Source organism: Staurois parvus, unplaced genomic scaffold (assembly GCF_062004578.1).
Source record: "Staurois parvus isolate SC_StPar_1 unplaced genomic scaffold, SC_StPar_1.0 ptg001284l, whole genome shotgun sequence".
Classification (NCBI taxonomy): Eukaryota; Metazoa; Chordata; class Amphibia; order Anura; family Ranidae; genus Staurois; species Staurois parvus.
Genome location: NW_028319080.1, coordinates 1,611,900 through 1,683,988, shown reverse-complemented (window position 1 = coordinate 1,683,988; position 72,089 = coordinate 1,611,900). Strand labels below are relative to the sequence as shown.

The 72,089-nt window shown below is 41.9% G+C and overlaps 1 protein-coding gene across 1 annotated transcript; it reads left to right on the top strand.

The window, feature by feature from the left end:
- The first annotated feature begins 20,320 nt into the window (after positions 1 to 20,320).
- LOC149437611 (major histocompatibility complex class I-related protein 1-like) lies at positions 20,321 to 53,042 on the top strand. The gene is made up of 6 exons (XM_089660864.1): positions 20,321 to 20,573; positions 36,250 to 36,528; positions 43,307 to 43,585; positions 44,778 to 44,870; positions 47,263 to 47,292; positions 50,637 to 53,042. The coding sequence occupies exons 1-6, from the start codon at positions 20,339 to 20,341 to the stop codon at positions 50,696 to 50,698; spliced, it is 978 nt and encodes a 325-aa protein (XP_089516990.1). The 5' UTR covers positions 20,321 to 20,338; the 3' UTR covers positions 50,699 to 53,042.
- The last annotated feature ends 19,047 nt before the right edge of the window (positions 53,043 to 72,089 follow it).

Sequence of the window (72,089 nt, the reverse complement as noted above, 5' to 3'; positions counted from 1 at the left end):
AAACAAATGTCCAAGAGTCCAAGGTATTTTAATGATAAAAGTGATTAATAGAAGAATAAAGCCACCATGTTTTGGGGACCATACACACTACTCCTTCAGGGCTTAAGGATTCTCCAATGTTTCCAGAGGACAGGTTACGAGTTAGTAAATGCAGGAAAGCCAGGAAGCAAAATTATGGTTTCTAGGAATTTGGTTTGGTGAATTACCACATTGGTTCACTGGTTTCAGAAACAACAAACACGCAGGATTCACCGCAAACCCAGTAGTCCACAGTAGCAGTGAATCTAAACCTAATCCCTAGTGCTGTATAACTCAATATTTAGTGTGATCTGGACTAAAAACACATTTCACGCACAGCATCTGGTGTAGTTTTGTACCATTTACAGTTAGGCAAAGCTATGCATATTAGCTTAGATAAGCATGAAGTCTGCAAAAATTGCAATTACTGTTCCAGAAGGTGTTGCTGTAGTGATGTGCAAGTTTCACCCGAATCCTCCCACAGGTCAGTGCAGAGCATGATAAAAAAAGACCAAAGATGGTCATGTGCCATCATTTGTCTCTCCAGTTTTAGGGTAAAAGCTTTGAATAAATGTCTTTAAAAAAAGGCAGGACTCTGCACAGCAGGTGGGGAAAAATACAAATATTAATTGCTGCAGAATGGAGTTCTGCTTTAAAAATGTGTTGTTAACACAGCCCTGACATTGTACCCTTTTATACATATTTTACAGTTAGAGGGTCATTCGTTTTAGTATACCTATTAACCCCTCACCTACCGGGCTCTTTCACCCCCTTCCTGCACAGGCCAATTTTCAGCTTTCAGCACTGTCGCACTTTGAATGACAATTGCGCGGTCATGCAACACTGTGCTCATATGACTATTTTTTCATTTTTTTTTTAGACAGATAGAGCTTTCTTTTGATGGTATTTAATCACCTCGATGTTTTTTATTTTTTGCTAAACAAACCAAAAACAACTGAAAATTTTGAAAAAATAATGTTTATTCATAGTTTCTGTTATACAATTTAGTAAATAAGTGATTTTTCTGCTTCACTTATGTGCGCTGATTAGGCTGCAGTGATGGGCACTGATAGGCTGCACTGATGGGCACTGATAGATGGCACTGATGGGCACTGATGAGGAGGCACTGGTAGGTGGCACTGATGGGCATTGACAGGCTTCACTGATTGGCACTGAAAGGCAGCACTCATATATGGCACTGATAGGCAGCACTAATAGGTGGCACTGATAGGTGGCACTGATATGCGGCACTGACTGGCACTGTTAGGTGGTACTGACTGACATTGTTAGGCGGCAATGATGGTCACTGTTAGGCAACACTGATGCGCACTGATAGGCCGCACTGATGCGCACTGATAGGTGGCACTGAAAGGCAGTTTAGATGGGCACTGATATGTGGCATTGATGTGCACTGGTAGGCACTGATTATGTGGCATTGATGTGGCACTGATGGGCACTGGCAGGTGGCATTGATGGGCACTGACAGATGGCATTGATGGACACAGGCACTGATGGGGCTACACTGATTATCATCAGGGCACACTGATTATCAGTGCCCTGATGATCAGTGTACATGTCCCCTCTGAGTAATGCTAGGGACACAGTGTACCACCGATCGCTGCGCTGCATGCCCCTACGAGAGAACCACCTTGCGCCCATCATTTCCTTGTATGGCTGGTGGGAGGCGGTTAAACTGGCAATGTTCAATTAGAAAGGATGAATGAATGTAGTGCCCTCTGGTGTACATAGTTGTTGAGAGTAGTTAGAGGCTTGCTAGAAGCCTGGGTTTTAGTAAGAGGGTTACTTCAGGTAAGGGCTGCATAGCTCTACAGATTAGTTCTCTGGTACCTCCCCCTGCTCTAGAAACTTGAAGAAGCTTTTAGAAGTTAGTAGGCAAAGGTGTGGAGAGTCTGATTTGCATATTTATGGGAGTCTGCCAAATACCAGGCAGGAGGCCTGGCAGTGTGACAGATCAGCTCATAAGTAGGCAAAAACGGGCCAGCGGGTCAGTTGGGTGGAAGATGGATTGTTGAGAGGTCCTGCTGTATAGCCTAGGAGGGGGCCCTGGAGAAGGGGGGTCTTGTTTCCAGGCTAAAGGATGGAAGCTGGAGGAGGGAAACAAAGTGGGAGCTCCACTGCCCTGCAGGAAGCAGCCCAACTACAAAAGCCTGAAAGCAGTTCTATCCATAGCTGCAGGACAAGGATAATGTAAGTACCTCTACACCCCCAGGGCCTAGAATGATGAAGTCTACTGGATGCAAGTTCTAGCAAGTCTTCGGGATACAGTTCATAGATCACCCATGCACTTGTCCTGGGATCAGATACTGTAGCCAGGTAGGCTGGTATTTTGTACACTTTGAGTTCCAACAGTTTGTGACTTTTGCAGAAATCCTTTCAAAGGGATTCAGAACTTCTGCAAGTTGCTGTACTTGATAAAGAGACTGTCAGGGTTCTGGCTGAACCACAGTCATTCATCAGCCATTTTTGTAGCATTTTCCTAGAGAATCATTATTCTGCAATCAAGTTGGGCATCCCATAACCCCTTTACATTACACAAGTTAAATTCCCTAATAAAGCTAAAAAACAAGCCATGAACTGTTTCTTGTTTCTGGAAATGGGTGTTGCCTGGCTGTGCAGAAACCAAAACAAGCGTCTTTCAAGAGAGTAGCCCTATACTAAAAAAATAAACTTAAGGATAAATAAACTTTGTGAGCAAAAAAAAAAAAACAAAAGAAAAGACCAAGAAATTGCAGAAAACAAGTACAGTGGGTTGCAATCAACATGTACAATCTAGTAAACTGATACTTGTCAGAAATAGGTAGAAAGTGGAAATTCCACTCACTTACCAGTTCACGAGAGCTTTATATTTCATAGAGATGTGTTCCCAAGCTCTATAAAGAAAATGTGTGGGTTGTGCTGTAACAGGCCTCTAACCTTCTGATTAACAGCAAGAGGAGGTGGACTGAGATGGGGGGCCCAAGGGACAACGCAGGGGGACCATCACAGGACGGGGTTCTTAAAACACCAGAACATTGCCAACACGGTCAGCAATGGAAGCCCACAGATTTGTCTTACAACAGGTTTCCTTTAACAGGCAACTATGGAAAATCAAAATGCTCATCAACTCTTCTCTTTTATCCCTCCCTCCATGTTGGGTTTTAATGAGTATGTCTAAAGATATTTTCTTATTTGCTTCTGTTAAATATGTTATTGGAAGTTTTCAATTTTAGCTGTTTGATAAGTACAAAAAACCTGTCAAACATGTCAGAAATTAAGAGCTGTCCTATGTCTTGTGCACAGTTCCTGTGTTATCTCAAGGTGCCTATTTAGCCCTTCTAGTTCTTATTTTGGGACTACAGAGCTAATAATCTTTATGTTGTGGAAAACTGAGAGAGGAAGTGGTTGAGTAGTTTAGCAAAAAAAAAAAAGCTGGTTAGAGTTGGCAATACACCATTCACAAAAATGTTGTGTGTTGTCAGCCCACAACAGGATGCATTTCTGAAAGATCATCAGGTATTTTTCTGTATTTGCAATTTGAAAGAGATAAAAAATAGAGAAATGTGCATGTATTTCAGAGACGCATTGCACGTACGGTATTCGTTTCCAGACATACATGTTAAAATATGTTGAGAGAGAGAGAGAGAGAGAGTGCACCCTCCTAGACAGGTGCTAGGTTAGGTAAATTTAGTTCCTGGCTCACTGTAGTCAGTTGAGCTGTGTGTGATTATGTTGGTCTGTTCATTTCATTGGTGTTTCATTGACTGCAGGGCTGACTGCTTCCCCCTGTCTGTCTCTAAATATTGTAGGTGATAGTGGGCTGTGTGAGTCAAATCAGCAGCTGCATATTTATCTAGCCCTGGCCAATCCCTAGGGAAACTGTGCCCAGATGGTGGCTGGGAGAGTGCATAAATACTCTGAAACATCCAAGAGTTTACACATAAGTGCAAACAAAACATAAACACCAGTGAAACAATAATTAAATAAAGTCCATACAGTGTAAAAAATAAGTGCTGGTGTAAATCACAAACAATGTGACATATTATAGTCCATACATGTGCCAGTGATACTGCAAATCGTAAAACAGCAACGTATCCAGCTCCAATACAGTGCCAAGGGATCCAGTGAACACTCCACCACCACTATGCACTCACCAGAATACTACTGGAATAGTAGCAATGATCGATGGTCATTATTCACAATACTATACATAAATATGTGATAAAATTAATAGAATTACTATACCAATCTATAAATGTAATCAAACTGTGCTAAAAAATTCTCAAAAAAAACTATATATATTAATAAATTGCTTAAATCAATCCATAAATATATGTAAATATAATATAGTCAATCTGTGCTAAAAATGATAATGCTCAAAAAATCTTCATATATGTACACCAATATGCCAAATGATCAATATACAATATAGGTGTGCAATACCAGCAATTATAAATACAAATGCAATTAAATTAAATTAAAAGTCCACTCCATGATTTAAATCTTGATGTGTATAGAAAATTTATGCACTAACCTCACTTTTAGCCAAACCGTAAAGTAAGGCTAAAATCGCTGTTATGTCCTTAAATGGACAAGATGGTGTTTTTCATAAAGAAGGGTACTACTACAGTTTATCCTTCATCATCTTTATACAGGATTACAGTATGAAAAACACCATCTTGTCTATTTGGCCTCTTCACGCCGGTCGCACACAAATGTTCGGCCTTCCGGCGTCTGGGCCTAGAGTGGCCGCACATTTGCGTGCAATTAAAAAAGGACATATGTGCCGAGAGCGCGCGCCCTGCATGCTCCCAGCACACATGTCTGGTACTCACGGAAACGTCCCGATCTCCTCTTTCGATCGGGACCTTTCCCGATCATGTGACCGCCGTGACACGCCGTCACCGCGGTCACATGACCCTAAAACCCCAGCACCACCTCCCAGCTTCTGGAACCCTTAAAGGGCTGGGAGGCGCTGGCGGGAAGGGGTAAGGACATAACAGCGATTTTAGCCTTACTTTACGGTTTGGCTAAAAGTGAGGTGAGTGTGAGCGTATAAATTTTCTATACACATCAAGATTTGAATCATGGAGTGGACTTTTAATTTAATTTAATAGCATTTATATTTATAATTGCTAGTATTGCACGCCTATATTGTATATCGATCATTTGGCATATTGGTGTACATATATGAAGATTTTTTGAGCATTATCATTTTTTAGCACAGATATTATATTTACATATATTTATGGATTGATTTAGGCAATTTATTAATATATGAAGTTTTTTTGAGCATTTTTTAGCACAGTTTGATTACATTTATAGATTGGTATAGTAATTCTATTAATTTTATCACATATTTTATGGTGTTAATAATTTAATTCAATTATATTTAATGATTAATTAAATTTGGTGGAGCGCGACACATATTAAATTAATCATACACATATGTTACTATGAGATTTTTTGTCATTGTCTCTTGTGCTAGCTGCTTTTTTCTATATACAGTGCTCGCCATATATTATTTTGATATAAATACTGTTAGGCTTGAAACAGAGGTTTCATGTCCTAGAGGAGGAGATCCCAGCCTGGAGGGCTGTTTGCTCCCTGGACAGATCTGCCATGTGTCTACTGATCAATGAGGTCCCAGCTATGCTAGCTCGGGGAGGACTATTCAACTAAAAATTGCTGAAGCTGATTGAGGGACTTTTCATCTGGGGATCTGGTCTGGTATCACTGGAGAGATGTCTGGAAGATATTGGAAGGAGGCATCCAACTGTCCAAGGACATTATTGAGTACATACTGGTGTGTGAAATCCCTGAGACTGTGTGCTGCTGCCATTCATTCATTGCATTGGCAAGGTCCATTTTCACCATTGGGAAGGTTGATCTGAGAAATGTCATGCAGGCATCATTTACTGTAAGTGCATTTTGACAGGAAGCGGCAGTAAAAGGGGTGTAAGAGAAAAACGGCAGTGAGATGCAACAAAGTTGTACAAAAAAAAAAGTGAAAACACATTTTTATTAAAACATGACTCTTGCTATATAATAATTCACAATGCTTTAGTAAAAAATATGTCATTAAGTTAGGTTTCACATCTATTTCAAAGTGCACCTGCCACAAAACAGGCAAATAAACTGATTATATGATGGAAAATGTACATTTGTGAGGTCAGGTACTGATGTCGGGGGAGGAGGCCTGGCTCACAGTCTCCCCTCTAATTCATCCCAAAGGTGTTCTTTCGGGTTGAAGCCAGGACTCTGTTCATCCATGTCTTTATGGACCTTGCTTTGTGCACTGGAGCACGGTCATGTTGGAGTGCCTAGGTGCCAGTCTGCATGCTTAGGTGCTTGATTTTATACACCTGTGGCTATGGAGGTGATTGGAACACCTGAATCCAATGATCTGGCAATATAGTGTGTGTGTGTGTGTGTGTGTGTGTGTATATTGTGACAGTAGGCAGGTGAAAGCACCTGGTTGCGTCCTGGATGGACGATACATTTGTCCAAGGTTCAGACTCTATGGGGATTTGTTCCACTAAGGGGAAGTGCTGAGTCCTTCAGCACTGAGGTAATGAGCCCAGCTGAAGGTAGTGGGCTCCTTAAGGCTGTTATAAAACTTCCCAGCTTGCTTAGGGAGTTGCTCCAACCTGGAACCAGATCTGTGCCTGAACAGACTGGGGGGGGGGAAGCAACATCCTATCTGTGTGCAGGGAGACAAAAGCCTGTGTGGCTAGCCTCCAACTACCAGCGACTAGGTATAGCATCAGGCTGTACCTAGTGGATAGCTAGGGAAGCTATTTGTACAGTAAGTAGCCAAGTTGGCCAGTATTTGATTTGATGTTTCTTTTTGGTTTGATGTTTTTCTGTAAATATTGTAAATAAACTGCACCTTTTTGTTTTTTCACCTCCACTGTTGTTATGCTGTGCCTGTGTTTTTGTGTTGTGCACCCATCCAGGGGGTCACACCCACCCACTGCTGAGCGAATCCCGTTACAATATATATATATGCGAACATGTTGTCCCTGAAGTTGATGTGATGAAATCAGAAACAATGGACAGATGTAAGAAACTGAGCAACTTTGACGAGGACCAAATTGTAATGGCTAGATGTCTGGGTCAGAGAAACTCCAAAACTACAGCTCTTTTTGGATGCTCCTGGTCTGCAGTGGTGAGGACCAACCAAAAGTGGTCCAGGGAAGGAAAACCGGTGAACTAGCATCAGGGCCAAGGCTCATTGATGCATGCAGGGAGCAAATTTTAGTCTGATCCAATAGGACAGCTACTGTAGCTCAAGTTGCTGAAAAATAAATGCTGGTTCTGATAGAAAGGCGTCAGAAGACACAGTGCATTTTAGTTTCTTGTGTATGGGGCTGTGTAGCAACAGACAGGTGAGGATGCCCATGCTGACCTGTGTCCACAGCCAAAAGAGCCTACAATGGGCATGTGAACATCAGAACTGAAACATGGCGGAATGGACAACGGTGGACTGGTCTGATGACTCCCATTTTCTTTTACATCATGTGGATGGCCGGGTGTGTGTGCGTCACTTATCTGGAGTAGAGATGGCACCAGAATGCACTATAGGAAAAAGACAAGCCATCAAAACAGTGTCATGGTTTGTCTTGTGGAGTATCAAATGTTATGACGGCATATACAGTTCCTGGGAAAACATCGTCTAATAAGCATAGGCATGGTTGACATGGTCAACTGACCGAAGGAGACAAAAGAACATTGTGCTGGATTGTGGAATAAGAAAACAACTGCTGCAAAAATGACTGCAGAGCTCAAACTTAGTCTCATGAAGACTGCCTCAACCAATCCCTGTGGGAGACTGCAAAGATGGTTGTATAAAGAAGTATAAAAAGTCTGGGCAGAAGAAGAGCATTGTCTTCCTGCCAGGGATTCCACCTGTCCAGATGGAAGGTGGCTACTCCACATTTCAAGCCACTGGTCATCAGGGTCCCAGCTAGTGCTAACTTAGGGGTATATACTTCAGTCCTGCTTTGGAGTTATTTGTATCTCTGCTCAATCATCCCATCAGAGGAGTTCTGGAGAGTGTTATGAGTCTGGTTTACCTCTTCTTCACTGGACTATGTCTGGGGTACTGGAAGGAGGCATCCAGTTACTTAACCCCTTGACGCCGGCGCCTCCCGGCCCTTTAAGGGTTTCAGAATCTGTGAGGCGGGGGCGGGGTTTAGGGTCATGTGACTGCCGTGATACATCATCATGGCGGTCACATGATCGGGAAAGGTCCAGATCAAAAGAGGAGATTGGGACCTTTCCGTGAGTACTGGACATGTGTGCTAGGAGTGCCCACGGTGCACGCTCTCAGCACATATGTTTCTTCCTAATTGCACGCAAATGTGCGGCCGCTCGGTGTCAAGGCCCAGAGGCCAGGAGGCCGAACATTTGCGTGCGTCTGGCGCCAAGAGGTTAAAGGACATTTGAGATCTGATCTGGTGATTTTGCAACAATTAGCAGAGAACTGTTCTTTACTAAAGAAGCCAGTAGTTGTTCTAAGTGGAAACCGAGCTCTTAGAGTCTCATCCCTGGCATAAAGCGGGGTTCCACTCACACTGTCTAAAAATAAAAGTCAGCAGCTACAAAAACTGTAGCTGCTGACTTTTAAAAAACAGCCACTTACCTGTCCCACAATCCCACGGTGTGTCCCTGCAGCCCGTTTCACCAGCTGTCTGGTGTTCAAGGCGCCGGCATCTTCAGTGTGGGCACCCGGCTGTGACAGCTTGCAGCTTCACAGTCGGGTGCCCACTGCGCATGCGGGAGTAGTGCTGCACTTCCTGAATGGTCTCGTAGTCTTCTGGGACCTGTCACGTGTCCCACAAGACTACGGGGAGGGAAGGAGGAGGGTGGACAACTTCCGCTTCCAATCGCCTAGGTGATCGCAGAGGAAGTGGGGGCGGGTACCTGTCAATTTCGGTTCCCGTCCCCCCCCCCCCGCTCCCCAAAGGTACCAATCCTTAATGAGGAGCGGGGGACCAGTCTTTAAAGCTGAACTTTCCATTTTGGGTGGAGCTCTGCTTTAACTGTTTTGGCTCCAGCCTTTGGGACTATTGGGATGCTGGGGTCTGTACTCCTTCTCTACATACCAATCAGCTCCCTTGAGTTTATGAAAGGCTGTTTGATAAGCCTGGACTAAGAAATTTCTTTTACAAGAGATTCACACAGCCAGCCCTTTTCAATGTCATTGTAGGAGTGTTTTTTTAATCTTTAAAAAACGTTTTTTTTAATCTTTAAAAGGCAGTTCACACCACAAAAACACACTCTGGATAATTTTTGCTTACAGTTCACACCACATTCCGGTGCAGTTTTGATGCAGCATGCACTTCTTTTTTTTCTGTACCGGAAACTGACTGGAACTGACTGCACTGGTGTGAACTAGGGCCATTGGAAAACACTGTGCATGCATTTTTAATGCAGAAAAAAAACGCACTGGACTGCGGAGAGTTCACACTACATGCGTTTCAGTATGCTTTTTTTTTCTTCATCCAAAATGTACAGAAAGTAGGTGATATGGTTGTAAATGTCATGGTTCCCATCAGTGCTTGCAGTTCCAGTGCATTCCGGATGCAGAAAAAAAAGAACAGGCTGCATTTTTCCTGCACAGAACTGTACGGGAATGCGGTAAAACGCATAAGAATCGCACCGGAAAATGCACTGGAACTCACATGTCCCTATTTAAATTGAAGAAAAAGGGAGGGGGGGGTGTGTGAACTGAAACACATCAAAAATGCACCGGAATGCGACAAAAACGCACATGCAGAAACTCATCCAGAAATGCATCTGGACTGCGTTTTTATAATGTGAACCAACCCTGCATCTAATGTGAACTAGCCCTCACAGCAGCTCCACATAGCAAAGAGACAGCCCGATCCAGCAATGAGACAGCCCGATCCAGCAATGAGACAGCCCGATCCAGCAAAGAGACATCCTAATCCAGCAGAGACATTCCCAATACAGCAAAGAGACATTCCCAATCCAGCAAAGAGACATCCCCATCCACCAAAGAGACAGGTCAATCCAGCAAAGAGACAGTCACATATAGCAAAGAGACGGCCCAATGAAGCAAAGAGACATCCCAATCCAGCAAAGAGACAGCTCCATATAGCAAAGAGATGGCCCAACCCAGGAAAGAGACATCTACACATAGCAAAGAGATGGCCCAATCCAGCAAAGAGACAGCGCCATATAGCAAAGAGAAGGCCCAATCCAGCAAAGAGGCAGCCCAATCAAGCTAAGAGACATCCCAATCCAGCAAAGAAACAGATCCATATAGCAAAGAGGTTGCCCAACCCAGCAAAAAGACAGCCCAATCCAGTCTGTCTGTCCCTCCATGGATATGCCTTCCCAGACCATCACTGACCCACCACCAAACAGGTCATGCTGAACAATGTTACAGGCAGCATAACGTTCTCCACAGCTTATCCAGACCCTTTCACATCTGTAACATGTGCTCAGGGGGAATCTGCTCTCATCTCTGAAAAGCACAGGGTGCCAGTGGTGGACCTGCCAATTCTGGTGTTCAATGGCAAATGTCAATTGAGCTCTATGTTGCCGGGCAGTGAGCACAGGGGCCACTAGAGGATGTTGGGCCCTCAGGCCACCCTCCTGAAGTCTGTTTCTGATTGTTTGGGCAGAGACATTCACACCAGTTGCCTGCTGGAGGTCATTTTGTAGGGCTCTGGCAGTGCTCATTCTGTTCCTCCTTGCACAAAGGAGCAGATACCGGTCCTGCTGATGGGTTAAGGACCTTCTACGGCCCTGTCCAGCTCTCCTAGAGTAACTGCCTGTCTCCTGGAATCTCCTCCATGCTCTTGAGACTGTGCTGGGAGACACAGCAAACCTTCTGGCAATGACATGTATTGATGTGCCATCCTGGAGGAGTTGGACTGCCTGTGCAACCTGTGTAGGGTCTAGGTATCGCCTCATGCTACCAGTAGTGACACTGACCCTAGCCAAATGCAAAACTAATGAAAAATAGTAAAAAAAGATGAGTAAGGAAAAAAATGTCAGTGGGCTCCACCTGTAAAACCATTCTGGTTTTGGCATCTAGTGCACCTGTTGCTAATTTCAATAACACCAAAGCAGCTGAAACAGATGTTGTAATTTCATTCCCAGCTATCATATATATAATGAACTGCCATTTATCAAATTGCTATAAATAAAAAATACAATAACATTTCCTGATGGGTGGATGTCCATGGACGTCCTTGACTTTCTCTGTTTATACCAGGATGATGCTTGCAGCTACAGTAATCATCCCAGTATATTTATTTTCAGCCAGCAATTTCCTCAATTGTAAAAGCCATCCTAGTGGCTAATTAGTCGCCGGTTTGCTTTTACAGGCGGTGGGAGTGGACATCTCCCATCCCGCCTCACACCGATGCCTTTCTGGGCTCTCTCGTGGGATCGGGGAGCTTGGGAACCGATCCAGTGGTGCTCCCGTGTTATTATAGAGCTGACCGTTGGACCAGACGGTTCCCAGACATCTCTATGGTTCTGGGAGGCTGGGAGTGACGTCATAACGTCATTTCTGGTTTTAGGAGATGTAAGCACTGCAATTTTTTTCTCTGGAAAACAGAGATCAGTTTTTTTTATTTCATGCTTTCCAGGGTAGAAGAGATATCTGGGGTCTTACTGACCACAGATATCTTCATAAAGAGGACCTGTCGTGCCTTATTTCTATTACAAGGAATGTTTACATTTCTTGTGATAGGTATAAAAGTGATCCAAAAAAAATTGTGTAAAAAAACCAAAAATAAATAAATAATAAAAACACTTTTTGGACCCATATAACTGCCACCTTTGGTGCTTATGAATCTGAGAAGCCCTTTTTCTTCCTTCTCTTTTCCTGACTACCTTCCCTTCCTCTACTTTCTTTCTTCCTTTCTTTTCTGGCCTCTTTCTATCCATACCTTTGGAATGTTTTCCATCCAGTTGGGGGCTAGATCCCTCAGGTGGATCCTCCTTGAAATGATGGCGACCTTGCCCTAGGGACATGGTTCCCTTTCATTTATAGTTCATAGTTGCCATCCCTATGGCTCAGCGTTGCCTGATATTGGCTATCATGAATATGGATTTTGCTTGGTATACCGATTTTAACACCTAGCCCCTGCATGGGCAATTTATGTGCTTGCTTTCATGCTTGTTGAACCACAATTAAAATATTGTAACAAAAAAAAAAAATATTGAAAGTGCCCCCATCACCTAATACTCAAGCGTAGAAGCGAACGCATGTGTGGGTCATGCACACATATATAAATGGTGTGCGCCCCACACATGTGAGGTATCACCACAAACATTATAATGAGAGCAATAAATCTAGCACTAGACCTTCTCTGGAACTCTAAACTGATAACCTGTAAAAATTTTTAAAGCGTGGCCTATGAAGAATTTTAAGTATCAGAATTTGACATCCCTCCATGAGCGTGCACAATTTTAACCACTTGCCCTCCAGAGGATTTATCCCCCTTCCTGACCAGGCCATTGTTTGCAATACAAGGCTGCGTTACTTTAACTGACAATTGTGCGGTCATGCAGTGCTGTACATAAATTACATTTATGTCCTTTTTTTCCCACAAATTATTATTATTATAATTATACAGTATTTATAAAGCGCCAATAGTTTGCTCAGTGCTGTACATTACAAAGGGGGACAGAACAAGTGACAGAACAATACCAATACAATGCAAAACATGAGGGGATTGAGGGCCCTGCTCTTTCGAGCTTACAAATAAAACTTTCTTTCTGGTATTTGATAGCCTGTGTGTTTTTTATTTTTTTGCACTATAAACAAAAAAGACCGACAATTGTGAAAAAAAAAAAATATTTTAGACTTTTGCTATAAACAATATCCAGTAAAGTAAAAATTAAAAAATACAAATTCTTCAGAAATTTAGGGCAAAATATATTCTGCTGCATGTCTTTGCTAACAAAAATCCCAATGAGTGTATATTAATTGGTTTATGTGAAAGTTATAGCATCTACAAATGGTGGTATATATACTGGAATTTTTTTTCTTTTATACTAGTAAAGGCGGTGATCAGCGACTTATAGCGGGACTGTGGCAGGCATTCTGACACTCAGTGGGAACTGACTAATTGCCACTGACATCCCCAGTGATGCTAATACAGTGATCAGTGCTAATAAAAAGCACTGACACTGTACTAATGGCACTGGGCAGGAAGGGGTTAACATCTGGGGCAATCAAAGGGTTAACTGTGTATGCTGTTTTACATTATGTGCTGTGTGTGTTTTACTAGGGAGACATGCTGTGCAGAGAAATACAAAGCAGCATGTCCTTGCTGGCAGGAGAGAGATCTGTGTTGTTTAGCTTTCTTTGATGATTGCTGAGTGCTGGTGGGGCATCTCCAGCCAGGACCCGGTGATTAACATCTGTATCCGCTAATGGCGGCGCAGGTAGGGCGGTGTGCGCACGCCCCCTACCCAGAGATGCAAATCACACACATATATATATATATATATATACAGTATATATATATATATATACGTGATTTTGAGCAGCCCTGCTGCCCTGTAGAAGTACATCTACTATAGGGCGACGGGCAAGTGGTGACATGTTGGATATCTATTTACTCACCATAACATCATATTTTATATTTCTAACAAAAATTGGGTTATATATTGTTTTTGTTTGCTTTAAAATTCATTAACGTGTATTTTTTTTTCTAAAAAAATTGCATTAAAAAATTGCTGAGCAAATACTGTCTGACATTCAAAATTGCAACACCCACCATTTTATTCTCTAGGACCTGTGCTTAAAAAATGTTTATAATGTTTTGAGATTTTTATTTTATTTATTTCAGGTACTTATATAGCGCTGTCAATTTACACAACGCTTTACATATACTGTATATTCACATCAGTCCCTAACCCTCAAAGGGTGTACAATCTAAGGTTCCTTACATTCATACACATACTAAAGACAATTTAGACAGGGTCCAATTAACCTACCAGCATGTCTTTGGAGTGTGAGAGGAAACCAGAGCACCCAGAGGAAACCCACGCAGGCACAACATGCAAATTCCAGGCAGGTGGCACCATGGTTGGGATTTGAACCAACGAAACAAGTACTGTCAGGTGGAAGTGCTAACCATTTAGCCACTGTGCAGATTGCAAGTAATTTTCTAAAAAAGGATGATTTTCACATGTAGGAGAGAAATGTCAGAACTGGCCTGGGCTGGAAGTGGTTAAGAACAGTCACAGCTCCAACCTGCATAACTGACTAACAACTACTGAATATTTTCTTCACTGTTTTTTGATTGGACAGAGACCAAGAGCTCATCCAATCAGCACAGAGCTCTGCCATACATATATACCGAGTTGATGATTCTGAGTTAGTCTGTTAAACTTTCACTTTTCTCTTTCCTGAAATTTGGGGTGTTTTTTTTCTGGGTGTCCTGAATATATCTCACCAGAAGATGAAAATAATAGCTGTTGTTCTGCTTTTTCTGGATTTGTCAGGAGTTTGTCCTGGTAAGTTTGTAAATCGATAAGTCCTATTCTAGCAAAACCTGTTAACTTCGGGACTACAGGAAATTCTGCTTTACATTCTCCGAGTCTATTTCTCGTTAACCCTCGAGTCCCACAGCTTTTTTCCTGGTTTCGGAGATGTCTCTAAACGATACATTATACCTTTTCACTTTTTTAGTCTTACATTGTTTTGTTTTTTTTTCCTTTAGAGCTTTATTGTACTACAGATATGAATGAGTCGTGGGTTTTTTATGGTTTAAAGGGATATTAAATCCAAAACCAAAAATTTAATAAATTGTAGATTACCAATTCTTAGATGTGATGGCTGCATTCGTTTTATTTTGAAGGCATTTTTCTTTTCTTTTTTTCACCTGGTGATCCGATTAGTAAGTCTATCACTTTTTTTTAATTGTTATTTTCTTTAACAAAACAACCTATCCATCAAAAGTGGCAGTTAGAGGATTGAGACAAAGCATTTAGGCTATGTTCACACCTAGCTTTCCAATGTTCAGCTTTTATTTGTGTAAAATCCTAAAAGGAAAAAACTCTTGCTGTAAATGATGATAAAGTGTTAGCTGAGTTAGGCTTTAATTTGTTAGTGTCCATCTAAATCTGCTAATACGTCTCCCCTCCCTCCACACTGACAATGCTGCTGTCCAAGGGTGTCTCTGTTGGTCCTTCCTCTAGAGTATAGACACCATAAGGGCCCTTTCACACTGATCAGTTTTTCAATCCATTTTTCAGTTAAAAAAAACAAGCGGAAGAAAAATGCTTGATAAATGCATCCCTGTTGATCCTATGGAACTTCTCATACTGGTCAGTTGCATTTCAGTTGTGTCTCAGTTGCTTTTTCAGCTGCTTTCACACTACTCTGTTGCAAAAACGCATAATGCATCCCTATAAATCCTATGGAACGCTTCACACCATTCAGTTGCATTTTTAAAAGTCCAGCTTGGTACATTTTTGATCAGTTTTTAAAACAGCGGAAGATTACAGTATACAGTGGGGCAAAAAAGTATTTAGTCAGCCACCAATTGTGCAAGTTCTCCCACTTAAAAAGATGAGAGAGGCCTGTAATTGGCATCATAGGTAGACCTCAACTATGAGAGACAAAATGAGAAAAAAAATCCAGACAATCACATTGGCTGATTTGGAAAGAATTTATTTGCAAATTATGGTGGAAAATAAGTATTTGGTCAATATCAAATGTTCATCTCAATACTTTGTTATATATCCTTTGTTGGCAATGACAGAGGTCAAACGTTTCCTGTAAGTCTTCACAAGGTTGGCACACACTGTTGCTGGTATGTTGGCCCATTCCTCCATGCAGATCTCCTCTAGAGCAGTGATGTTTTGGGGCTGTCGCTGGGCAACACAGACTTTCAACTCCCTCCAAAGGTTTTCTATGGGGTTGAGATCTGGAGACTGGCTAGGCCACTCCAGGACCTTGAAATGCTTCTTACGAAGCCACTCCTTCGTTGCCCGGGCGGTATGTTTGGGATCATTGTCATGTTGGAAGACCCAGCCACGTTTCATCTTCAATGCCCTTGCTGATGGAAGGAGGTTTGCAGTCAAAATCTCACGATACATGGCCCTATTCATTCTGTCCTGTACATGGATCAGTCTTCCTGGTCCCTTTGCGGAGAAACAGCCCCAAAGCATGATGTTGCCACCCCCATGCTTCACAGTAGGTATGGTGTTCTTTGGATGCAACTCAGCATTCTCTCTCCTCCAAACACGACGAGTTGTGTTTCTACCAAACAGTTCTATTTTGGTTTCATCTGACCATATGACATTCTCCCAATCCTCTTCTGGATCATCCAAATGCTCTCTAGCAAACTTCAGATGGGCCCAGACATGTACTGGCTTAAGCAGGGGGACACGTCTGGCACTGCAGGATCTGAGTCCCTGGCAGCGTAGTGTGTTACTGATGGTAGCCTTTGTTACGTTGGTCCCAGCTCACTGCAAGTCATTCACTAGGTCCCCCCGTGTGGTCCTGGGATTTTTGCTCACCGTTCTTGTGATCATTTTGACCCCACGGGGTGAGATCTTATGTGGAGCCCCAGATCCGGGGAGATTATCACTGGATATCTTGTATGTCTTCCATTTTCTATTTATTGCTCCCACAGTTGATTTATTCACACCAAGCTGCTTGCCTATTGCAGATTCAGTCTTCCCAGCCTGGTGCAGGTCTACAATTTTGTTTCTGGTGTCCTTCGACAGCTCTTTGGTCTTCACCATAGTGGAGTTTGGAGTGTGACTGTTTGAGGTTGTGGACAGGTGTCTTTTATACTGATAACAAGTTCAAACAGGTGCCATTGATACAGGTAATGAGTGCAGGACAGAGGAGCCTCTTAAAGAAGAAGGTACAGGTCTGTGAGAGCCAGAAATCTTGCTTGTTTGTAGGTGACCAAATACTTATTTTCCACCATAATTTGCAAATAAATTCTTTCCAAATCAGCCAATGTGATTGTCTGTATTTTTTTTTTCTCATTTTGTCTCTCATAGTTGAGGTCTACCTATGATGCCAATTACAGGCCTCTCTCATCTTTTTAAGTGGGAGAACTTGCACAATTGGTGGCTGACTAAATACTTTTTTGCCCCACTGTATGTTTTTACCACATTTTTGCAGCGGAGCACTGTGAAAGACTGCTTTCACACTGATCGTTTTTGTTAAGTTGTTCAGTTTAAAAAATGTGGAGAAAATGCATGCAAAATGCATGGCATCAATTCCTGTGGAACTCTTTAGGGCTCATGTACACTGCAGCTGATAAACTCACATTTAGGAGCTGCTCAGCATTTCTTTTCAGCAGCCCCTGAACTCACCCTAATGTTTTCCTATGTGTCCATGTACACATCTTCGTTTACAGTTGTTTACAGGCATTTGAGTTTACAGTAGTTTTTTGAATGCAGAAAACTTGCATTCAGCAGTCAATTTTATCAGCGTTTCAAATGCAAAACGCTTGTAAACGCGTTTATAAGCGTTTGCGTCTGAAATTTTTTTTTAACTCTTCCAGTTCCCGATGCTGTCCAGAGCCTTTTTTCATCATGAAAAATGCATGCAAAGTGTTTTCAAGGTACTCAGATGGACAAAACACTGAACACAGGATGTTCCTACCAAGCTTGTCACACATTGTAATGACCAATTCACACCTTAGGCCTCTCCCACCCTTGGAAACAAAAGATATGTTAATGACCATTCACACCTCAAATTCCTCATGAAGACCCCCTGCCAGGTGACCTTAATGACTCCCTCCACCAGACACCTTTGCTATGGTTCATATTGGTTCCCACCCTTGGAAACAAAAGAAATGTTAATGAGCAACTCACACCTAAGCTAATCTCAACACATACTGCTGTCTCTGCTTCTACTCTCTGTATTTCTCTGAAAGAGTCTGAAATACTTAATAATTTACCACTTTTCACTGCATTCTGGGCATTTGGGAAGTTCTCCTGTGCTTATCTTTAAAAACGCTTCTAAACGCAAACACACATACACGTGTTATGCAAATGTGGCTAAACAGATGTTTTTAACCTAAGTTTTCCAGTGGTCAGTTTCCATCGTTCAGAAGTGTCCCGTGTACATGGGGCCTTATATTGGTCTATTGTATTTCAACTGTGTTTTTAGGAAAACTGTTTTTAGGGGAAAAAAATGCACCCTCATTGCACATCAAAAATGCACTGCACTGTGGCAAAAAAACATATGCGTTTGATGCGTTTTTGATACAGAGCAGTGTGATAGCAGCCAAAAACGCAACTGACTGATGTGAAGAATTTCATTGTTTTCTATTTCTATTTTTATTTGTTCTCTTAGCTAGTATTTTATTTCCTTATATATTGGATTCATTTTATTTTTTTCATTATGTATTCTAATAGAGTTTTCAATATATACGTGGTGCATGGTCTATTTATTGATATATAACGAAGTGGTGATTTTTAGTTTTGAGCATATGGATTATTATTTTTTGCTTCTTTTTTTCTTGATAGGAGTTTAAGATATAATGTACAGAGCTGAGCAAACTGTTGGCGCTATATGCAGTAAATACTGTATAATAATAATAATTTAAAGGGGATGCATTTTTCTTCTAATTTTTTTTTAACAGAGAGATCTTCTGATTTTTTTAACTATAAAACTGACCAAAAAGTGATCAGTGTGAAAGGCCCTAAGACAGGAAGTGTGTTACTAGCCAGATCACCTAGTAAAAAAAAAAAAGAATGCAGCCGCCACATCTAAGGACTGGTAAGCTGCAATTTATAACATTTTTGTCTTTGGGTTTTATACCGTTTTACTTGCGAAAATATAGTCAATTTAAAAAATTGCCTTTAATTTTTCCAATGCAACTAGTGTGTAATGTACACAGCCCCAGATTTTTACCTCAAAGTACAATCAGCAGTCTTCTGCTTAAATAGTATCATATAAGTGTGATTTTTAACTAACGTGTTAGAGAGGTAAAACTCTAACAATTGTATTTTACTTCAGGAGAACTTCATACCCCTTTTGAAGCTGCATTGTGTAACACAAAAATGGTGGTGCTCTGTTCTCTGTGGACTTCTTCTGTGAGCCCAGGATGGTGGTGGAATCTTCATATCCTGGGCTCACAGGAAGCTGGTTGGTGCTGGGTATCATTCAGCTGGGTAGAGTAGTGGTGCCACATGGATAGGTGAGAAAATGAGTCTGGAAAGTCATCACTGGAGATAAGGTGCGTATAATAGCTAGATCTGCTTTTTTATAGTTTGCATGGAGAGATGAAATATCAATTGTTTTGGAAAAAAAAAGATCATTGCAGTTAGATGAATTAAACCTTATTTTATATATATATGTGTATACACTCACCGGCCACTTTATTAGGTTCAATTGCATGGTAACACAAATTGCTAATCAGCCAATCACATAGCACAAACTCAATGCATTTAAGAACCTAGACGTGGTGAAAATGACTTGCCGAAGTTCAAACCGAGCATCAGAATGGGGAAGAAAGGGGATTTAAGTGACTTTGAAAGTGGCATAGTTGTTGGTGCCAGGTGGGCTGGTCTGAATATTTAAAAAACTGCTGATCTATTGGGATTTTCATACAACCATCTCTAGGGTTTACAGAGAATGGTCTGAAAAACAGAAAATATCCAGTGAGCGGCAGTTGTGTGGACGAAAATGCCTTGTTGATGTCAGAGGTCAGGGGAGAATGGGTAGACTGGTCTGAGATGATAGAAAGGCAACAGTGACTCAAATAACCACTCATTACAACCAAAGTATGCAGAATACCATCTCTGAGTGCACAACATGTCCAACCTTGAAGCAGATGAGCTACACCAGTGAAGACCACACCGGTGCCTCTCCTGTCAGCTAAGAACAGGGAACGGGGGCTACAATACGCACAGACTCACCAAAACTGTACCATAGAAGATTGTAAAAACGTTGCCTAGTCTGAGGAGTCTCAATTTCAGCTGCGACATTCAGATGGTAGGGTCAGAATTTGGCGTAAACAACATGAAAGCATGGATCCATCCTGCCTTGTAACAACTATTCATGGATGTGCAGCCAACAAATCTGCAATGCCTGCGTGAAGCTATCATGTCAATATGGACTAAAATCTCTGAGGAATGTTTCCAACACCTTGTTGAATCTATGCCATGAAGAATTAAGGCAGTTCTGAAGGCAAAAGGGGGTCCAACCCGGTACTGGCAAAGTGTATCTTATAAAGTGGCCAGTGAGTACAGTATATATACAAATAATGCCACTCACAGTGTGTGATGATATGTAACTGTCTGTATTTCTCTCTCAGAGTTTCACACTTTGCAATATTACTTAACAATGATCTCACATAAAGAATCAGTTGAGCCAGAGCTCTTTGCAGCTGTATTTGTGGATGATAAAGAAATTGCAAATTACAACAGTGAATCACGTCTTGTCCTTCCTGTGGCTCCATGGATGGAGGAGAATGAAGGTCCTGAGAACTGGGAAAGTGAGACACAGAATTTTAAGGCTGCAGAAACTGTATTTAGGCAAAGGATGAAATCTGCAATGAGTCACCTCAACCACACTGGAGGTGAGATGTCTGCTAAATATATAGATATATTCATACTACCCTGGTCAATGTTCTATCGTAGTCTTTTTTATGTGCTTGTCATCTAAAAAACAGGGCACAGTAGATATGCTTGGTGCTTTCAAACCGCATATTCATTATTCAACCACCTGTTGACCGTCAGTTAGATAGATAGATAGATAGATAGATAGAACCTGTCAGCATGTAGTTAAAACAAGCTCATGACTGTAGATGTAAAATGTATGTATTGTAGATATAAGTATATATACAGTATGTTATGTATATAATCCCAAGTTTACAGTTGAGAAATTGGCTATGTATGGGTCTCCCTGGATTAACATCCTTTGCTTTACATTGCTTTACATCTCAATATCACACGTGGTGAACCTTCAAGCTTTACAGTTCTTACTTCCTAAAGATTCCAACATGCATATCAGACAGGCCCAGATTTTAATAGACTGCACTGAATTCAGCCTTATGCACAAATATTTCAATTTTTTGGACAAATTTTATTTGTAGATCCATGGGACTACTATGGGGGTAAATTATGAACCCCAGTTATGCCACTCTCACAATGGGTCATTTGGAGGAGCTCAACATCTAGTGTAACAATCCATTTGCTGAGTATATTGTATACTACAGCAAGTACATCAATGACATCATCATCTTTTGGAGCATGGTACCCAGATCCTGGGCCCCTTCCTGGGCCATTGCAATCAAAATAACTTCGGACTGTCATTCATGCATGTGGCAGATCCCATCCGGCTTTTTTTTCCACATTTAGACCTCACACGTATGGATGGAAGTTAGTGACTAGAAAACACTTTAAACCAATGAGCAAAAATTATATTTACATTATGTTAGTTGTCATCATCTGCCCTGGAAGGACAATATACCCACTGCACAATTCTGTTATCTGAAGAAGGATTGTTCCAAATTAGATGATTACATTGAACAAAGCCAAGAACTGGTTAGGAAATTCCTGGAAAAAGGCTACACAGAAGACTTAGTGGATAAAGCATAAATAAGATATTTAGAGGAGGAGGTTACTAACAACTTTGACAAGGATTTGATAGGGATGCTAGAGACAGTAGGGACCAGGTATGGTTTATCAGCAAATTCAGTTCTAAATACCATGCCATTTCTCTCATTATCCTGAAAAATTGGCACATTTATTAACAGTTTTTATATTATAATAAGTTTACATTATGAGCGCTGCATACTTACTCTATTAGTACGTGATTTACTGTTTACAGTATTCATGCAGTTTACTTTATGTTGGGGCACTTTATGAAAAAGGGTGGGGAAGCACAGTAGATTCAACCAAAAATGTTCCACTAAGCATAGTGAGCCTCAGCAATTATTGCTCAAACACAATAAGGATGTTAAAGTGATTCTAAAGCCTTATTTTCTTGAAATAAAAATAACAAACGTGTCTATACTAACCTGCTGTGTGCAATGGTTTTGCACAACAGCAGCCTGGATCCCCCTCTTCTGTCCCCTCCCTCCTGTCGAGCATCTTGCTATGGGGGCACCCGCTGCTCCATGTGTCCATTCACACATGGAGCTGCACCTTGGTCCCGCCCTCTCTCTCTCTTCTCATTGGCTCACTGGCTATGATTGACAGCAGTAGGAGCTGAGACACCCGTGCACATTGCTGGATCGAAAGGGGGCTTAGGTGAATGTTAGGGAGGCTGGGGGTGATGCTGTACACAGAAGGTTTTTTACCTTCATACAAAGAATACATGTAGGTAAAAAACTTTGAGCCTTTAGAACCACTTTAAGGAACTACAAGTTTTTGTAAATAGGAAACATACTGGATACACAAACTAAACTCCCTCTCCCCGAATGGACTTAATGAGTTTATTGATGTATACACAGTAGTTTGGGCAGAATGTCTTTGTAGGACTGATCTTGTGGCTGTGCATTGGTATACGCATGTGCACATATAATTCCATGTATATACACACCACACGTCTCTAGGCTTTTTTCTCCATCTGTTTTTATGAGTACTTTTTATTCAGTTCCTTGAAGGAATGATTAGAGGATGTTTATGCTCCCTCTAGCATGGTTTTTGTATTCATATGCATTGATGAGTTTAAAAATGACAGTACACAGTGCACAGAATTCAGCAACTGCTTGCAGAGTCAGTAGCTAAAGACCTCCAAACTTTGTGTGGCTTTCAGATTAGCACAACAAAAGTGCGTAGAGAGCTTCATGGAATGGGTTTCCATGGCTAAGCAGCTTCATTCAAGCCTTACATTACCAAGTACAATGCAAAGCAATGCAAAGCGTCGGATGCAGTGGTGTAAAGCACGCCGCCACTGGACTCTAGAGCAGTGGAGACCTGTTCTCTGAAGTGTCGAATCATGCTTCTCTGTCTGGCAATCCAATGGATGTGTCTGGGTTTGGCGGTTGCCAGGAGAACAGTAGCTGCCTGATTACATTGTGCCAAGTGTAAAGTATGCTGGAGGGAGGATTATGGTGCGGGGTTATTTTTCAGGGGTTGGGCTTGGCCCTTTAGTTCCAGTGAAGGGAACTCTAAGGCATCAGCATACCAAGATATTTTGGACAATTTCATGCTCCCAACTTTGTGGGAAGAGTTTGGGGATGGCCCCTTCCTGTTCCAACATGACTGTGAACCAGTGCACAAAGCAAGGTCCAAAAAGACGTGGATGAGCGAGTTTGGGGTGGAGGAACTTGACTGGCCTGCACAGAGTCCTGGCCTCTGTAAGAATGGTCAAACATTCTCATAGACACACTCCTAAACCTTGTGGACAGCCTTCCCAGAAGAGTTGAAGCTGTTATAGGTGCAAAGGGCGGACCAGCTCAATACTGAACCCTACGGACTAAGGCTGGGATGCCTTTAAGGTTCATGTGTGTGTAAAGGCAGGCTGACCAATACTTTTGGCAATATATATTTGGCAATATATAATATATATATATATTGGATTGTTGTTTTCTTTTTCTTTTCTTCTTTCATTATGTATTCTAATAGAATTTCCATTATATACGTGGTGCATGGAGACTGTTTATTGATATATAATGAAGTGGTGGTTTTTACTTTTGAGCATATGGATTATAATTTTCTGATTCTATTTTCTTGATAGCAGTCCATATATCATTTTATGATTACATTTATCACAGGCTCAATGATCTCTGTTTGTAATAATCGATCATAATTTCACACAATGTATTTTACACGACTTTGACAGGGTACTCAGGGGTTAATTAATTTAGGGGAGTGGAGCGAGGTTTCATCTATGGAGCTAATTTTTTACTCAGTTTTAATTGGCTTTTATTTGAATTTATATACCAGCATTTAATGGCTTGCTATTTCTTCAGTCTTCTGGCTTGACTAAGAGGCGAAGCCTCAAAACCTTTCCACAGAGACTGAGATTGTGTGCCTCCCTCAGCTTCCTGAATTCCTGTGACATCATTTCCTGTGATGTCATTTCCAGTCTTGTCAACAGCTCTTCATGATTTGGAGTATACGCTACTCACCATTGCCATTTTTCCTCCTGGCTGGTCCATCCATCCTCCCATCCTTTGTTCACCTGTGGGCACAGGTGACATAAATGATACCTCACTTCACCAGCAGCAGGTCACATGTGGGGTGTGGATTTGTTACACTTTCTTAAAGTAAGTGGCACAACATAATTTTTGTATGTTTACTCTTAATGAAGAGGACTTAGTGTCTCAGCACCTGCTTTTTGTTCAATATATGGATTTGATGGATTCTTTGGGCCCTTCACAATGGTTTTGGGACCTCACATATAATTGAATGTTTGTTTCCCAAAGACTACATTCGATCCAGTTACCCATGCAATTTCAATTTTCTTGCACAATACAACCACAACCATTGTGTGGCCGTCTGTTGCTATAGGCTCTGTGTGCACTGAAAACCTCTTTTATGCATTTGCATTTCCAGGACTCTTTGGTATATGTTCTAGCACACAGGTGTCAAACTGGAGGCCCTCCAGCTGTTGCAGAACTACCCATGAGGTACTGCAAGGATAACAATTACAAGCATGACTCCCACAGGCAGAGGCATGATCGGACTGGTAGTACTGCAACAGCTTGAGGGCCATCCGTCTGACACCCTGTTCTAGTGGCACCAACTCATGTGGACATATATATATTTTATAAAGATTTATAGACGCTCCATATGTATTTGTGGTTATACAGTATGCTCTTCCCATCCAGTGGTTTGTTGTGGCATGATTAGCTGCATTGGAGGGCATGGGAGATATTGGGAGTTTAATAGACTGCTGATGTCTCCATAAAGAGGACCTGTCACCTGCACAAAGCTATTATGAGTGTTTTGTTGTTTAGATTTTAGTGTTTACTTCTCAATTAATGTTTTTATGGCAATATGAGAAAAGGTATGAATAGTTACCTAAAAAATGTACATTGGCAAAAATTGTATTTGTATATTTTCTCCTCATTTTTGTGTGTTCTATTGCTGTATAATTTTTTTTTAAATTTCTGTTATATTTATTTTTCTATGTTCTAAAATACAAAAATAACAAAACACACAAAAAATTGCAAATAAACATACGTGAAATGCACTATTAAAACTATATTTTGTGTTATCTATCTTTATGATTATGGTCGTTTAATTACATCATGTACTGATCATACACGATGTCATTAAAAAATAAAATGAAATAACCAAGGGGGCAAGTCCAAGATGGTGCTGGGAGAGGACATCTGATAGAGAAGAACTGAGAACTAGAGCCTATTATCCATTATTACATTGGTGTGGCAAGCACTAACCTGTCTGGAATCCCTTTCCCTGATACGGAGACATGAGTAGGGGCAAAAGCCATGGCAAAGGAGCCCTCACTAATCCTCAGGACTTGGCAAGAGAACCCAATACCAGCACCGCATTGATATTGAGTACTGGGCATATGAAAAGCTGTACATGGAAGCCATGTTGTTCACGTCCATGGTGAACTATTCCATTTTTTCAGAACAAGAGACAGGTCCTTAGTGACCTTCCTCCCTGTCAGGACATGGACATTAGGACTTCAGTGTATACAATCAACAATTTTTAGCTGCATTTCAAATATCCTTTTCAGTACTTTCATGGAATTAGCAGAGTATAACACGAATACACATTTCAATCTAACTTTAAGCGCCCTCGTAAAATTGGAAAACCTTTTAATTCTGTCACGCTTGGAGTTTCACGGTAATTAAACCCAATGAGAATCTGTGATGTGCCATAAAAAGTCTTACCCAGGGCTAATTGATATAAAAAAAGCCCATTTAGGCCTGAAGTGACCTGCAAGAGACCTCTGCCTCACTCACAGTTTAAAAATCTACACATAATTCATAAAATCACACAGGATCAAGATATATCAGTATTAGTTATATATCTTAATGGGGAAGAAAATACCAAAAAAATCAATGTCACATATGGCTAGGCTATGGTATGCAGAAGGCAAGATAGCTGTGTCCCACCTCCTGGGTTACAGACCTACAGAAAGGAAATTCAGTGCTGGACAATAATCTACCATTTCCCAGAATGCAATCTGTACATATTAAAATATATTAATATCTGTATAAAATTGTTTGTAGGGAGTGGTCAATTTACGGTCGTAAATTGGTGACATCCCATCAGCCATATTTGTGTCAAGACCCCCTTCAAGGTCTAGAAAGGAGGGACTGCAGACATGCTTGACAGCTCTCCTCTAACATCAAAACAAGGAAGGCCTGTGAAGAGACCCACTGTACCATATTCCTTGCTGATTGGTCTTTGCTGAACCAAGGCTTGATAAGTATTTTTCATTCTTCATACCTTTTGGTTTGCTGTTGTATTGTTGTCTATTTGTTTCCTTTGTAATACCCTTTTTCTGTAAATATTTTATTTGCCTCATTTTTACCTCTTCATTATTAAACCGTATTTTGAAAAGTGTTCCAATGCACTAACTCAGAACTTATAGAATTTTTGTCTCTTGAAGAGCGCTACTACAGTGTAAATCTCTGGCTATAGCTGTCGGTGGTGACAGTGTGTATTACAGACATTTTTATAAGTGATAAGTGTTATTGCTAATATTGTGAACATTTGATATTTTACGATAAGATATTTTTGGTGGCAGCGCAAAAAAATAACTAAACCCAATGACGATCGCTCTCAGTCTGTTGGCACTTAGACTGAGAGTCATTGTCGTGTATCAGTGACAGCATGGTGCGAGTTGACCAGTCATTTGTCACAAGCTAGTGAAGAGGGTAGTGACCTGACACCGCATTTTTCACAAACACCATTATTACGCACATGGCTACACAGACAGAGGAGCTGGACCCTCAGCAGCAGAGTGCTGCCGACTTCACTGCTATCATGAATGCCATTAATACTTTCCAGGAGGCAATCACACCTAAAACTGACCAACTGCATTCCAACATTGGGCTGATTAGCTAATCACAGCTGTCAGAACAACTTGTGTATCTGGGGTCTCCCTGAAGCTGCTGCAGGGGTTGACACCACAGATTTAACTGAAAACCTCCTGGTACAATTGCTATCTAATGCTAAGATCTTCTTCTTCACAGTGGAGTGTGCTCACTGAATTGCCATGGCTGGAGGCCCTCCTGGGGCACCACCTGACACTTTTATTTTCCAGCTGCTCCTAGTCCTTTGTGCAGCCCACGCTCAGGAAGACCTCCTCTATGGCAATGCTAAACTCAGATTGATAGTGACTTGACACTACTAAATCTTTGATGTATTTCTATGGAACATTATTCTTGTTGTGGAGTTGACTAGTTCACCCAATACTTCATCATCTTTAAAAATATGCCAATGCTTCTTAAGAATGCCCTGTATTGAGCTGATTGATTATTAAATTGGGTAACCAGTTTGGCTCTCCGAGTCTCTTTTTCCTTGTTCCCCTGAAATAAGAGGAGACCACGTGGGCTATCTTTAGCTCTGTGATAGGCATGTTTTAACAAGCATTACTGAAGCCCCTTCTTAAGAATCAGTTCCGCAATTTCAAAGCTTCCTCCTCAAAAACGTCTAAATTTGAACAATTTCCAAGAATTCTTAAATATTGTCCCATAAGGACAACATTAATCAGTGTAATACGGAGTTATTTGCTGCTGGTTTGAAATATTTTTTTTTTTTTTGCGCAATCTTATTTTTAGCCTTTCTATAGATGAACGGATCCAAAAAAGGTAAGCTATTCCTATCTAAGGTCAATGTAAAGAACAAATTGAAACAGTTCCTGTTAAGAACCTCACAAAACTCTCAAGAAATCAGATAGACCCTTCTGGAAAATGATGATGTCATTGATGTACCTCTGCAACAATTCAGCATGGCAAAGATACACCGACATGTCATCCAAAGAAAACACCCAACGCTCCCACCTCCCAGGTACAGGTTGGCATATGATGGGCCACAACGCTCTGCACCTGGAGTTAGTGGGTGCTGTTGAAAACAAAGACATTATGTGTGAGGTTGAAGAAGAGTCAAAATGAAGGTGTTGTATTCCCATGGTTCTACACCACATTCATTTAGGAAAGTACCTATCACGTCTGGACTACTGCAATTCCCTTCTCACCGGCCTACTCCAACACAGGCTATCCCTGCTCCAGTTTATCCTGAACTCAGCGGCCAGACTCATCCACCTTACCAACCGCTCTGCTTCTGCCACCCCCCCTCTGTCATTCCTTCCACTGGCTTCCGATTGCCCAACGCATTAAATTCAAAATACTAACACTGACATACAAAGCCATTCATAACGCTGCCCCAAACTACCTCACCGACCTGATACCCAAATACCACCCAACCCGTACTCTTCGCTCCTCACAAGACCTCCTACTTTCTAGCTCCCTGGTCTCCTCCTCCCACGCCCGACTGCAGGACTTCTCCAGGACTTCCCCCATCCTCTGGAACTCACTACCCCAATCCATCAGACTGTCACCTACCCTCCTCACCTTTAGGCGCACCCTGAAAACCCATCTCTTCAGGGAAGCCTACCCCACCCTCACTTAACAGCTGATCTCCTCCACTCCTCCTACCACTCCAGCATTTCGCTGCTTTATTACTGCACTTAGTGGTGTCCTTTGCAGTAGGAGAGGTTGCCAGAGGCTTTATAATCAGTGAGTGGAAGGAGAGGTCACTAGGGAGCCCTGTGAACTGTAAGCAAGAGCAGGAGGAAAGGGCACTGGGAGCCAAAAAAACAGTGAGCAGAAGCAGGAGGAGAAAACACTGGGGGCCTTGTGATTAGTGACTAGGATCAGAAAGAAAGGACGCTGGGGGGGGGTCGTATAATCAGTTAGGGAAACAACTAATGTTCAGAACATAAAAAGTTAGGAAGATTAAGAATACAATATATAAAATATAATTTATAATATTGTGTTCCTGTATTATCCCCAATTACGATAGTGGTTAACAACAGGAGTACCGGCAGGCAACTCGTTGCACATCGTGCGCCATGTACACATTCCTTGAACAACCATTTGTAGGTGAATACTGCTGCACAAAGTGTGAGCAGGTTGTTTCCCTGAAAACCCAGATCCTGAATCTAGGACGGCAACTGGCAACACTGCATAGCACTGTCAACCTGAAAGAGAGTTTAGACCAGCAATGGGCAAACTACGGCCCGCGGGCCGTATACGGCCCGGCGGACCTTTTAATCCGGCCCGCGGAGCTAGGCTCCCGCAAGGCCAGTGGTCGGCAAGCCGCAGCTCTTTACAAACTTAGATGCGGCTCTCCTGTGTGCCGGGCGCCCGCTCCCCCCCCTCCTCTCGGATGGCCGCCCCCCCTCTCGGATGGCCGCCCCCTCCCTCCTCTAGGGCGTCAGGACTCTGCAGCTGTCAGGATGTAGGCGGGGCAGCCAGGATGTAGGCGGGGCAGCGTGACGAACTCTTCTCCTCTCACAGTCCTCCCTGAAGACCAGAACGGCGCGGGAATACGAGAGGAACGCGCGGAGCAAAGGTAAGTGAATTGACACGGGGGGGGCTTACTATATGGGGGACTTACTATATGGGGGATGAATTACTATATGGAGGACTTACTATATGGGGGATGAATTACTATATGGAGGACTTACTATAGGGGGAATGAATTACTATATGGGGGACTTACTATATGGGGAATGAATTACTATATGGGGGACTTACTATATGGGGAATGAATTACTATATGGGGGACTTACTATATGGGGGATGAATTACTATATGGGGGATGAATTACTATATGGGGGACTTACTATATGGGGAATGAATTACTATATGGGGGATGAATTACTATATGGGGGATGAATTACTATATGGGGGACTTACTATATGGGGAATGAATTACTATATGGGGGACTTACTATATGGGGAATGAATTACTATATGGGGGACTTACTATATGGGGAATGAATTACTATATGGGGGACTTACTATATGGGGATGAATTACTATATGGGGGACTTACTATATGGGGAATGAATTACTATATGGGGGACTTACTATATGGGGGGTGAATTACTATATGGGGGACTTACTATATGGGGAATGAATTACTATATGGGGGACTTACTATATGGGGGATGAATTACTATATGGGGAATGAATTACTATATGGGGGATGAATTACTATATGGGGGATGAATTACTATATGGGGGATGAATTACTATATGGGGGACTTACTATATGGGGGATGAATTACTATATGGGGGATGAATTACTATATGGGGGACTTACTATATGGGGAATGAATTACTATATGGGGGACTTACTATATGGGGAATGAATTACTATATGGGGGACTTACTATATGGGGAATGAATTACTATATGGGGGATGAATTACTATATGGGGGACTTACTATATGGGGAATGAATTACTATATGGGGGATGGATTACTATATGGGGGACTTACTATATGGGGGATGAATTACTATATGGGGGACTTACTATATGGGGGATGAATTACTATATGGGGGATGAATTACTATATGGGGGACTTACTATATGGGGAATGAATTACTATATGGGGGACTTACTATATGGGGGATGAATTACTATATGGGGGATGAATTACTATATGGGGGACTTACTATATGGGGAATGAATTACTATATGGGGCACTTACTATATGGGGAAAGAATTACTATATGGGGGACTTACTATATGGGGGATGAATTACTATATGGGGGATGAATTAATATGGGGGATGAATTAATATGGGGGATGAATTGCTATATGGGGGATGAATTACTATGGGGGACGAATTACTATATGGGGGACGAATTACTATATGGGGGATGAATTACTATGCTTACTATGGGGGAATATTACTATACTTACTATAAATGACACATACACATCATTCATCTACTCTTGGTCCGGCCCCCGGGTCCAATATATGAACCCATTGCGGCCCTCAAGTCAAAAAGTTTGCCCACCCCTGGTTTAGACTGTACCCCTCAGGTGCAAGCAGGGGCTAGTACAGAGGTGTGTGGAGATATGGAGATACATGCACCAAAACAAGGTAGATGGGTACATGGGGTAAAGGGAGCAGCTTTAAAGAGGCCAGGTCTGAGATGATATATCCCAATAAAAATGCCCAGTTACGTGATGTTGGGTATATCAGTCAAGGAGTGGCATTATTGGACTCCCCTACCAGCCAGGGGAATAACTCATTCAGTGAGAATGAGGGAAAGGTTACAGGAAAGTATAGACAGATACTGGTGGTAGGGGACTCAATTATTAGGTCAGATAGGGTTCTGTCACAAAGACCATGACTGCCAAATAGTAGTATGTTGTTTACAGAACACTTGAATCAGATGGACAGATTGTTGGGTGGGACTGGGGAGGACCCAGCTGTCACGGTATTCAGTACGGTAGTACGGTAGTACCAATGACAAAGTTAGAGGAATATGGAGCGTCCTAAAAATGATTTCAGGCACATAGGAGCTATATTAAACAAAAGGACCTCTAAATCCGTATTCTCAGAAATACCGCTTGTACCTGCAGTCACACCTTCCCCATAAATGATAGGGAATTTGTTTACAAGTGACAATGAGAAATCAACTGTGTTAAATACATTCTTCTCCTCAGTTTTTACTAAGGAAAAGTAGGGGTATAATAGACAAGATAGTATTGTTATGAACAAATGCATAGAATGTTCCCTTGTGGCTAATTTGTGGTGATTTTAGTGAATTTAGTGAATGTCACTTTTACAACTTTCAAATTTCCCGCCAGTTCCGTCCCTGTACGTCCTGACGTCGCAGGGAACGGAACCCAGAAGAAACATCAAACAACAAGTGTCAATATCTGTGCACACTTCTATTGTGTAAGGAGTAAATACCCTTACCAAATTAAATTAATAATCATGCCTTAAACACCACCAAGGTATGATACAATTCCAAAGAACGCACTCCTAAGAGAAGATCTTTAAGATGTCATCACAGCCTTATGGATCAATCTCCTTGATGTCATCTGAGTAAAGCAAGCCTGCATACGCCATACTCCTTCTAATACCAAGCTCCACCGACGCACACCATAAATGAGACAGAATATAGTGTAATACCGCAATACACCTTTAAACCATACTTTATTATTGTGCTTACATTATAGCAGCTTTTAAAACGCCATATTTCCAACCACTTCAAACCTCTAGGAAGTCCTGGTATCATCCACAAGTGTTTGGTAGGACTTGCCAGTAACCATGATGGCTGCTCCGTCACTTCCGGTTCCGCCATGTGCGTCTGACGTCACTTCCCTTGACACGTTTCGTCATCGGACTTAATTATAAAGGATATGATTTGGGAAATTGTATAGGGTATAGGTAGCATATGCTAAATAAGTCACAATTTTTATATTGTTTTAACCGCCTTACTGCTGCCCTATTGCAGAAATACTGCTACAGGGCGGCAGGGGTGCGCTAAATCACATATATATATGTGATTGTGCATTTCCGGGCAGGGGGGGTGAGCGCCCTTCTCGCGTCACCATTCGCGGCTTCGGCACCTGGTGATCACCGAGTAATACCAACTGGGGGAGAGAACTGTATGTAAACAATACAATTCTTTCCCCTGTCGGCTCCTGCACACTGCTTTGTATGGCTCTGCATAGCACAGCCATACAAAGCAGTGTGCTTACAGTGAAGCACACACACACAGCACAAAGTAAAACAGCACACAGTTAACCCTTACTGTGTGTGTGCTTTCCTGCTTACAGTGGAAAGCACACACACGGCCCCATAGTAAATCACACTCAGCACACAGTTAACCCTTTGATCACCCCACATGTTAACCCCTTCCTTCCCAGTGCCATTAGTACAGTGTCAGCTTTTTTATTAGCACTGATCACTGTATCTGTGTCACTAATGATGTAAGTGACACCAAGTCAGTTCCCCTTAGTGTCAGAATGCCCACTGCAGTCCCGCTATAAGTCACTAATCACCACCATTACTAGTAAAAAAAATAAATTCCACTATATAAATACCTCCATTTGTAAACACTATAACTTTCATGTAAACCAATTAATTTACATGTATTGGGATTTTTTCTGTAGCAGAATGCATTTTGCCCTAAATTTATGATGAAATTTGATTTTTTAAATTTTTTTATTGGACACGTTTAATAGCAAAAAGTAAAAAAATATTGTTTTTTTCTCAAAATTATCAGTCTTTTTTTGTTTATAGCGCAAACACGCCAAAGATTCACCATCTAAATTTCTTAACACCTGGATGTGTTGGATTCATTTCAAATCCACTGAACTCTATCGTGATACTGTAGACTAATAACGACATCCTCAAGTAGCTTTAGAACAACAACTCGAGTAAACACCCTTCAGCTTAATGTTATTGCCTTTTGAACCACATTCCTCACTTTATTGCAGTGTTCTTCTCCTAAACAGGAGACCATCTTTGACCAACCCCACTCTCACGATCTGCCTGTTTCTCTGATACCTGATCCCTACTGGGACTGATACGGGGATGGGGTTGGTAAATGAGACTGGGATTGACCAATTCTCAGAGGGCCAATACAAGATCCCCTTCTACAGGTGAAACTCGAAAAATATAGAATATCGTGCAAAAGTTCATTTTTTTCAGTAATGCGACTTAAAAGGTGAAACTAATATATGAGATAGACTCATTACATGCAAAGCAAGATAGTTCAAGCCGTGATTTGTCATAATTGTGATTATTATGGCTTACAGCTCTTGAAAACCCCAAATCCACAATCTCAGAAAATTAGAATATTCCATGCAATCAATAAAACAAGGATTGTACATAGAACAATATCGGACCTCTGAAAAGTATAAGCATGCATATGTACTCAGTACTTGGTTTGGGCCCCTTTTGCAGCAATTACTGCCTCAATGCGGCGTGGCATGGAAGCTATCAGCCTGTGGCACTGCTGAGGTGTTATGGAAGACCAGGATGCTTCAATAGCGGCCTTCAGCTCTTCTGCATTGTTTGGTCTCATGTCTCTCATCTCTCTCTTGCCAATGCTCCATAGATTCTCTATGGGGTTCAGGTCAGGTGAGTTTGCTGGCCAATCAAGCACAGTAATCCCACGGTCATTGAACCAGGTTTTGGTGCTTTTGGCAGTGTGGGCAGGTGCCAAGTCCTGCTGGAAAATGAAGTCAGCATCCCCATAAAGCTCGTCTGCAGAAGGAAGCATGAAGTGCTCCAAAATCTCCTGGTAGACGGCTGCGTTGACCCTGGACTTAATGAAGCACAGTGGACCAACACCAGCAGATGACATGGCTCCCCAAATCAACAAAGACTGTGGAAACTTCACACTGGACTTCAAGCATCTTGCAGTGTGTGCCTCTCCATTCTTCCTCCATACTCTGGGTCCTTGGTTTCAAATGAGATGCAAAAGTTGCTCTCATCAGAAAAGAGGACTTTGGACCACTGAGCAACAGACCAGGTCTGTTTTTCTTTAGCCCAGGTAAGACGCTTCTGATGTTGTTTGTTATTCAGGAGCGGCTTGACAAGAGGAATACGACATTTGAAGCCCATGTCCAGGATCTGTCTGTGTGTGGTGGCTCTTGATGCACTGACTCCAGTCTCAGTCTACTCCTTGTGAAAGTCCCCAACACTTTTGAATGGCCTTTTCCTGACAATCCTCTCCAGGCTGCGGTCATCCCTGCTGCTTTTGCACCTTTTTCTTCCACACTTTTCCTTTCCACATAACTTTTTATTAATGTGCTTTGATAGAGCACTTTGGGAACATCCAACTTCTTTTGCAATTACCTTTTGAGGCTTTCCCTCCTTTTGCAGGGTGTCAATGATGGTTTTCTGCACAACTGTCAGGTCAGCAGTCTTTCCCATGATTGTGATTCCTACTGAACTAGACTGAGAGACCATTTAAAGGCTCAGGAGCCCTTTGCAGGTGTTATGGCTTAATTAGCTGATTAGAGTGGGACACTTTGAGCCTAGAATATTGCACCTTTTCACAATATTCTAATTTTCTGAGATTGTGGATTTGGGGTTTTCATGAGCTGTAAGCCATAATCATCACAATTATGACAACTAACGGCTTGAACTATCTTGCTTTGCATGTAATGAGTCTATGTCATATATTGGTTTCACCTTTTAAGTTGCATTACTGAAATAAATGAACTTTTGCACGATATTCAAATTTTTTGAGTTTCACTTGTATTATTCCAAACTAATTCCTCCTGACTTTTTTCTGTTTTCATGTTCCCCTTTCTCCCCTTAATCCCAACCCCCTCTTCCTCAGCACTACGAAGGTGGATTGCTGTTGGATCAGACCAATAAAACCAATCAGGGGGCAGCACTGGCCACAGAGCAATAGGTCTACTTTCCACCAAGAATCATATGAGCTCCCTGAACTGCTTATGTACTCACGTTCTTACTGCCCAGATCAGATGGTATATCCACCCCACTAGGTTATGAGAGCTTCAAAGGAAAGGAACAGGGGGAGATTTTCCTTTCGACTCCTTAGGGTTACTAGAAGCTGGACATGCAATCATATTACTCCATATGTCAATGTCGATATGTCAATGTCAATGTCAAATAGTGTATGGAGGAGCTATAAACCTATACATTTGACAATGTATTGATAATTTGTTTTTCTTTGTGTTTTCTCTCCCCTCGCATTTATGTGTTGAATGTTAATTTCAATCGCTGTAATGACTGTACTGTTTCACTTAATTGTTACTGTGCAACATTTGTACCTGAAGCTTACATTTCAATAAAACAAACTTTTTTTGAAAAAAAAAAATTAAAAACAAACAGGCGATCAAATACCACCAAAAGAAAGCCCTATTTGTGGGGGAAAAAAGGCCGCAAATTTCATTTGGGTGCAATGTTGCATGACCATGCAATTGTCGATTAAAATAACGCAGCGCAGTAATGCAAAAAATGGCCTGTTCAGGAAGGGGGGTAAATCCTCTGAAGGGCAAGTGGTAAATCTTGACCATAATTATAAATAAAGAAAATGTGTACAAAACCATAATGTATTCATAACAAATTACATATGACATGTCAGACATTATGGGGTTTATTTACTAAAACTGAATAGTGCGAAATCTGCTGCAACTCTGCATAGAAACCAATCAGCTTCCAAGTTTTATTGTCAAAGTTAGAAGCTGATTGTCCACCATGCAGAGCTGCACCAGATTCTGAGTGCGACAGTTTTAGTAAATCTACCCCTATGTGACTTATTCTACGTCTATGTAACAGTTTTTTTCTCATGCTGTGTGCAGGGATCCATTACTTCCAGGTGATGTTTGGCTGTGAACTGAATGATGATGGCAACACTAATAGATATCTGCGCATTGGGTATGATGGGACAGATTTTGCCTACCTGGACACACAGAGATGGATCTATATCCCAATCACGCTCAAAGCTGAGATCACTACACAAGAATGGAACAGTCCTGAAAACAGAGATGGAGAGAGATCAAAGTATTATTTGGAGGGATTCTGTATTCCAAAGCTGCAACAATATATCAAATATGGAATAAACGAGCTGAAGAAGAAAGGTGACTATATATTATAACAAAAAATTATACAATTATTAAAAAATTATACAATTCTAGCAAAACCCCATGTAGCTAGGTTCTTGGCTAAGTATGAGAGTGAGACCATCACTGGCTGCAGCTGCTCTCTGTAATTGCTGCACTGTGCTGTTGAACTGGTTAATAGCTATGTCAGCAAAAGGAGGGAGCTGCTAAGCAGGAAGATTTCAATAGAGTAAGTCAGGCAGTAATGTACTGTTGGAACTGTAGTCCTGAGGAGAGACTCTACTGTGTATAACAAAGAGCTTTTGAACTACATTCCCCAGGGAGGAGATTTCTGGGAGGAGAGGAAAGCTGCATTTTCCTGGGTGCCATGAGGGTGACTCGAGAGTGCACATTGCTGTCCAGGGTGCACCATCACTGCTGCATATCAGCGGCCTGAGCGGGATCCGGAGTCTTGAGAGGTGCTGACAGTCAGAGCCACCTGGGTGCAGAGAAGAGTGGATTAATTGCTGCGTGTAACCGGATGCGAGCTGCAATATTGGTGGGACTGGTGAGCTGCTGCTGCTGTGGGGATTTACTATCTGCTGTTGGAGAAAGAGACTGAGCCATTTAGGAACTGGCCATACATCTATTTAGTAGTCTTATTTGCTGCCTGCAGGTGTAATTGGGACTCTAGTCATGTACATCACCAGTACCTGGGCCCCAACACTAGCTGGCTGAAGCGTTAGGACTGAAGATTTCCTTTTTCAGCTTCTACACAGAGACCTTTATCTATTGCTTATACTCCGAGGTACCTCTCAAGGGATCATGCACTATATCTTAGCCATTCTCCTAGATTGCATTCTAAACAAATTATAGCACCATTATTTACATTGCACTTAGGGTTTATATGCACTCTTTATTGCTGATTTTGTTGGTTCATTAGTTCAATCCAGTCTAGTGGTACATAACTCTATTTTAAGTGTAGTGCTACCCCCAAAGGAGTCACTTGTTAATTTGGGTTCTCTGTTGTGTGCCTTGACTTCAAAAATAACCTCAATCCCTCTGACACACATTGTTGAATAAAAGTTACTGCAAGCACTAATAAGAACACCAGTATGGACACCTTTAAATAGGCTGTGAGTTAGTACCAGAAAGAGACACAAGCCTGTTTAGTGGCAAATTAATACAGAGTATTGGTACCGATTAGAATGAATGGTGGTTTGAGCATAAATGAGCACGATAATCACTATAACTTAGAATAGAGTTTTATACCACTAGACTGGAATTAACTCATAAATTAGCTAAGTCAGCAATAAGCAGCACATATAACTATAAACCGCAGTGTGGATAATAATACTATAACTAGTCTAGTGTGCACTCTAGGAAAATAGCTAGGACAGGTTCAATGTCTCCTGAGAAGTACCCCTTAGCATAAGCATATGTAAAGGTCTCTGGTTAGCAGCTGTAAAGGAGCAGTCTTTAGTCTAGCTCCTCAGCTGGCTAGCATTGGGGCCCAGTTGCACAATTCTTTCTCTTCCTCCCAGCAATCTCCTTTCTGGGTAATGTAGTTCAAAAGCTTTTGATTACACAGTACAGCCTTTCCTCAGTTCCCACAGTGCATTGCTGCATGACTCCGTCTAATGAATTCTTCCAGATCAGCAGCTCCCTCCTTTTGCTGAAATAACTGTTAACCAGTTCAGCACTGCAGGGCAGAACCTACAGAGACCAGCTGCAGCCATTGTTTCTCTCACTGTCATTCTTAGACAAGCACCTGGCTACACGCTCCCCCTTCCAGAAGTCTTTGATCTCCAAACAAGGGCAGCGTCCAATGGCATATAATGTCTATAGCTTTAGATTAACTTAAATGAACAACTAACAGAAAACTTAAAAGTTAACATTTACACAAAACCAAATGATTCACGTTAGCATAGGAATTTGAACCTCCCGCCATTTGTCAGAAGAAGTGAAGTTATGTCCATTATTATTATTATTATTATACAGGATTTATATAGCATCAACAGTTTGCGCAGTGCTTCACAAAATGAAGTTAGACATTACAGTTACAATACAATTTGGTAAAAGAGGAAACAGAGGGCCCGGCTCTTTAGATCTTACAATCTAGGAGGAAAGGTTGAGTGATACAAAAGTTTAATAGCTTTTCGGGGGATGAGCTGATGGAGGAAATTAATGGTTGTTTACTTGGTAGAAGCAGGATAGGCTTCTTTAAAGAGGTTTTCAGGGATAGTCTAAAGATGGATAGATTAGGAGACAGCCGGACAGATTTGGGTAGGGAGTTCCATAGGATGGGAGAAGCTCAGGAGAAGTGCTGAAGATGAGCATGGGAGGAGGTGACTCGGGAACTAGAGAGCAGAAGGTTTTGGGAGAATCAAAGAGAGCGGTTTGGTTGATATTTTGAGACCAGATTGGTGATGTAGCTGTGGGCAGAGTTGTGGATGGCTTTGTAAGTTGTTGTTAGTATTTTGAATTTTATTCGTTGGGCGAGTGGAAGCCAGTGGAGGGATTGGCAGAGAGGGGTAGCAGACACTGAACGGTTGGTAAGGTGGATGAGCCTGGCAGCAGTATTCATAATGGACTGGAGGGGTATAGCCTATGTAAAGGTCACCCAATGAGGAGGGAGTTGCAGTAGTTGAGGCGAGAGATAACTAGGGAGTGTATTAGGAGCTTTGTGGTATCATTGGTTAAAAAGGGGTGTATTCTGGAGATGTTGCGGATGGCTCACTTAGATGTGCAAGGGGGTGACAAAGACTGATATCTAGTCACTGGACTTAGTCTTTGAGATACAACCTAGGTAGGCCATGAATGTGGTTGTTGAGGCACACAAACTGCTTCTGCAAGTGGCAATAGCTGATTATAGTGCCAAGTCTTTTATGGACCTGTTTTTCCTTCCAGGTGAATCTGGTAAACCGGCAATTTGGGCAACTGACATAGGGCTGAGACTTCCACATATAAGCTAGTTTATGATTCCCAGCAGCACTCTATTACTAGGCAGTAGGTCCTGCATCCTTACTTTCACATCATTATCTTTTGTTTTGCTGCCCGTTGGATGTCTGAGGCAGCCTGGGCTTTCTCGTATGTTATTTTCAGATTCTTCCTTAAACGGTCATTGAGGATGTGCCAAATGCTGGGTCAACTGGCAGTTAGGCATCCCTCCTGAACATGAACATACAGGAGGAGTACCTTTTGGCATTGTTCTCTATTATACAGTAGGCATGTATGACTTCTAAAATATACTGGCTCCTGTCTTGTTTCATCTTTTCAGGAGTATCCTGAGCATCTCCTCAGCATATCTAAAAGCATGCGATCAAATCGTTCTGAATGTGGGTTTCTTGCAGTTGGTAAGGAGTTGTTCTGGACTTCTGAATGCCTAATAGGTCTAACAGTCTCTCAGACATTATTTCTAAGCCCAAGGCAGAGCAGCTTCCACCTCACAGGCCGAATAACTGTGTCATTGATTTAATTCCTTGTGCTAGTGTCTCTGTAGACGGATATACCCCCTCAGCTTTCCTGAGACCAAGGCCATGTCTGAATATATTGTGGAAAACCTTGAGAAGGGATTTATCTGCAAAATCCACATGCCCGCTGGAGTGGGGTTCTTCTTTGTTGGGAAGAAAGGTGGTTGGCTTTTCCCCTGCATAGACTATCAAAGCCTGATTGCTATCACAATAAAGAATTGTTACATATTGCAACTCACTTCTGAATTGTTTGATTGTCTCTGTGGGGCTCAAATCGTTATGAAATTTGATTTGCAAGGATGGACTCTCCATGGATCCTGAAGAGGTTGCTGCTATGAACAACTGGCCCTTGCCTAGCAGCTTCAAGGCTACCCAGCGCTTCCTAAGTTTCATAAACTGTTATCAGCAGTTTGTTCACTTCTGCTTCAATTCATGGCCCCAAGCATAGCTCTTATTTGGAAGAACGCCAATACCAAGACCTGGCTACCCAAAGCCGTAGAAGCGTTTCTCGTGCTAAAACAAGCTTTCCTTTATGGCCTGTTCTTTTGAGGCTGGACATTACCAAGCCTTTCTCTATTGCAGTTCTGTAGGAACTACTTTCTGTAGGAGTTGGAGCAGTCCTTTCTTAGTCCCCTAGTGGACTTAAGCACCCATGTGGCTTTTTTCTCGAAGAAGTTTGCCCCAGTAGAGAAAAATGACTTGGCCTGGAAGAATGGCAATATCACTTGGAAGGTTTGCATCAGCAAATCACAATCTATAAGATCATAAGAACCTGCAAACACCTTCAATCTGCACATCACTTCAATCATAGATAGGCCTGTTGGTGCTTATTATTTTTCTGGTTTGATAGTGTCATTACCTTCATGTGCAGATGCTCTTTCCCATTTATTTGACATGCAAGATTCTGAAACATTTTTTGAGCCAAAGTTTATTGCTCCATCTATTTGAATCCTATATATGAGACTCAACCATAACCTCTATATGAGACTCAACCATAACCTCTATATAACCTCTATATGAGACTCAACCATTCCTCCTGGCAAAACCTTTATACCTGTGGATATACACACCAAACTTTTTTTTGCTGGGCCCATGTTTCTAAGTTTTCCTAACATCCCAGAGTTCATAGAATATTTATTCTCCTATCTAGAACTGGTGTCTTGGGCTTTGAAAGGATATAGAACAGTATTTTAAAGCTTGTCTGGTCTGTGCCCAGGCAAAAATTTTCTCAAGCTCCTGCAGGGCCCCTTCTGCCACTGCCTTTTCCAGAAGAACCGTGGTGCCGTACCATAATTTGGGTAGTGGTAAATTCTCCAAGATGGTCCATTTCCCACCTATCCTATCTCTACCTTTTGGCAGCTGCTTTGGTGCTAATATTTATTTGAGAGATCTTCAAACTTCATGGGATGCCAACTTCTAAAGTGTTTGACTGTGGGGTCCAGTTCACCTTGCACTTCTGTAATCCTTCTGTCTCTGTAAATCCTTGGAGCTACTGTTTCCTTCAGTTTATCATCTGCAATCCAGTGGGGAGACTGAAAGAACTGGAAGTTCCTGCCCTGGATGCTTTATAGAAGAATACGAATCAGATCTATTATCAAGTCCAGAGTCAACTTCCATTATCTACTCCGAGAAACAAAACTGACTGACATCGACAAAAGGATACAGTTATTCAACCCAGGTACATAGTTTAGCTTGCAACAAAAAATTTTTGAGTTAAAGCTCCCTCTATGAAATTTGGCCTTATGTTATTACCACAAGGATCAATCCAGTTTGTTACAAGCTCCATTTACTTCCAAATTTCAATATTCCTACCTACTTTTATATTTAGCTTCTTACAGTAAATCGTTATTTTTGAACAAGTTTTCCTGTCCTTCATCTCTGACCACACCTCCTGTCAATCCATCCCAGGAATAAGAAGTCCACCAGATCCTGGGTTCCAAGCTCTCCTGGGGAAAATTCCTTTACATCATAGACTGGAAGGCCTTCTGATGAATCCCAGCTTCTGATATCTCTGCTCCCTCCTGGTCAAAATAATTAATCTCCATTTTCCTTTGAATCCTGGATCTTTGCCAGTGGGGAGGTCCCATAAAATGGGGGTAATTTCATGATCTCCTGTTCCAGGCTCCAGAACCAGGTCTTTTTTTCTGGGTGCAGCTGCCTGCATCCTACCAATTTTCCCTTTAGAACCTTCACAGACATTTGGGTTGATTATTCTGATTACTGATATTGCACTGAAATATGGTTGCTTCCATGTTGCCATTACAAAAGATAGAGCTAAAGATAATTTTACTGTTTTAGAGACTCGCTCTGTTAAGACGTTTGCATGCTATTAGCTAGTCAGATAGAGAAATTGTACTTGTACTGTAATGTACTAAAGCTTATAAACAGGAACAGTACTGTGATATTTGCATTACAATGTTACATGTATATAGCCATTTGTTTTTCTTGAGAAGCATAAGCATTGCTAATTTCACAAACTGAAGACATATTATGAATTCAAAGGGCGGAAAGGAACTTAGTATTTCATGCAACTCCTCTGTTGATTGTTTTTGTTTTGGAACTAACAGTGCCTTTATGGGACATATGATCATCAATACTACAGTCAGTGGTGTATTTAGATTTTGTGCTGCCCTAGACAACACAAAGATCGTCTGCCCCCACGGACATGAACCAACACCACCCCCCTTCCCTCTCCTGCAGAAAGAAGCCAGACATTGACCAACAACACCCCTGCCCCCCACCTGGGAGATCCTTCCACTACCCCCCCCCAGCAATAGAGAGAAGGACACTCATCTTCACAGCTCCGGATATCCCTGGTAATGAGAGTCAGGCTCTACATAAACCATAAAGCAGCCCGCAGCCTCTCTCGGATCCCACCTGGTTCCCATGACGTGCGTGTCCCTTCTTCCATCCCTTCTTCAGGGGAGAGGTGCTGCCCCCCTGAAAAATGCCACCCTAGGCAAGTGCCTTGTTTGCCTTGTGGTAAATACGCCCCTGACTACAGTAGATAGACATAATTTCTGTCACATAATTTCAGTGCTGGGTGGACCCTTTTGTTATCCTTGTGATCTTGAAATTGTTGTGAGCTGAATGATGAATATATGAATATACAGATTATATACAGTAAATTATCCTCTCTTGATGTGAAAGCCAAGGTAATAATCTTAGGGAGATATAGGCAAAGCATAATAAATTAGGCTATAGTTTGTTGACTTTTTAACGTACTGGATGTCATAGTATGATGTTATCCTTGCAGTTCCCCTGCCTTTGCGCATTACATGAGATATAAAATATATTCCCATGTGTGGTTCCAATCTCTATCATGTCTTTGACTTTCCTTTCAGTTCCTCCAGAGGTGAAGGTGTGGGGTCGTACTCAGTCCGATGAGGTAACAAGACTTCACTGTCTGGCGTATGGATTTGACCCCCGACCTGTGGATGTGAAGTGGATGAGGAATGGGGTAGACCATGTACCTTCAGATGAAATGAGTCCAATTCTCCCCCATCCTGATGGCACCTATCAGATCAGAGTCGGTGTGGAAGTGCCAACCAAGGAGGGAGACACTTACTACTGTCATGTGGAACACAGCAGTCTGGGGACTGAAACTCTCAGTGTGAAATGGGGTGAGTAAAACAGAAAAAAACTAACAACATAGCTTTTTCAGTAGCTTCTTACTTTTTTATGTATACTGTGATGATTGTGGAAATGTAGCTTATTGGTAGTGCAAAAACGGTGAGTTTAGTGCACACCTGAGATACATTTTCAGGGCCTTTTCTGCCCACTTTTAGTTAAAAGTAACACAAAAGCTCACATGCACATTTTCCCATGCAGGGGGTTCTCACCATCAACCCTGTAAAGAAAAAGCTTGCGGCTTCACACTGGTGCCCACTGTGCTTGCACATGCTGGAACTCCACTTTAAGAGATTTCTACATGCTTTGGGAAGGAAGAAATCTCCAACTCAGTATCCATGTCTTGGTGAAGAATAGCAGGGTGTGTGTCCAGGCACTCACAGCCTTTTTAATAATCTTAGGCATAGCTCAGGGCTCCCATTCAGAACCAGGTGTGCTTCACCCAGGAGACAGGTCTGCCATGTTGAGGGGACAGGCAAGCTCCATCCAAAAGCCAGGAGGTGTCAGGCTGGGAGACAAGGACAAAGAGTGGGCCCTTGCTGCAGGGTGATGCAGCTAAAAGCTAAGAGCAGGGAGAACCCAGGGAGCCAGGAAAGCTGGGTGAGATGGTCTGAGCGACCAATCAAAAGCCAAAGAACAAGGTTTGGGGCCTAAGCAGTCGCACTGCTGGAGAGAGAGAGACAAGTGGCTCCGTATTATTTTGACTTTGTTTGATAGTGAATAATCCTGTGTGGTAAACCCCGATGTAAGGGCTTTATTTTTAATAGAAGCGGGCCTACAAGTTCTAAAACCACAGTTTACTAAAACTGCTTCTACCGTTGAGCTGAATTCTCCACAATATCAATATATAATATATACTATTTAAGAGTACACCAGCTAAATAAAATCAGAATATGCTATTCCTGTACATGTTAATAAAGGGAGCCTGGGGAGTTATCAGGTTGAGCCAGAAAACATTAATCAAAATACCAGCCAACACCTAAGTGTGGGCTACACTACTATATATAACTGTTTACCTAGATTTAACGCCAAGAAAATCTGTTCACTTAAAATTTTTAGTGGAAGGGAGCTGAATGTTCTTTATTTGCATATGAGTCATATTTCCCAGTAATAATTATGTTATCATTTGATTAGAATACCCGTAAGTGTCTTATGATGTTTCATTCTACTGTGTTTCTGTCTCAGAACCCAACATGAGACCATGGACCATTGTGATTGTTCCTGCCATCATCTGTCTTGTTGTTGCAGCTGTTATTTGTGGAGTATTTGTATACAAGAGTAAGTGTAAGAACTGAGCAATCTTTATGATTTTAGAACTGCTTATCTCAGGCCTCACCATCTATTGGGAATGAATTTTGTTGAACTTGATTTTACCCCAAAATGATCATTTGCACCTTTGCTGTAATCTAGCTAAAATCAGCCTCTAATTATGCCTTGTGATCAGCTTAGGTGACATTAACCGTATGTAGCACCCTCCTATGTATCTAGTGGGAGCTAGCTGATTATTATTAGCTAGAGGCTGAGTAGCAACCTACGGTGATAGTCAGAGAGGGTCAAATTTTGATCAGGGATGATCTGCAGACCAGCTTTCTGGAACTTTCCCCTGCTCTAAAATTTTGGAGAAAGTTCTAGAAGCAGTGGGAGGGGGTGAGGAGTGGCTGGTCTGCACTCTCAAGGGATCCTGGCCAATCCCCAAGCAGGAGGCTTGGCATGGGGTCAGTACAGCCCTTAAGAGTGTTTGAGCCTGCTCTGTAGCAGGAGAGTTTGGGTGGAAGATGGAGAGAAAAGGCTGAGAAGCAGGAGCCAGTGGGAGGGCCCAGTTGGAAAGGGGCTCACCTCCTGGCAGTGGTGCTGGAGAGGTAGAAAGTTCAAACCTCATTGGTCCCCAGAGCGAGGACCACTTATGCAGCAGGGAAGGAGCCAGCCCAGCGGAAGGACTGAAAGCAGCTACCAACCCACCAGTTCATATGAACAGGACTGAATGTACACCCCCTGGGCTAGTTAAGGGGAAAGAAGCATTCTGGTGGGAACCTGGATTAGTTCCTTCCTCAGGACTGTTCACCTTAAAGTGGCAGGCACTGGATCCCCTGTCCAGGGATTCCTTCAGACAGCTGGATAGAGGAGGATTATCTGGTTTCTGGAGTGGTACACCAGGAGGGGCTGGAGAGCTCTCCAAGAAGAGAATTTTGCTGTGTAAAGACCTTTACATAGTTGCAGGAAGTTGCAGTTCCATCGGGCATCCTATACACCCCTTACCCCATCCAAGTTCAATTACCCTTAATAAAACATAAAAACCAAGCTAAAAGGCAGTTTACTGTCCCCTAGATACAAGTCTGTGTGGAAAATGTGTGTTGCCTGGCTGTGCAGGACTATGGGGCAACCTAAATCTTCAGCAACTCCTAAGAGGGTGGTGCTACACTTAAAAAAGACAATATACATTTAAGGAAGTGTTTGTTACCCCAACATTTCACATTCCTGATGTGTAGCATGTGCTTGTAGGCAGGTGCAGTCTGTACTCCCCACTGTAGGTGCCGATTGACCCAAAGGGGCAATGCAGCAGGGGAAGGAAGTCCTGGGGAGATTAGTTCCTCTATGATTTCCTGTGGGTACCTGGGAGCAGCTTTCTGATTGGGTGCTGGTCCCCACATGACCCCTTCTGAGATCTTGGGTGAGGACAGAGTTTAGCCAAGCCGAACTTCCACTCCTCCTTGAGATGCTGTCAGCATCGCTGCAAACCTCTAGACCACTGTTGTGAGTTTTGCTTGTGTTTCTGGGTGGCTGTGCTCACCAGCCAGTCCTGTTATAACTTGTTGGAATGTTTCAGTATATTCTTTTCTCTGTAATCCACTCCCAGGTATTCCCTGCTTGCTGCCAACTGTCATTCAATTTTTGCTTAATGCAATCTGGAGATCCTAAGGTGTTGGTATTCCCCTTCTTAAATGCGCGCAGTGATCAGTAATACTGACTAGTGGCAGTATGTAAAAAATGTAAACTGTATTTATTCCATTTTTTTTACTTTTTCTTTTTATATTTCTTTTTTTACATCCTGTCATCAGAGTAGTTCAGTGTCACCATAGTGACACTGTACTACTTTGGGGGGTTGCTCAGGATTTTTTTCACTGCTATTGCTTTTAACAGTAAAGTTCATTGTTATAAGCAATAGCTTTAGCTGTCATGCATAGGTTAACATTCATGACAGCTTAGTTACTATTGACATACTGTGATTGGCTACAGCTAATCACATGGTACAGGTAGCCAGCTACCATATGATAGCTGTGAGTTAATCACAGCTTCACGACACTAAACAAGCAGTCATGAATGGAAACCATTTATGGCTGTAATTGTAATCATGTGATCACTATGATCAGTCATAGCGCTCACATGATACCTTGGCTCATAAGGGCTGGTTACCGGTAACAGTAATCTGCTGTGTTCAGTGGACACAGCAGTCACAAGAGAAGTGTACCCTAGCCAGGAACAGGTTGGATGACATACATATACGCTATCTAGCCCACTTGTGCCATCCGCCGGCAGAAAATGTATTGTGGGCAGGCGGGAACTGTTTGGCCATACAGCTTATACAGCTAATTTTTACATTCTATATGACAGTTTATGATGAGCTTGTAGTGTTTATTTTCATGTTTCTAATTCTACCTACTATTTATTTTAGAGAGGAAGATTGGCTGCAGGACAACCAGTAGTAAGTATTCCATCATGACCTGTTATCTTTGTTATTTTGGGGGGTCTAGGTATAAAACATTTGTTATATGAATGACTTAAGCATTTACACTAGAATAAGAAATGATTGCCGTATTATTTATATCATGGCTATTTGGTATGATTGTCAGCTTTATCTAGTGGTCATGCAGCATTATTTTATTGAGCTATTTTAGGAAAATACCACACTATAATCATTAGATGAAGCTGAGAATCATAGATGAAATGAGATCGAGATAATCATATTACAAGCAATATGATGATCATTCATTGTGCATATGCAAATGCTTTAAGTGTTATTGAACCCCAAACAAAAATATATTGCAGATACCAATCATTAAAATAGGCTTTTTATCCTCTGTTTTCACCTTGTGATGTGGACAGTAACACACCTCCTGTATTAGGGTGCCCCCAATCTGGATGAAGGAGCAGAGGGACACCTGGGTCACCTTTGGACAGGGAGTAACCAGAGGAAGGAGACCAAGACTGTGAGCTAGGGGACTTGATAATTCCATGCTTAAGCCCTTGTAGATCATTATCTCATGTACACATATGCACACTCAAACATGATGAGCAGCATACTGTGGCATACTTGTAGTGTATCCAACTTGGCCAAGTATTGAGAAACTGTGTGAGTCTGTCCTGAGAGATATGGATCAGTTCCTCTATGGCTGAGATTTTATTCAGATGAAAGAACCATTCCACTATCGTCTGGCTGCATTGACCGTATGCATGGCTAATTATTTAAATTATTGGTGTTTGAGGAATTTGGAATGGTATATTAAATATTGTGCAGGAGTAAACTCCAGAGGGAGACTTGAAACTTCCACTGTTATGCAGTGAACCTCGCTCCAGAAAGGTTACAAGACCATACACAGCCATTAAATGTGAATCAAAGAGTGAACTTCCTTATGGCATCTCCAGGATTCTTTAGAGACTTTGGTGAGGTATTTGTCTAAAACCGAAGGAGTGCGATACCAGCGAGTTTGCAGCTTAAAGCTTCATTCCTGCACATTGATAGAGAGCCCTTATGAGTCATCAGGTAAATCAGCTCCCAGTCCTCCTCAGAAAGGAAGATCCCCAAGTCTTTCTCATTTTGAATGAGACTGTGAGCCAAGGGAGTAAATTATTACAGGTAAGTAGAAGAAATTGTATGAACTCAAGGTGTTTCAGAAGTGAAAGCAGATTCAAAAGCTGTGCATTAACTACCGAACAGGTGAAGCTTTTAAAAAGTAGCGAACCTGAAAATTAGTCCAGAGGAGCATTGGGATATCCGAGGATCAGGTGGGCACTGCAGAGCCATCCAGGAAGAGTCCCCTGTCGAAAATATGGCAAGCTCTCATCATGGATTTAGGCCATGAGCAGGGTAGGAATAGGCTACCAAGACATGAAGGGAAGTCCGGGTTAAAGCAGAGGGGCATAATGGGTCCCTTTCACTTTCAATTGTATTTTATTGAAAAATTAGTAAAAACCTAACACCTCCCTGAAACACACGGGAGGGAGAGAGGAATAATGGGTCCCTTTAACGAGGGAATGGAGTATGCCTTACAGGCAAGATGGAAAATGTGGAGGGTCAAGCCTTTGAAAGAATGCAGTTTAAATTTTCTAGAGGAGGGGGTCTACAGAAGCCTGGGGACATAATTATGAGGGATGTGAAAAAACATCTGTTCTGCCATAACCCAGTGCTTTATGCACTAATGGACTGACCAATTAATCACTCTTGCTAAATGACAGGTCCAGTGGTATTTCTTGATATCTGGGAGGCCAAATTTGCCCAGTGCTCTGGGAAAGGTTAGGAAAGTATAGCTGAGACAATGAGTTTTACTCTGCCAAAGAAATTTAAGCATTGCATGCTTCAAGGATGAGAAGAATGCTGTAGGGAGAGATATAGGGATTATATGTAATATATACAGCATACAGGGCAAACCATTCATTTTCAAAATGGCAGCCCAGCCAAACCAGGAAAAAACACATTTATCCCAAGAGTCCAAATCATGGGTGATGCGAGATAGGAGAGGAAGATCATACAGGTTGGGAACACAATGAGACTTAAAATGCATCTTCTGAATAAATACACCCTGGGCCCTATGTTTTTGAAACTCATGGAGGAGATCCTTTCTCTGGAATATTCAAGCCCTTATTGGTGTTAAGTGAAAGAATTTTTATATGGGACTGGAAACTTGTATTGTCAGACCTTGAAAGCATGGGGAGTGCCTTGCCAGAAACCCCTCTACTTCATATACTGGGACAACCACAGAAGGTGAACCTTTGGGGTAAAGGTTTTACACAAATAAAAGCTGATCATTGTAAACACCCCTGTCAGTGTTAAATGAGTTGCCTTAACCCCCTAACTGCTACATCCACAGGACAGCTTGTTCTGTTGAAAAATAACAGACTTACTGGCAAGATAAAGGAAGACAAGCCTAAATAACAAAACTAATGCATCCATCACATTGTTGCAGTATAATAAATGTATCCTGATTATCTCCTATAAGTGTCAGCTCCATCTAGTGGCCATATTGCAGTATTATTTTATTGAGGTATTTCAGAAAAATACCACATTATGACTACTAGCTGGAACTGACAGTCATAGGAAAGAATCATATTACAAACAATACAGTGATCATTCATTGTGCATGTGTAAATGCTTAAGACATCTACACTGTGAGTTTTTTATACATAGACTCCATAGTGTGTGGTGTATATAGAACATAAGGAGATGAGAATCCCTGGAGAAACACTGCACAATTAACACAGCTGTTATTTTCTATGTTATTATATACTAGTAGAAATAACCAAACAGCTAACAATACCAGCTCTAAGGCAGGCTATGCTTGGGTCGAAATTCATCCGATTTTTTGTCCAAAAATCGGACCTAAGAATAATTGGCTGATTATCGCTCTTTTAGTGGATCAATGGCACCGGATGATTTTCGTGGTTCCTCCCCTTTTCTGTGATCGGGCATGTTGAAAAATTCATGAAGATTTTCGACTCAATGATGGTCAAATTGTACGCTCGTTTTTCCAAAAAGAATATGCGCATGATCCGTGACCTAGAAGGAACAGAAGTTTCACCTGTTATATGGGGTGAACTTTATGACTTGGTCGAAATCATTGATGGCATCATCGGATTACCGAGCAAACAAAGTTTTCGATTTTCGGACGATAGGGATTCAAACCATGTATGGCCTGCATTAGGGTAAATACTTTTCTAAAGTGTGAGCACAATGTGTATGTTTGTTGTTTTTATATGGTGTATACAATGAAATCAATGTAAAAAAACTAACATCATTTTCCTGCCACCTAAATAACTTCACTTTTTTTCTAGCTCAAGATAATAGTTCTCCATCATCCAACAACCCAAAAGACTGTGTATCCCCAATGATTTAATTTTATTTATCAAACCCCAAAAATGCAACTAAAAGACTTCATTTTCCACAAAGAAGAAGATTTGTCAATCTGTTCGTATTTTTGCTGTTATTTATGTTTATGATGACTTTTATTTATTAATCCCCTCCCGCCCTGAATATTGTCAAATGCCGGGCGAGAGCTCCCTGGTTTTGGGAAGACATCTTATGGCCCTAGCAGTCGTGCTGCAGAGCGAACAGATTGTGTAGCAGGCCGGTCCTGGTACTATGTGAGTGCTGTGACCAAACACAGTGATCACATAACATTTGTACAAAATGAATGGTTTTCATTCCTATCCATTCATTGTGTACTATTGTTATGATATCAGTGATTAGTCACGGTGATCATGTGGTAAAGACAGAGCCAATCACAGCCCATCTGTACCATGTGATAGCTGTGGCCAGTCAAAGCTCTCACAATAGTACATAGTGGCTATGAATGAAAGTCATTCATTAAATGAAACTTAAACATTAAACTGTTATATGCAATTATCAATGTTATATGCAATCATATCTTTAAAAAATCCTGATCAACTCCCCAGAATAGTACAGTGTCAACACTGCACTGCTCTGGTCTCTGTGTGTAATGAAAAAATTGTGAAAAATAAAATGAAAATTGGAAAAAAAAAGAAAAAATGTAAAAAAAGAAATATTTTTTTTTTTTACATATTGTCACCAGTCAATATTTCTGATCACTGCCACACCAGTCATATAATGAAATTGTACTGCTCTGGTGACAGTATGTAAAAAATTGTGAAAAAAATTCTATTTAATTTATGCATTTTCCAAAAAATTGTGACAAAAATTTCAACTCAGAAAAACTCACCACACCTTTTAATAAATACCTCAGACTGTCTACTTTATAAAAAGGGTCATTTGGAGGATACATGTGCTGTCCTGACATTTTAGATTCTCAAGAAATGAGATAGGCTGTCAGTATATCAGGGTCAATCAAAATTCAAAGATAAATACCAGGGGTCTCCATACTGTCTAAATAAATGGCCAGTTTACAGTCCTTTAGACTTTAGGGTGGGCTGAACTATGCCCAATGGGAGTAAACACTGCCCAATCTTTGGTATTAGGAGGAGAAAAACTTTGCTGTCAGTTGGAGGAATAGTGCCCCAACTTTGTTGTCAGTGGAAGGAATTATGCCACATAGTTTGTGTCAGTGGAAGGAATAATGCCCTATGGTTGGTGTCAGTGGCAGGAATAATGCTTCAAGGGCCTGATAAAGGCAAGCAAATGGCCGTATTCGGCAAACACTGATATATACCATAGATTGTAGACTCAATATCTTTCACACAGACAAATAATATACACTGATACAGGTTATTTGTACCAAAAAAATGCAGCAGTTTACATTTTGGCCTAAATTTATAAAGAAATATTATGAATTTGCAAAATTGTATAACAGAAGCAAAGAAAAAATTTGTTTTTTTAATATTTTTATAAAAAACAAAAACATCTAGTAGTGATTAGATGCCACCAAAAGAAAACTCTATCTCAAAACAATGATAACAATTTGTTTTGGGTATAGTATTGCATGACTAAGCAATTCAAGTGTAACAGCGCTGAAAGCTGAAAATTGGCTGGGGCAAAAAGAGGGTGAAAGCAGGGTGGATAAAAATCAATGATTTTTTCAAAAACAATCAAAAAAATCAAATTTTTTTTATTTAAATCGGATTTTTTTGATTTAAATCGGATTTTTTAAAATAAAATGCTTTTTGAGGAAAATATATTACCATCCAAAGGTTATTCCATCATGAAATAAAGATTAGTTTTTTAATTATGTAGAATAAGGCTGTATATGTTTAATTTTTTTGGTAAATAAATTCCATGAATCCATTCACAATGTCATGCTCTTCCAGAGGTTTTTGTAAGATTATTGGGCAGTTTCTCTGCCTACAAGATATTATCACAGATGCTTGGTTTACTTTTGCAGTTCTAAAAACTGAATTTGACTCAGCGGAGATCATATCCCTCTTCTTCACAGCAAAAATGTTATAACATGAACAGAGTTAAGAAAAAGACCTTAATCCTAACTTCTACAAACCTATGAATACAGAATCAACCCCTTCAGTGCTAAGTTTCAAGACGTTCGATGAATAGAATAGAAACAATATTTTTCTGATTGTTTGGAGTGGAATAGATCTGCACAAGAAGAAAGTGAAACTAAGTGTGAGGAGGAAGGGGCTGACAGTCTAAGTTTCTTAAAATATATATATTTTGTTTAGCCAAATTAGTTAACAAACATGGATGTTTGTTTAAGCAAATAACATATGCTGTAATGTTATTGTTTCAGTTGAATAAATCTATTTAAATTGTTATTATTAAGGTAATGATTATTTTTCTCCTTCCTAAATACAACAGAAAAGTTGTCCAAATATATTAAACTGGGGATAAAAAAACTAATATGAAAAGATGTTATTCTAAAAATCTTCATCTACTTGCATATTAAAGTTATACCAGCAAGAATTAGTCTTTATATAGAAAACTATGATTTAAATCAAGCCTTACTGACTAGTGATTTAAATCCTGATTTAAATCGTGATTTAAATCAGTTTGATTTAAATCAAATCCACCCTGGGTGAAAGTATCTAGTATTCAAGTAGTTAAATGATGCGGAGAACCCGGGCATTCCTGGTTTGTAAAGTTTGACATAAGCAAAAAAACAATTAAAACAATAAATATATCAAAATATACCATCTTCCAGATTTAACCACTTGCCCTCCTGAGGATTTACCCCCCATCCTGACCAGGCCATTTTTTGAGTTACGGCGCTGCATTACTTTAACTGACAATTGCGCGGTCATGCAAAGCTGCACACAAATTAAATTTACGTCCTTTTTTTCCCACGAATTGAGCTTTCTTTTGGAGGTATTTTATTGCCTGTGCGCTTTTAATTTTTTGCGCTATAAGCAAAAAAAGACCGACAATTTTGAGAAATGAACAATATTTTTGACTTTTTGCTATTCAACATGTCCAGTTAAAAAGTTTAAAAAAATCAAATTTCGTCATAAATTTAGGCCAAAATGTATTCTGCTCTATCTAAAAAAAAAAATCCCAATACGTGTAAATTAATTGGTTTACGTCAAAGTTATAGCATTTGCAAATGGCAGTATAGATAATGGGATTTTTTTTTCTACTAATAATGGCGGCAATCAGCGACTTTTAGCAGGACTGCGGTGGATATTCTGACACTGGGGGGGAACTAACTTGGTGTCAATGACACCTCAGTGACCCCAATACAGTGATCAATGCTAGAAAAAAGTACTAATGGCACTGGGCAGGAAGGGGTTAATGTGAGGGGTGATCAAAGGGTTAACCTTGTGCAGGGAGTGTTTTACTAGGGGGTGGGTTCTTCACTGTAAGCACACTGATCAGGATGGCTGTACTGTGCACAGCCATCCCAAGCAGTGTGCACGAGCTGACAGGGAGGAAGACTGTTTGTAAACAAAACAATCTTCCTCCTGTCGGAAATGCTTGGTAATCACCGGGCGCCGGCGGGAAATTACCGGCCGGGACCCAGTGATTGATATCTGCGGCCACTCATGCGCGTCTCCTACCCAGAGATGCAAAATCACATATACATACACGTGATTCTGCGCTCAGGTGCCGCCCTGTAGCAGTATGTCTGCTGTAGGGCGGTCCTTAAGTGGTTAATGTATAAGTAAACACTGTCACTAAAATGTTATAAAAGCGCTAATATGTTTGAATAATTTAAATAAAATTATTTTTAATCTTTTTAAATCTACAGCTTTACTTGAAATAATACTAGGTGTTCATCTTATGAAGGTCCTTGTTCAGGCACTTCCTATTAATGGGGTGACTGTGCTTATACTGTGGTCATACTGCGTCTCCTAATTGTTCTTCTGCATTGTCATTCTATCCAATGCCCTCCCACTGGAGAATACAAGCCGCATGTTAGGCTCCATGCACACTAGCATTTTTTATAAACTCTAAAAAACGCTAGAAACAAATGCTGGATGAAAAACGCTGATAATAGCGTTTTTGTGCTGGCTTGTAGTAGTGTTTAGGAGCATTAGTGATTTATTAGCATTTCTATAGTACATGAAGAAAAAAAAAAACATTTGAAAAACTAGGACACGTTCAGCGTTTTTTTTTTCGGCCAGGAAAACGCTCCCAAAAATTCCACAAAAAAATGTTTTCTTGTTTCTAAACGCTGAAGCTTGAAAAACATTTCTAGCATAAAATAGTGTGCATGGACACAGAATAACACTCTCAGCGTCTTGTAGCTGAAAAGAGTGCTCATAATAGCTTCTAGGAGCCTAAAAAATGCTAGTGTGCATGGAGTGTTAAAATTGATTTAAACCCAAGGGTGGACTGACAACTCATGGGGCCCTCGGGCAGTAGGGGATCATGGGGCCCCCGTGTCCTTGCCCACACTCAAAGCACACCCAAAAAAGCCTATAAAAAGGTACCAGGGGCATTTCATGGGGCCTCCTACTGACCCCGGGCCCTCGGGCAGTGCCCGAGTGGTAGAATGGTCAGTCCGCCCCTGTCTAAACCGATCCTGTAACTCATAACTTCCATTCCCTGTAGCGCATAATCATAAAACTTTGTGCAAACGCTTGGTTGCACAGAGATGATGTTAGACTCCAAGCGTTGAACTCCAGCTTTTTGCTCTGCCAGGAGCAGGAGAAATACTTTTTCTGTGTTGAATCCCTTTTGTACTGCCATCCTGGAGACATTAAATATAAAATTAGAAAGCTGTTTTTTGATTGCTCTAATGAATTCACAACTCTTACACAGACTGGTGTATTGTTTTACAAAATCTGGGGCGGGGGGGGGGGCAGTTGGGCTTCTTAGAGGGGCTAGGAACCGGAGAACTCCTAGATTGTAAGCTCGAAAGAGCAGGGCCCTCGAACCCCTCATGTATCACATTGTATTGTATTGTATTGTTACTGTACTGTTGCATGTTCTGTCCCCCTTTGTAATGTACAGCGCTGAGTGAACTGTTGCCGCTTTATAAATACTGTATAATAATAATAATAATAATAACTTTATGGACCCTTAGCTGTCCAGCATGGACTGGTTACCCTTCTGTGGATTAACCTCCCTAGCGGTCTGATTATGTCCATATTTCTGTGATCAAAGCGGTACATTTTTTTGCATGGAAATATGTATTTTTTTTATTGTAGGCCTGTAATTTTTAGGAATAACTCACTGAAATCTGTCCGAACAAGAGTCTAGTAAACATCCCGGGTATGATAAAATTTGAAACACAAAATCATAAATTATAATATAATAAATAATCATAAAAATAATAATATAATAATAATACATTTAATTAAATAATATAAGCAAATCAAAAACACTGAAATTTGAAATACAGCGCCAAGTTCGCACATCACTGAGCAAAGTCGCAAAATCGTTTTCAGTGTCTGATGACGAATTTCCCCACAAATAATTATCAGTCAATTCTGCAAGTGGTTCTGATTTACTATCGCTGTTCTCTAGCCGGTCTAAAACCGCTTTTGACCTAAAGGGACACTTTTTGGACACCGTTTCTCAGTTTCCAGGCAGAAAGAACAGTAAAAATGCAGGCAGGACACAGGACAAAGCACTAGGGACAAAATGTGATGAGAGATCCCGGAGCAATGCTGCAGGGTATTCCCGAGTGTAGCTCGGGGTTACCGCTTGTGGTGCTGAAACTTAACCCCGAGCTACACTCAGGAATACTGCCAGGGAGGGTAATGTCAGTAATGGACTCTCAAGACTACTTGCTACTTTTGTGGATTATTTGTCTTAATGGACTAAAGGACTGTTTATGGACTTGTTGCTATTCAGGTTTGATCACTCTATGGGCACTAGAGAGCCTCTAGACAGGAATGTATGTGATACTGTTATTGAAGAACTGTTCCTGTATGTTTGCACTACTTCAATAAAGACTGTTAGTCCTTTAAATGCATGGTCTGGAGTCTCTCAAAGAACTGCATTGTATGGTGTATAAAAAAACATCAAAAGGGGACTGTGGGTTAGCATAGGTACTGTACATTTTAGTCCAGAAGATGGTTTGCTGTCTAGCAAAGGCTATATTGCCATTGTTGGGGACAATTGTGTATGTATTATTGCTAAAGGCAGCAAACCAGCCAAGTGACTTGGCATAGGGTGATGGTTACTGTGGTAGTGAACGGGTGTTATGCTTGACCACTTCATTTGCAGATGGTCCCCCACATACTGGGACTGGACCAGGAAGGGCATGCCAGTAGACAAGCTGGCTCCTCCTGACGAACTTCTGTGCACAGGCTAATACATGAGGAGTGGCTGGTTTGTACTCTTGAGGGATCCTGGCCAATCCTCAACAGGAGGCTTAGCAAGGGGCCAGGGCAACCCTTCAAAGTAAAAGAGCTTGTTCAGCAGAGGAGAGTTGGAGGGGAGCCATAGAAGAGAGAAAAGGACGTGAGGCTGGATGCAGGAGCCTGTGAGGGGGCCCAATTGAAGAGGGCTCACCTTGGAAGATGGAAAACCTGGACTTCATCAGCCCTCTGAGGAAGGACCCCCTGTGTGGCAGGGAAGGAGCGGCCCAGCTAGAAGCAGCCACCAACCCACCGGCAGCACAGGAGAGGCACCAAGAGAGTACACCTGCACCCTCTGGGCCAGTAAGGGGAATGAGCACTCTAGTGGGGAACTGGATTTGCTATCTTATCCAGGACTGTTTCACACTGCAGTGGCAGGCACTGGATTCCCTGCACAAGGATTCACCCAGTACAGCTGGATGAAGAAAGGAGTCATCTGGGGTCTGCGACGGTACTACAGGAGATGCTGGCTAGCTCTCCAGAACAGAAACCCTCAGGCAAACCCTCAGGCATCCCATACACCCCCTTACCTAATATAAGTTCTAAAACCCCTAATAACACTTCAAGACAAGCTCAAGAACTGGTTTCTGTCTCCTAATGCAAGTCTGAATGAGGAAATGTGTGATGCCTGGCTGTGCAGGACTATAGGGGGACCCCAATATCTTGCAACTCCTAAGGGAGTAGTGCTACAGTTATAACCCGTCAGTTTATTTTTTGCCATTTCTGCCCCATTAGGGATATTTACCCTCATTTCCATTGTAAGATTTCTCCTCTATTACTTTTCTAGGGAGAACCCAACATTTGGGGTTTTATTTTACTTTCACTTTCAATGATAATGGTAAATGGGAAAATAGAGAGGGTAAAACAGGGGCACAAAGAGCAATAAAAACCTGACAGGTGTCTTAATCCAGGGCTTGAAATTTCCACTCGCCTGCTCACCAATGGTGAATTATGGTGGGGGCGAGTGTGTCCCCCATGGCAGGGGCATATCTACAGCAAGGAAAACAAGGTGTTTGCCTAGGGTGGCAATTTTTAGGGGGGCGACACCGCTCCCCAGAAAAAGTTACCTTTTGGGCAGCAGCGAACAGAGCCAAGCAGGATCGCCAGCAGAGGGGCTGCACCGGTACCCTTGCAGTGGCCCAGACAGCAGGAGAATCAATGTGGGGGAGGGCAGTTGCAGAGCGATGCTCCTGTACCTCTCCCTCCAGCAGCTGATGAGCTGAGACCAGGGGACAGCCTGGAGCAGGGAGAGGAGAAGTGTCGGAGCGGAATAAGCCCGGAGCAGGTGAGAGAGGGGGGGGGAGAGAGGGGGGGGAAGAGAGAGAGAGAGGGAAGAGAGAGAGGGGGGAAGACAGAGGGGGGAGAGGGGGGAAGAGAGAGAGAGGAGGGGGAGAGGGGGGAAGAGAGAGAGGGGGGGAGACAGGGGGAAGAGAGGGAGGGGGGAGAGAAAGCGGGGAAAGAGAGAGAGGGGGGAAGAGAGAGATGGGGGAGGGAGAGAGGGGGAGAGGAGAGAGAGAGGGGGGAGAGAGAGAGCAAGGGGGAGGGGGGAAGAGAGAGGGGGGGAGAGAGGGGGAAGAGAGAGAGAGGGGGGAGAGGGGGGGCGGGGGGAGGGGAAGAGAGAGAGGGGGAAGAGAGAGTGGGATGAGAGAGAGAGAGAGAGGAAGAGAGAGAGAGAAGCGGAGGAGAGAGGGGGAGAGGGGGGAAGAGAGAGGGGGGAGAGAGAGGGAGGGGGAAGAGAGAGGGGGGAGAGAGAGGGGGAAAGAGAGAGGGGGGAGGGGAGAGAGAGCAAGCATGTGGGGTTAGGGGGGAAGAGAGAGATGGGGGAGAGAGGGGGAGAGAGAGAGAGGGGGGAGCTAGAGAGCATGGGGGAGAGAGAGGGGGAAGAGAGAGAGGGGAGAGAGAGGGGGGTGACAGGGAAGAGAGAGAGAGGGAAGAGAGAGGGGAAGAGAGAGGGTAGAGAGAGAATAGATAGAGAGGGAAGATGTGTATTTCTGTGTATGTACATGTATCTGTGTGTATGCGTGTCTGTACGTGCCTGTGTGTGTATACATGTATCTGTATGTGTGTGTACATGTGTCTCTGTGTGTGTATGTGCGTGTGTGTGTACATGTGTCTCTGTGTGTGTACATGTGTGTGTGTGTGTGTGTGTGTGTGTGTACATGTGTCTGTGTGTGTGTGGTGTCTCTGTGTGTGTACATGTGTCTGTGTGTGTGTATACATGTGTCTCTGTGTGTGTATATGTGTGTGTGTGTACATGTGTCTCTGTGTGTGTGTGTACCTGTCTCTGTGTATGTGTGTGTGTTTGTGTGTGTGTGTGTGTGTACATGTGTCTCTGTGTGTGTGTGTGTGTGTGTACCTGTCTCTGTGTATGTGTGTGTGTTTGTGTGTGTGTGTGTGTACATGTGTCTCTGTGTATGTGTGTGCATGTGTCTCTGTGTGTGTATGTGTACATGTGTCTCTGTGTGTGTGCGTGTGTGTATGTACATGCCTGTGTGTGTGCACGTGTCTCCGTTTGTGTGTGTTTGTTGGTGGCGAGTAACTCTTAAGGCCTGGCTAGTAGCTCAGGACTTGAAGTTTTAAGCCCTGTCCTAATCCATTTTCACTCTATCCAGAAGTTAAAAAAAAAAGTTTTGCCTGTCGTTGTACTTTAAAGGGGATCCTACAGTCATACTTTGATGTGTAAGATAGACTTCAAGCTCAACTCCAGGCTCAGCCCTCCAATCCCCCCATCAAAGTTCCCCCTTCGTGTATGTTTTGCTTTTTTTGACTGCTTGCTCAACTCCCTATTGTAGAACTACTGCTGCAGGGCTGCATGAAGCCACATATATATGATTTTGCATTTCCGAGTAGGGAGGCACACCGCTCTACCTGCACTGCTATTGGCGGCTACCGATGTCAGTCATCGGTTCCCAGCCAGAGATTCCCTGCAGGCACCCAGCGATCGTCAGGGAAAGCTGACAGGGGAGAGATCTGTGTGTAAACAACACAGGTCTCGCTCCTGCCAGCAAGGACATGCTGCTGTGTATTTCTTTGCACAGCATGGCTCCCTAGTAAAACACACAAAGCACAATATGTTGTTAACCCTTAGATCGCCCCACATGTTAATCCCTTCCTGCCCAGTGCCATTAGAACAGAGTCAGTACTTTTTATTATTACTGATCACGGTATTAGTGTCAGTAAGGATGTCAATGCCATTGGGATGCTCACCACAGTCCTGCTATAAGTCGCTGATTGCTGCCACTACTAGTATAAAAAAATATATATATTTCAGTATATATACCGGTAATGCAATTTGTAGACGCTATAACGTTCATGTTAACCAATTAATATACAATTATTGGGATTTATTTTTTTTAGCAAAGACGTTGCAGAATACATTTTGGCCTAAATTTATGAGGAAATTTGAGTTTTACATTTTTTTACTAGACATGTTTTATAGCAAAAAGTAAAAAAATATTGTTTTTTTTTTCAAAATTGTGAGGTTTTTTTTTGTTTATAGCTCAAAAAATAAAAAATTCACAGGCGATCAAATACAACCGAAAAAAGCTTGATTTGTGGGGGAAAAAAGGACATAAATTTCATTTGGGTGTAGCATTGCGTGACCGCGCAATTGTCAGGTAAAATAACTCAGTGTCGTATTGCAAAAATTGGTCTGGTCAGGAAGGGAGGGAAATCCTCTGGAGAGCAAGTGGTTAAACACACTTATTTCATTAGTTTTATTAACCATTTGCCCTCCAGAGGATTTCCCCCCCTTCCTCACCAGACCATTTTTTGTGTTACGGCGCTGCGTTACTTTAACTGACAATTGTGTGGTCATGCAACGCTGTACCCAAATGAAATTTATGGGGTTTCCCACAAATAGAGCTTGTTTCCATTGGTATTGGATCGCCTGTGCGGGGTTTTTTTTTGCACTATAAAAGAAGTTTGAGAAAAAAAAACAATATTTTTTACTTTTTGCTATTAAACATGTGCAGTAAACAATTTTAAAATATCAAATTTTGTCATAAATTTAGGCCAAAATTTATTTTGCTCCATGTCTTTGCTGAAAAAAATCCCACTATGTGTAAATGAATTGGTTTACGTGAAAGTTATAGCATTTTCAAATGACGGTATATGCTGGGATTTTTTAATTTTTTTTATTTTTACTTGTAATGGCGGCAATCAGCGACTTGGTGTTACTGACATCCCCAATGACACCTATACAGTGATCAGTGCTAATAAAAAGCACTGACACTGTACTAATGGCACCGGGCAGGAAAGGGTTAATATGTGGGGCGATCAAAGGGTTAATTGTGTGCTGTTTTACTTTGTGCAAGCACACTGCTTTGTATGGCTGTGCTATGCAGAGCCATGCAAAACAGTGTGCAGGAGCTGACGGGAGAGAACAGTATTGTTTACATACAGTTCTCTCCCTCCGTCGGTAAAGCTCCTCGATCACCGGGTGCCAGCGAGTAATCACCGGCCAGCACCCAGTGGTTGACGGCCGCGAATAGCGGCGTTGGTATTGTGCACGCGAGGCTCGTGCGTGCCCCCTAGCTGGAAATGCAAGATCACGTGTATATATGTGATTTTGCGCACCCCTGCTGCCCTGTAGCAGTATATCTTCTATAGGGCATGGGAAAGCAGTTAAAGCTGGTCAGATGATGCTCTGGGTCCTCTTCCTATTGGCCTATTCTCTAGTCCTGGGCAGTCCTATGCTGATACAGAGAGCATCACTGACATGAAGACATCAGCACTGCTCTCTGCTTCAACATACTTCAAATGAAGAGGCTATGGTGATTCTCCCCTAGGGTGGTGCCATCTCATTCAGCCAGGAAGATGGAGGGCATCTCTGGATTAGGTTAAATTGTTACAAAATCCACAAAAGTAAATCAGTCTGTATATGCAGTAAAGGATGCTTGTTACACTCAATGTGGAACCTAACGGGTTAATCTTCTGCATTGTGTAAAAATGCCCTTTGATCCTTTCTTCTCGGTTTCTCCCCTTTTTCAAGTGACCACCTCTTATCTCTTGATAAGACAGACTGAACCATAGGCATTTTGCACATGCTCAGTTTGGTGTGTATTGCTAGAATGTTTTTTTTCTTGGGGGAGTGCATGTGAACAGCACAGGGCCAATCAGCACTCTCCAGACAGAGGGTCAGAGGTTTTGCATCCTCCTAGAGCAGAAAGAAAACTCCTCTTACAAGCTTTAGCTAGTGCTGGGCTGGACACTGATAGAAGTCACAAGACTGCTCTAACTGCTGATGAGAAAAAGTATTTAGCAGTTTATATTTACTAAAATATTTGCATTTGCATTGGGTGGCACAGTGGCTTAATGGTTAGCATGTCTGCCTTGCAGTAAATGGGTCATGGGTTTGATTCTCGACCATGGCACCTCCTACATGGAGTTTTCATGTTCTCCCTGTGCTTGTGTGGGTTTCCTCTGGATACTCTGGTTTCCTCCCACACTCCAAAGACATGCTAGTAGGTGAATTGATTCCTGTCCAAATTGGCCCTAGTATGTATGAATGTGAGTTAGGGACCTTAGATTGTACGCCCCTTGAGGGTTAGGGACTGATGTGAATGTACAACATATATATGTAAAGCACTGCGTAAATTGATGGTGCTATATAAGTACCTGAAATAAATAAATACATTTCCATGTTGTGTGTACTGTGGGAGACCAGATATAGTGAATGCAGGGTCCTGGGTTTAGTAACACTTTAAGTATTGCAGCCTGAGCAGCTTTTATACCCTGCTGAAGGGCCGATATTAAAAAAGAAATTATCCCGAGTTAGGTTTTAGGTGTTTCATCATCAAAGCATAAGAACTTTCCCAGTAATGCAAGTGCACATTTGCTGAGTATGAAGAGCTTAAAGATGAACTTCAGGCACACAGCTAAATCCAGACATAGCACATACCACATGTAATCAAAGCAATAAATAAATAATGCTGCACTGTAAGTCACAACCTAAATAAAGTGCATAATAATCAATTAATACATGGGTGAATAAATAAAAAAATATATATGAATAAACAGATAAATGAATCAATAGGCCACCCACCTATATATTAGGGCATGTGCCATAACAAAAACAATTCACTAAAGTGAATAATAAACACCCAACCTAAATATCGCAATATCCTACACAGTTAGTGAGTGTAACTGTACAAACCTGAAACATACAGCAATACAAAATGCACAAGTGTAAGTGAGAATTTCAACCGATAAACTCCCGGATGACCATCTAGTACAAACGGTGTGAAAAAATATTGGTATATCATGAACACAATAAGATATAACTCACATAGGTAAAATGAACCAAAGGTGGATAAAACAGTGATTTATCAAAAGATAATAATCAGTAGAATATAAAGTGACAGTGATAATAAAAAAAGGTTCAATGTGAATCTTCCCCTTGGTACACCACTGTGTCCACCATCACCCAGCATGCACGCTCGCCTCCAAGCGTTGACCTATAAATAACAGGTCAAAAAGCGCTCAAACCAACATCCAAACCCTCTGCAGGTCAGGACTGGTGGGATTCCGCTCCAACAGGTCTCCGCCTTAGGGGTGTACTCTGGTGACCCTGACAGTTTCCTGACTGACAGCACTACCCAAAGGTGGCAAACATATTGGTGGCGTTGTTACCACGGATATACACTGCTCAAAAGAATGAAAGGAACACTTTGAAAACACATCAGATCTCAATGGGGAAAAAAATCTCATGCTGGATATCTATAATGATATGGTCTGGGGAATGTGTTAGGAAGGTAAGGATGCCCCATCATTTGATGGAAATGAAAATGATCGACCAACAGAGGACTGAATTCAAAGATCCCCCGAAAATCAAAGGGAAAAAATGATGCAGCAGGCTTGTCCATTTCGCTGAAATTTCGTTGCAGCAACTCAAAATGGTACTCAGTAGTTTGTATGGCCCCCACGTGCTTGTATGCATGCCTGACAATGTTGGGGCATGCTCCTAATGAGATGACGGATGCTGTCCTGGGGTAATTCCTCCCAGATCTTGACCAGGGCATTACTGAGTTCCTGGACAGTCTGAGGTGCAACCTGGCAGCGTCGGATGGACCGAAACATGATAACGCAGAGGTGTGCTATTGGATTTAGGTCAGGCGAGAGTGGGGGCCATTCAATGGTATCAATTCCTTCATCCTCCAGGATCTGCCTGCACACTCTCGCCACATGGGACCGGGCATTGTTGTGCACCAGGAAGAACCTAGGACCCACTGCACCAGCGTAGGGTCTAACAATAGGTCCAAGGATTTCATCACGATACCTAATGGCAGTCAGGGTGCCATTGTCTAGCCTGTAGAGGTCTGTGCGTCCCTCCATGGATATGCCTCCCCAGACCATCACTAACCCGTCACCAAAACGGTCATGCTGAACGATGTTACAGGCAGCATAACATTCTCCATGGCTTCTCCAGACCCTTTCACGTCTGTCACATGTGCTCAGGGTGAACCTGCTCTCATCTGTGAAAAGCACAGGGTGCCAGTGGCAGACCTGCCAATCCTGGTGTTCAATAGCAAATGCCAAGCAAGCTCTAGGGTGCCGGGCGGTAAGCACAGGGCTCACTAGAGGATGTGGGGCCCTCAGGCCACCCTCATGAAGTCTGTTTCTAATTGGTCAGAAAAATTCACACCAGTCGCCTGCTGGAGGTCATTTTGTAGGACTCTGGCAGTGCTCATCCTGTTCCTACTTGCACAAAGAAGCAAATACCGGTCCTGCTGATGGGTTAGGGACCTTCTTTGGCCCTATCCAGCTCTCCTAGAGTAACTGCCTGCCTTCTGGAATCTCCTCCATGCTCTTGAGACTGTGCTGGGAGACATAGTAAATCTCCTGGCACTTGCACGTATTGATGTGCCATCCTGGAGGAGTTGGACTGCCTGTGCAACCTCTGTAGGGTCCAGGTATCACCTCATGTTACCAGTAGTGACACTGACCCTAGCCAAATGCAAAACTAGTGAAAAACAGTCAGAAAAGATGAGTAGGGAAAAAATGTCAGTGGCTTCCACCTGTAAAACCATTCCTGTTTTGGGTGTTGTCTCATTGTTGCCCATCTAGTGCACTTGTTAATCAGTTTCAGCTGCTTTGGTGTTAATGAAATTAACAACCCAATCTGCTACTTAACTGACCAGATCAATATCCCAGGAGTTTCATTGATTTGATGCTATACTCTGATTAAAAAGTGTTCCTTTAATTTTTTTGAGCAGTGGATTTGTGTTATTCTCAAAACTTTTGTCCACAACTGTATTTCTAAGATACAGAATGGAGGGATGTGTCATGGCAGAAATCTGCCCACACCATGTTTTTACATAGTTAATCTGGTTGAAAAAAGACAAAGGTCCATCTAAGTCAACCTTAAAAAAAAAAAGTCTATAATATAATATAATATATACAGTAATCCTACACCCACAGTTGATCCAGAGGAAGGCAAAAAACCCAGCAAAGTAAGATCCAATTTGCTCCTGCAGGGGAAAAAATTTCTTCCTAACCCCCCAAGAGGCAATCGGATATTCCCAGAATCAACTTTACCTATAAATGTTAGTATCCAGTTATATTATGTGTATCTAAAAAAGAAACATTGGGAAATATATTGTGTTTTTGTGCATTACAATTCTAAAAAGTGTATTTTTCCCAAAAGGTTTGCATTTGAAAAATCGCTGTGCAAATACTGTATGACGTAAAAAATTCCAACACCCACTGTTTTATTCTCTAGGACCTCTGCTTTAAAAAAATATAATATTTGGGGGTTCAAAATATTTTCTAGCAAAAAACTGTTTTTTATGTGAATAAAAAGTGTCAGAAAAGGCTTGGTCTTCAAGAGTGGGTGATGTGTGGCATAAGCTTCTAATTCTGGCTCTAAAATGCTAGGATAGCAGAAGCAACCCCTCCAAATAACCCCTTTTTGGAAAGTAGACACCCAAAGGTATTTGCTAAGAGGCATGGTGAGTATTTTGCAGATCTAATTTGTTGCCACATGTTTTTGGAAAATGAAGAAAGAAAACAAAAAAATATCATTTTTTGTCACGGTTTTGAAAAAGAAAAAAATACATCTGTAAAATACTCACCATGCCTCTTATAAATTTCCTTGGGGTGTCTACTTTCCAAAAAGGGGTCATTTGAGGGGGGGGGTTGTACTATCCTGGCATTTTAGAGCCTCCAAAACTATGATAGGTAAGTGTGGGGAAGTGACATGAGGAAATATGCCCTTTGAAAGCCTGGAGGTGGTCATTGGATTTCAGGCTCCTGTATGAAGCTAGGCTGGCAAAAAGTCTCTCACATGTGGTATCCCCATACTCGGGAAAAGTAGTAGAATGTATTTTGGGGTGTTAAAGTGACAAATTCGTGTAAAAAAAAAAAGAAAAGAAAAAAAGTATATTATTGTCATATTCAAAAAATTTGTGGCAAAAAATAAAATGTTCCATGGACTGAACATGCCTCTCAGCAAAATCCTTGGGGTGTCTACTTTCCAAAGAGGGGTCATTTGGGGGGGGGGGGTAGGGGGGTTGTACTGCCCTGGCATTTTAGCACTTCAAGAAATGTGATAGGCAGTCAGAAAGTAAAAGCTACGTAAATTCCAATATATATATATACCATAGTTTGTAGATTCTATAACTTTCACACAAACCAATTAATATATGCGTATTGAGATTTTTGTTTACCAAAGACATGCAGCACAATACATTTTAGCCTAAATTTATGACTAACTTTGAGTTTACTGGATATATTTTATAATCAAAAGTGAAAAATATTGTTCTTTCTTCAAAACTTTCAGTCTTTTTTTGTTTATAGCGCAAAAGGTGATCAAATACCACCAAAAGAAAGCTCTATTTGTGTGAAAAAAAGGACATAAAGTTTGTTTGGGTACAGCATTGCATGACCGCGCACTTACCAGTTGAAATAGCGCAGTGCCGAACAGCAAGAAATGGCCTGGTAAGGAAGGGGAGTAAATCCTCAGGAGGGCAAGCGGTAAAGGAAAACCTGTCCTTTGTCTACACTTACTTGCCAACATATTTGCCCCAGTTCCTATGACACTGTCCCCCTTCCACAGCCCAAACTTAACATTCCCACCTTATGGGCCATCACTCCCACTTTCTAGGTGATCTTCCCCCCAGTAATACACTTTAATTTACTGTTCATGCTCAGTAACTCCCATAAGGGAGATACTGTGATCTCAGAAGGCAACCCAGGACACGGCATCAGGAGGCAACCCAAGAGCATCATTGGGACAGAGCACCAAGATGTGGGACTGTCCTGGCAAATCCTGACATTTGGCATCCATCTATGTCCATACACTTCTAATTAACAGGCAGTGACATTCAATGCATCTCTTGCTAGCAGCATATAGTCACCTTCCTTCACTCCTCCTCTTCCCCCCTTTAGCCAGGAGGAAAGCCAAAAAAATTACTTAGAACACCTGGCTCACTCCCATTGGTGCTTGGAGATGGACTCTGTGTTGTCACATGGTGGAAGGGTAGAGGTAGTCCTCAGCCCTGTGCGATTTGTGTGACCTGATAATCTCAACAGAGCACTAAAGAGCAGTTGCACATTATTATTATTATACAGGATTTATATAGCGCCAACAGTTTGCTCAGCGCTGTACATTATAATTAAATACAATCAAAAAGGTTACAAAAAACCCTGGATTTATAAGACACCACATAAAAATGCAAAAATAAAACAAATGGGTGGTTTATCAAATGTTCAATAAAAATAGTTTTTTTTTGTTTTTCTGTGGTGCCTTAAAACAATCCTTTTCTATGGACCTTTTTGATTGTATTTGATATTTTGGTGATGTGGCACCTTGGCCTACATCAGACTTGTTAAAAAATTAGTTTTGTTTCATTTGAATGTCCAGTTGAAATAAAAATAAAGAAAAAAGTCAGCAGCTACAAAAACTGTAGCTGCTGACGTTTAAAAAACAGACACTCACCTGTCTCTCAATCCAGCGGCTTCACAGCCGGGTGCCCACTGCGCACACGCAAGTAGCACAGCGCTTTGTGAATAGTCTCGTAGTCTTCTGGGACCTGTCACGTGTCCCAGAAGACTATGGGGATGGAATGGGAGAGAAAAACTTCCTCTTTCAATCACCTAGGTGATCATAGCAGAAGTGGGAGCGGGTGCCTTCCCCATTCCCCAAAAGGTGCCAATTCTTAATGAGGATCAGGGGATGAAGCCTCCTTAACTGCTTCCCATCCGCCCTATAGCAGAAGTACTGCTACAGGGCAGCACAGGTGTGAAAAGTCACCTATATATACGTGATTTTGCATTTCCGGGTAGGGGGCGTGCAGGTAGTATGTGTGCCACTCGCGACCGCGGTTGTCATTCACCGGGTCCAGGCAGGTGATTACTCGCCGGCGCCCAGTGATTGCAGAGTATCTCCGACGGGAGGTGGGGGGGATTGTTTGTAAACAAAACAGTTCTCCTCCCTGTCAGCTCCTGCACACTACTTTGCATGACCGCGCAATTGTCAGTTAAAGTAACGCAGCGCCGTAATGCAAAAAATGGCCTGGTCAGGCAGGAGGGTAAATCCTCAGGAGGGTCAGTGGTTAAAACGGAGCTTCCCCTATTGGATGGAGCTCCGCTTTAAGTAAATAATTTCCTTTTGTTATATTTAGAGATGAGCGAAGTATTCAAAAATTCGATTCGGCTGATTCGGCGAATTTCAGGAAGAAATTCGATTCGATGCGAATTTATTCGCTACGAAATTAACTTATAAAAAGGGTTTCTAGGCTTCAGAGAGCCTTTAAATTAGTGCAGAACACTGTACCTTTAATTTAAATGCCCTTGGAGATGAGGAAGGAGAAGGAGAAGGATGAGAAGAAGGAGAAGGATGAGAAGAAGGAGAAGGAGAAGGATGAGAAGAAGGAGAAGGATGAGAAGAAGGAGAAGGAGAAGGAGAAGGATGAGAAGAAGGAGAAGGATGAGAATATGGAGAAGGAGAAGGATGAGAAGAAGGAAAAGGAGAAGGATGAGAAGAAGGAGAAGGATGAGAAGAAGGAGAAGGAGAAGGATGAGAAGAAGGAGAAGGATGAGAAGAAGGAGAAGGAGAAGGATGAGAAGAAGGAGAAGGATGAGAAGAAGGATGAGAAGAAGGATGAGAAGAAGGATGAGAAGAAGGATGAGAAGAAGGAGAAGGATGAGAAGAAGGATGAGAAGAAGGAGAAGGATGAGAAGAAGGATGAGAAGAAGGAGAAGGATGAGAAGAAGGAGAAGGATGAGAAGAAGGATGAGAAGAAGGAGAAGGATGAGAAGAAGGATGAGAAGAAGGAGAAGGATGAGAAGAAGGAGAAGGATGAGAAGAAGGAGAAGGAGAAGGATGAGAAGAAGGAGAAGGATGAGAAGAAGGAGAAGGAGAAGGATGAGAAGAAGGATGAGAAGAAGGAGATGGATGAGAAGAAGGAGAAGGAGAAGGATGAGAAGAAGGATGAGAAGAAGGAGAAGGATGAGAAGAAGGATGAGAAGAAGGAGAAGGATGAGAAGAAGGAGAAGGAGAAGGATGAGAAGAAGGAGAAGGAGAAGGATGAGAAGAAGGAGAAGGATGAGAAGAAGGAGAAGGATGAGAAGAAGGAGAAGGAGAAGGATGAGAAGAAGGATGAGAAGAAGGAGATGGATGAGAAGAAGGAGAAGGAGAAGGAGAAGGATGAGAAGAAGGATGAGAAGAAGGAGAAGGATGAGAAGAAGGATGAGAAGAAGGAGAAGGATGAGAAGAAGGATGAGAAGAAGGAGAAGGATGAGAAGAAGGAGAAGGAGAAGGATGAGAAGAAGGAGAAGGATGAGAAGAAGGATGAGAAGAAGGATGAGAAGAAGGAGAAGGATGAGAAGAAGGATGAGAAGAAGGAGAAGGATGAGAAGAAGGATGAGAAGAAGGAGAAGTATGAGAAGAAGGAGAAGGATGAGAAGAAGGATGAGAAGAAGGAGAAGGATGAGAAGAAGGATGAGAAGAAGGAGAAGGATGAGAAGAAGGAGAAGGAGAAGGATGAGAAGAAGGAGAAGGATGAGAAGAAGGAGAAGGAGAAGGATGAGAAGAAGGAGAAGGAGAAGGATGAGAAGATGGAGAAGGAGAAGGATGAGAAGAAGGAGAAGGAGAATGATGAGAAGAAGGAGAAGGAGAATGATGAGAAGAAGGAGAAGGAGAAGGATGAGAAGAAGGAGAAGGAGAAGGATGAGAAGAAGGAGAAGGATGAGAAGCAGGAGAAGGATGAGAAGAAGGAGAAGGATGAGAAGAAGGATGAGAAGAAGGAGAAGGATGAGAAGAAGGATGAGAAGAAGGAGAAGGATGAGAAGAAGGATGAAAAGAAGGAGAAGGATGAGAAGAAGGAGAAGGAGAAGGGTGAGAAGAAGGAGAAGGATGAGAAGAAGGAGAAGGAGAAGGAGAAGGATGAGAAGAAGGAGAAGGATGAGAAGATGGAGAAGGAGAAGGATGAGAAGAAGGAGAAGGAGAATGATGAGAAGAAGGAGAAGGATGAGAAGAAGGAGAAGGATGAGAAGAAGGAGAAGGAGAAGGATGAGAAGAAGGAGAAGGAGAAGGATGAGAAGAAGGAGAAGGATGAGAAGAAGGAGAAGGATGAGAAGAAGGAGAAGGATGAGAAGAAGGATGAGAAGAAGAATGAGAAGAAGGAGAAGGATGAGAAGAAGGAGAAGGATGAGAAGAAGGAGAAGGATGAGAAGAAGGAGAAGGATGAGAAGAAGGATGAGAAGAAGGATGAGAAGAAGGAGAAGGATGAGAAGAAGGACAGTCCTGTGACAGTTTCTGTCTATTTCTGACAGTTCTGTGACATTCACTCCATACAGCGGTTTCAACCGCTGTATGGAGGGAATGTCCCAGAACTGTCAGAAATAGGCTATTTCTGACAGTTCTGGGACATTCACTCCATACAGCGGTTGAAACATTGTATCTATTTGTTTCCATAAATGGATCCATTTATGGAAACAAATAGATACAATGTTTCAACCGCTGTATGGAGTGAATGTCCCAGAACTGTCAGAAATAGCCTATTTCTGACAGTTCTGGGACATTCACTCCATACAGCGGTTTCAACCGCTGTATGGAGGGAATGTCCCAGAACTGTCAGAAATAGGCTATTTCTGACAGTTCTGGAACATTCACTCCATACAGTGGTTGAAACATTGTATCTATTTGTTTCCATAAATGACATTCTGCAGATACACTTAGAGGAGCTCTGCAGATACACTTTTTGCCGGCTTGGAATTATTCTTATTTTCATCCTACTTCTTCTTCTTCTTCATCCTCATCCTCTTCTTCTTCTTCTGAGGATGAGGATGAGGATGAAGAAGAAGAAGAAGTAGGATGAAAATAAGAATAATTCCAAGCCGGCAAAAGTGTATCTGCAGAGCTCCTCTATTCTGCAGATACACTTAGAGGAGCTCTGCAGATACACTTTTTGCCGGCTTGGAATTAATCTTATTATCATCCTACTTCTTCTTCTTCTTCTTCATCCTCATCCTCATCCTCAGAAGAAGAAGAAGAGGATGAGGATGAAGAAGAAGAAGAAGTAGGATGAAAATAAGAATAATTCCAAGCCGGCAAAAAGTGTATCTGCAGAGCTCCTCTAAGTGTATCTGCAGAATGTCATTTATGGAAACAAATAGATACAATGTTTCAACCGCTGTATGGAGTGAATGTCCCAGAACTGTCAGAAATAGGCTATTTCTGACAGTTCTGTGACATTCACTCCATACAGCGGTTTCAACCGCTGTATGGAGTGAATGTCCCAGAACTGTCAGAAATAGGCTATTTCTGACAGTTCTGGGACACTCACTCCATACAGCGGTTGAAACATTGTATCTATTTGTTTCCATAAATGGATCCATTTATGGAAACAAATAGATACAATGTTTCAACCGCTGTATGGAGTGAGTGTCCCAGAACTGTCAGAAATAGCCTATTTCTGACAGTTCTGGGACATTCACTCCATACAGCGGTTGAAACATTGTATCTATTTGTTTCCATAAATGGATCCATTTATGGAAACAAATAGATACAATGTTTCAACCGCTGTATGGAGTGAATGTCCCAGAACTGTC

Coding starts and splice junctions, on each gene's coding strand:
- LOC149437611 (XM_089660864.1), top strand. CDS start 20,339: ATGATCTCACATAAAGAATCAGTTGAGCCAGAGCTCTTTGCAGCTGTA. Junction 43,586..44,777: donor AACTCTCAGTGTGAAATGGG/GTGAGTAAAACA, acceptor TTTCTGTCTCAG/AACCCAACATGAGACCATGG. Junction 47,293..50,636: donor TGGCTGCAGGACAACCAGTA/GTAAGTATTCCA, acceptor CTTTTTTTCTAG/CTCAAGATAATAGTTCTCCA.